Source organism: Oncorhynchus masou, chromosome 21 (assembly GCF_036934945.1).
Source record: "Oncorhynchus masou masou isolate Uvic2021 chromosome 21, UVic_Omas_1.1, whole genome shotgun sequence".
NCBI lineage: Eukaryota > Metazoa > Chordata > Actinopteri > Salmoniformes > Salmonidae > Oncorhynchus > Oncorhynchus masou.
This window is the reverse complement of record NC_088232.1, coordinates 46,306,089-46,369,885: the sequence shown is the minus strand read 5'-3', so window position 1 is coordinate 46,369,885 and position 63,797 is coordinate 46,306,089. Positions and strand designations below refer to the sequence as shown.

Sequence of the window (63,797 nt, the reverse complement as noted above, 5' to 3'; positions counted from 1 at the left end):
GGGTACTATGGTGTTGAATGCCGAGCTGTAGTCGATGAACAGCATTCTCACATAGGTATTCCTCTTGTCCAGATGGGTTAGGGCAGTGTGCAGTGTGGTTGAGATTGCATCATCTGTGGACCTATTTGAGCGGTAAGCAAATTGGAGTGGGTCTAGGGAGTCAGGTAGGGTGGAGGTGATATGGTCCTTGACTAGTCTCTCAAAGCACTTCATGATGACGGAAGTGAGTGCTACGGGGCGGTAGTCGTTTAGCTCAGTTACCTTAGCTTTCTTGGGAACAGGAACGATGGTGGCCCTTTTGAAGCATGTGGGAACAGCAGACTGGTATAGGGATTGATTGAATATGTCCGTAAACACACCAGCCAGCTGGTCTGCGCATGCTCTGAGGGCGCGGCTGGGGATGCCGTCTGGGCCTGCAGCCTTGCGAGGGTTAACACGTTTAAATGTTTTACTCACCTCGGCTGCAGTGAAGGAGAGACCGCATTTTTCCGTTGCAGGCAGTGTCAGTGGCACTGTATTGTCCTCAAAGCGGGCAAAAAAGTTATTTAGTCTGCCTGGGAGCAAGACATCCTGGTCCGTGACTGGGCTGGATTTCTTCCTGTAGTCCGTGATTGACTGTAGACCCTGCCACATGCCTCGTGTGAGCCGTTGAATTGGGATTCTACTTTGTCTCTGTACTGACGCTTAGCTTGTTTGATAGCCTTACGGAGGGAATAGCTGCATTGTTTGTATTCAGTCATGTTACCAGACACCTTGCCCTGATTGAAAGCAGTGGTTCGCGCTTTCAGTTTCACACGAATGCTGCCATCAATCCAAGGTTTCTGGTTAGGGAATGTTTTAATCGTTGCTATGGGAACGACATCTTCAACGCACGTTGTAATGAACTCGCACACCGAATCAGCGTATTCGTCAATGTTGTTATTTGACGCAATACGAAACATGTCCCAGTCCACGTGATGGAAGCAGTCTTGGAGTGTGGAGTCAGCTTGGTCGGACCAGCGTTGGACAGACCTCAGCGTGGGAGCTTCTTTTTTAGCTTTTGTCTGTAGGCAGGTATCAGCAAAATGGAGTCGTGGTCAGCTTTTCCGAAAGGGGCGGGACAGGGCCTTATATGCGTCGCGGAAGTTAGAGTAACAGTGATCCAAGGTTTTTCCGCCCCTGGTTGCGCAATCGATATGCTGATAAAATTTAGGGAGTCTTGTTTTCAGATTAGCCTTGTTAAAATCCCCAACAACGATGAATGCAGCCTCCGGATAAATGGTTTCCAGTTTGCAAAGAGTTAAATAAAGTTCGTGCAGAGCCATCGATGTGTCTGCTTGGGGGGGATATATACGGCTGTGATTATAATCGAAGAGAATTCTCTTGGTAGGTAATGCGGTCTACATTTGATTGTGAGGAATTCTAAATCAGGTGAACAGAAGGATTTGAGTTCCTGTATGTTTCTTTCATCGCACCATGCCTCGTTAGCCATAAGGCATACACCCCCACCCCTCTCCTTACCAGAAAGGTGTTTGTTTCTGTCGGCGCGATGCATGGAGAAACCCGTTGGCTGCACCGCATCGGATAGCGTCTCTCCAGTGAGCCATGTTTCCGTGAAGCACAGAACGTTACAGTCTCTGATGTCCCTCTGGAATGCTATCCTTGCTCGGATTTCATCAACCTTGTTGTCAAGAGACTGGACATTGGCAAGAAGAATGCTAGGAAGTGGGGCACGATGTGCCCGTCTCCGTAGTCTGACCAGAAGACCGCTACGTTTCCCTCTTTTTCGGAGTCATTTTTTGGGGTCGCTGCATGCGATCCATTCCGTTGTCCTGTTTGTAAGTCAGAACACAGGATCCGCGTCGCGAAAAACATATTCTTGGTCGTACTGATGGTGAGTTGACGCTCATCTTATATACAGTAGTTCTTCTCGGCTGTATGTAATGAAACCTAAGATGACCTGAGGTACTAATGTAAGAAATAACACGTAAAAAAACAAAAAACTGCATAGTTTCCTAGGAACGCGAAGCAAGGCGGCCATCTCTGTCGGCGCCGGTATTCACACCCCTTGACATTTTCCACATTTTGTTGTGTTACAGGCAGAATTATTATTATTTTGTATCACTGATTTACACTCCATAATGTCAGTGGAATGTTCACAAATTAATAAAGAAGGAAAATCTGAAATGTCTTGAGTCAGTAAGTATTCAACCCCTTTGTTATGGCAAGCATAAAAAGGTTTAAGAGTAAAAATGTGCTGAACAAGTCAGATAAGTTGCATGGACTCACTCTTTGTGCAAAAGTGTTTAACATGATTTTTTAAAATGACAACCTCATCTCTGTACCCCACATATAAAATTATCTGTAAGATCCCTCAGTCAAGCAGTGAAATTCAAGCACAGACTCAACAATGAAGACCAGGGAGGTTTTCCAATGACTTGCAAAGAAGGGCACATATTGGCAGATGGGTTTAAATTATTATTTATTTTTTAAAATAAAAAAGCAGATATTGAATATCCCTTTGAGAATGGCGTATCAATACACCCAGTCACTACAAAGATACAAGTGCCCTTCCTAACTCAGTTGACGGAGAGGAAGGCAACTACTCAGGGATTTTAGAGAGGCTGGACTGAGGGCATGTAGGCCTGTTGTAAGACCCAGATGGAGACAGTGTCGAAGTAACAAAAGTGTATTAGTAGAACAGGGGCAGGCAAAACAACAGGTCAAGGGCAGGCAGAGGTCAGTAATCCAGATTAGAGTCCAAAAGATACAGAACGGCAGGCAGTCTGAGGGCAGGCAGATGTCAAAACAGGAACTAGAAACAGACAAGCGCAAAGGGAAAACCGTTGGTATGCTTGGCGATCAAAATGAACTGACAACAGACAGAGAACAAAGGTGTAAATACACAGGGGATAAATGAGGGGAGATGGGAGACAAGCACAAAGACAGGTGAACAGATCACACACACACACTAGGCAGGATATATGCTTTGATTTAAACAAAATACTAAAAAGGCTAATAGTTTGTTAACACCATCTACTCTACTTCGCTCACGAAACAGTAATTCAAGATGATCGAAATGCATAGGCTATTCCCACTCAAATGCATAGGCTATTCCCACTCAAATGCATAGGCTATTCCAACTCAAATGCATAGGCTATTCCCAATCAAATGATTGGCATACTGATGCAGTTTCACAGGTAAAACATTAATAATTATACTTCATGATTGACAGTGATGATGGCCTATAGGTATGCCAAACTTGGTGTTTGAGTATATAAAACAAACATGTGGGCATAGGCAGACATTACAATTGGAAGATTGATTTTATATAACAGGGATCTGGAAACCTGCTCCAGGAGATCTACAATCCTGCTACCATCATTGCAACCCTAAACAATTTCCGTTGCAAAACGTTTTGCTACAGACCAAACATTTTGCAACGGAATCGGACTAATGAATACACCCCAGATGTGGATGATGTCAGTGACCCCCACACTTTCCCATCCAATTATCTCTGAGACCCCAGCTGCCCCTGGCTTTATCTGTGAAACTGTTTATGGAAGGCCTTTCACACACATTCTATGGTCCTGAGGAGGAAAAATGAAATCCTTTGAAAAGACCACCAGTGTGCAAGCCTCTTAAAACTCACGAGGACAATTTGGGAAAATCTTCAAACTCAAGCTACTTGCTGCTTTGGAATCTGGAAAACAACACAAAAGGTAGGTTAAATGTAGAATTATTGATGTGACTCCAGACCCACATGATTTGCTGTGTATGCCATGACAAAGCAAGCTTGGTAAAAAACAAAACAATTTGTGGGGTGGGGGGAATGTTGTTTGTATGCATGCGATCTGTCACAACACTTTCTTGTTTCATCTGGAATGTCCCAAGGCACTGTAAGGGAATTTAAGCCTGGGAAGAACATGGTCATAGGTCAGGAAAAGTTGTCAATCACATTGTTTTGTACTGAGTGATGTGATAGTTGGTTTGAGGTCTAAAATCAGTTGTGATGTACTGTATGAAAGCAAACAATCAAATAGGCCTGAAGAATCATTGCTCATATCTGCAATAATTGTACCACGGTGCCAACCATGACATTGTATTTTCTCTATTGTCTGCCAATCAGTCTTAGCTCAGCTCTCCTGGTGTCTCTTTGTGTGTGTGTTTGCCAGTTAGTGAATATCTAATTAAATGTCTTTCAGTCCATCAACCCGTCCATGTTGCAAGATGAGAGCAGAGGAGCTGATGCCTTGTGTTCTTATCACTCTGCTGGGGCTGACCCTGATGGAGTCAACTCATGGACAGCACATGTCAGACGAACCCTGCTCCGTCCAGATCCTCGTCCCAGGACTCAAAGGCATATACACTGAGTGTACAAAACATTAAGAACACCTTCCTTATATTGAGTTGCACCCCCCCCCCCCCCCCTTTGCCCTCAGAACAGCCTCAATTCATTCGGCATGGACTCTACAAGGCGTCGAAAGCGTTTCACAGGAATGCTGACCCATATTGACTTCGATGCTTTCCACAGTTGTTTCAACTTGGCTGGATGTTTTTGGTTGGCGGACCATTCTTGATACACCCAGGAAATTGTTAGGTGTGAAAACCCCAGCAGCATTGCAGTTCTTGACACACTCAAACCAGTGCCCCTGTCACCTACTACCATACCGCATTCAAAGGCACTTAATAAAAAATGTGGTTTTGCCCATTCACCCTCTGAATGGCACACATACACAATCCATGTTTTAATTGTCTCAACGCTTAAAAATCTTTATTTAACCTGTCTCCTCCCCTTCATCTACACTGATTGGAGTGGATTTAACAGGTGACATCAATAAGGGATCCAGTTCCTAATGTTTTGTAGACACAGTAGAGCCCCACAGTAGAGGTGCCATAATACCCATAAAACCTAGAGGTCAAACAGGGAAATGGTTCCAATTGATTTTCCAATGTTACATTTCCCCATACAGTGTAGGTTTTTTATTTTTTGAAAAGCTTAAAATAAGGGCTGTGTTTTGTGTAGGCTTACCCCGGTGTGATGTTTTGATATCTGTGTAAATCTCTCTCAAACAAGGTGAGTTATCAATATATTTGGCTCTATTTACACTGATTCAAAAATACTTTTTAGCATCAAAGTATACATCAAAACTACAAATCCCTGCACATCATCTCTAGCTGACACCTTTGCTAACAGGTATTGTATCAATTTCAAACTTGCACAAGATTCACAGAATTGTCCATTTATAGAAATGTAGCCAATTTATTAATTACTACATTTAGCTAACATTAGATAGTCAATCCAGAGATTCTTACCTCTGCCTCGATTCGACATGGCATTTGTAGTTCTTTATGATAGCCACATTAGCAGCTAATTAGCATTTCCTTTTTGGGGTGTAAGTAGAGGAGAATATATTGATAAGTCACCTTGTCCTAGAGCGATTTACACGGTTATCAAAACATCACACCAGGGTAAGCATGCATGAAACACAGCCCTAATTTAAATGTTTCTTAAATCCCCTGTGGGAAAAAATGAATGGTGGAAAAACGATTGGAACCATTTCCCTGTTTGACCCCTTGGTTTTATGGGTATTAGGACTCAGACTGTGGTACTCTATACACTTATTCCAGAGTTGTGAGGTTGTTGATTCATTAAGCTTTTTTTTAAATCCGTGAAGCTTTCTCTCCATTTGACAGGAGAGCCAGGAGAAAAGGGAGAGAAAGGGGCACCTGGGAGACCAGGAAGATTGGGTCCACTAGGGGAGATGGGTAAGCATCCATCATCGAAAATTGAAACAAATACAATGTGCAGTATTCTCTCTGGACAGGTGCTATGCTTCATCCCTCACAGTATCACAAAATGTTGATGACTCATCTATGGAGGCTTGGGAAACTTGAGAAATATATTGATTTTAAATGTATGAGTGGTCACTTTTTCAGTTTCAGAGAATGCTGAGGGAAGTTTGAGAATTTTGTTGTCATGAAAATCTGTTTAAACACCCCTTCTGATTGATATTTGGAAAAGGTATTTGGATAACCCTTTGGCTTCTCAATGTGGTGCCTTATTACATTTGTGGACAAATGTATTTTACAAGAGACGAAACCATACAGATTTAGTTCAGAATGGTTTAAAATAATCCCATTTCCCTTAAGAACATGATTCTAGAGTTTATTTAATTGGACAGTTATTGTCTAAACTAGGGTAAAGATCACAGTATGCACTGACAAGAATTTATCCTACAGGATGTTGTGATCTGATTACTTCGCTGCTTGGCAGTCCAGAGCAACAAAATGTTTACTTTAGGTCAGAGGTTGTGTGAGATGTTACCCAGAATCCCCTGAATCACTGACAGGTGCTGACTGCAGCTGTTGATGATGAATGATACGGCTGACATCGAAGACAGATTCAATTCTCACATGGAGGCTTTGCTTTTTAACCCAATTATTAATTTGATTCTGAAATCAGTCACAAAAACCTAGTTACAGTAACACATGTTTCCCTGCAGGACATACTGGAGTTAAAGGACATAAGGGTATTATAGGACGTTATGGGAAAATGGGCCCCTGTGGAATCAAAGGTAGGAATAAAAAAACAGAAGAACATGCATTTACAACAGTGTTTTGGGATGCATTACCATATTTCCCATGTACTTTGACAATGTTTCCACACTCAGGTTTAAAAGGAGATATGGGGGATCCTGGGCCAATGGGCCTGACTGGAGATCCAGGTACATGTATTTGTTTGGGGAAACATTACATGTCTAGTTAACAATAAGTCCACCAAGAGAATGGAAAATGTGCATTCCTTTTGTCTCATCAGGTGTTCCATGTGAATGCACACCCCTGAGGAAGATGATTGGTGAGATGGACATCCTAGTGGCCCAGTTATCCAATGAGATGAAGTTCATCAAAACTGGTACGCTTTTAGGATGTCTGGTTTATAGTAAAATATGAATGTTGAATTAGGAATTTCCAAAGAGTAACGCAGAGGTAAAGACATCAGTTTACTTTCAGTATCACTCTCATCTATGGCCATTTGGCTTTGTTTGCTTCCATTCCACAATGTGAATGCTGGGTATGTATGTCAGTGTGATTATAGAAATACAAGTGCTCATTTTTCAGCACTGCCCTCCCCTGCAGCTGTCGCCGGCATCAAAGAGACCGACAGTAAGGTCTATCTACTGGTCAAGGAGGAGAAACGCTACACCGATGCAGAGGTCTATTGTCAGGGAAGGGGTGGACACTTGGCCATGCCCAAGGACGAGGGGGCCAACACAGCCATTGCTGGGTACATCACTGAGGCGGGCCTGAGCCGGGTGTACATTGGCATCAACGACATAGACCGTGAGGGCCATTTCACCTACGTGGATCGCTCCCCCATGAGCACCTTCAGCAAGTGGAGGGAAGGAGAACCCAACAATGCCTACAAGGACGAGGACTGTGCTGAGATGATGGCGGCGGGGGACTGGACAGATGTGGCCTGCCATCCCACCATGTACTTTGTGTGTGAGTTTGACAAGGACATTATCTGAGGGGAATTTTGAGAATGGTAGTGAGTTGGAAGGGCAAAGGCCTCATTGGAGCTGCATGACAGAGAGGCTATAATTATAGAGAAGCCTTTTATAGTTATACAGATGTTCAGTATGAAACATTATTTTGACACAGCTGCATTTGTTTAATCACCCACCAGTGCTAAATATCATTTTTGAGTTTAGAATATTGTGTATGGAATACTGTGTATATAGTTGTGTAAAAACAAGGTTTCTTCTCAGTTTTTCCAGAATTCTGCTTTTTTGACTTGAAAGTTTGAATTGAATGGATGCTGTTTTTATAAACCTTTGCATTGAATGGCTACAGCAACGTTTAATATGGACCATGCAAACTCAACAAAGTAGTGAGTAACTGTAGATGCAAAATGTATTTACTATTACCCAACACATGTTGGAAAATACACAAACATGTCTTGTAGTATGTTCATATTGTTGGTCTGTTATCTTTTTATAAAAGCAATTTCTTGGAAAGTGCACTTACAGGAACAATAGACAAGCTAGCTATGTAGGTTGACAGAGTAGTTGGGGATGGGCTTGAAAGTGTTTGTGAGGTCTGTCAGATGTCTTGCCGTGTGCCTTGACTTCAATGATGGTGCAGAGTTCATGTAGCTGACATTATCCAGATAATTAATGGTTTCTGGTATGTTATGGGATATTCATCAGCAAAAAACAGAAAGAAATAATGTCTGTTTCACCAATAGGCTTTCAACGACTGAATGCAGTATCTATTCTAAAATATGGAAATGTATGTCCTTTTAACAGAACAGTGTCCTCAGGGATGCAGATGGTGAAATATGTGATTTGTTATTGCTCATTTGCCTGTAATGTACAACAAACACTGATACTAATAGTAGTTCATTTATTTTTCTATTTACAAGTAAACGTTATGTAACTGTCCTACTGGTGTATTTTGTAGGTTACCTCCACCTAGTGGCTATTAGTGAAACACTCCTACCACTGTTCACTGTTGATCTCCTCACATAGAGCCATCGGGAATGTTACCAAATTAAAATGGAAAGATAGACACAAACCAGATGTGGCTATTTCTAGGAAAACAAAATATACTGACACCACATTCAATTTCAACCGGCATACCTTGTATGTGAACCTATTAACTTATATAGACTAACAGGTTTATGATGCTTGCAGATCTACAATTTAATTTTAAAAATCCAGTCCTTATAATTACCTTTTCCTCTCATACCAATGTTTATAAAATATGTAACATGTTACTCTATAGGCATACCTCTTATTTTATTTAACTAGGCAGGTCAGTTAAGAACAAATTCGTATTTACAATTACGGCCAAACCCTAACCCAGATGACGCTCGGTCAATTGTGCGCTGCCCTATGGGTCTCCCAATCATGGCTGGCTGTGATACAGCCTAGAATTAAACCAGGGTCTGTAGTGAAGCCTCTAGCACAGTGCCTTGGACCGCTGCGGCACTCGTGAGCCCCAAGTTCGACCAGATACAGAAGCAAAAGGTCTGTCTGCACATGATGTAATCTGGTGAAAACATTTGAAAAGATGTCATGACCTAAAGGAGCAATTCAAAGACAGGTAAGAAACAAAAATGACATGTGATCAGAAAATTGTAGCAGTAATCGTTTGCAATGAGGACCAGATTCAAATTCTATTATACTGTAGTTCCATCTAACAACAGATCACCTTAATGTGATTATGCGTGAGCAGCATTGGTAATCTCCTTCTGTCAGGAGCTGACAGTCTTAATAGGGGAATATTCATGTTGGAATGGTGCCCCTGACTGGAACTCCAAATATGGGCATAGCTGTCTCATCTAAAATTGTATGTTGGAATGGTGTCTTCGCAAGAACTCCATGTATGGGCCTAACAGGAACTCATTTTGTGGGCGTAGTAAATTGTTTGCTAAATGATTACACCTGAGCTCTATCTGAATCGAGAGTTTTTAGGCTAGCACAGTTTGGTTTTCATCAGGTCGTCAATTGATTATGGATGCTTTGATTGCTGGTTGCTTTTAAGACTGTGCCTGTTGATACTTTACAAGTGTAACTCTCTCAGAGGGCTTTTGGCTGAGGAATTGGAAACAAGGTAGCAGAGTAGGATCTCGGATCTAATAACCAAGCCATCTGTGGCATTGGGGAATGTTTCTCCATGGTTCTTTCCAAGGTCTTATGAGAATTTGAATTTGATTGTGGAATAGGAGTGGTGTGATGTTGGTAATGTAAGTACACAAGTAGATCAGTTTGTTGGTAATAATTTGTATTCCTTTTTGACAGTAACAGGTTTAGGAGTTCTGCCAATCCAGCACCTGTTAATTGTTGAGTTCTAGCCTGATAAAAATAAAGGTGTGGTCATACCTGTGGTCCCGTGTCTCTGTGGTGGTACACTGGGGGAGATGTTGCCAGAAGATTCTGACCCTACTCTTACGCTTGTTTACACTGAGCTGCACTGAGGTCTGAACACGATGGTTACATTAAGGCACTGTGGAACTGGTGCTAGATATGGGTTGGAAAATGCCACTGTACTCAATGTTACCTTTATCCACACTGAAACATTGACTGAAATACAGCAAATGTTTTGGAAAACTGCCCTTTTTGTTCTCCAGCAAGCTAGTCACCACAGCCATTTTGGAATGGCAGTATCAGCTCCTTAGTGGTTCAATGCGACGTGCCCTTCCAGAAAGTCTACTGCTAGCTAGGATGAGGATGAAAAGGGCAGTTTTCTGAAAAATTAGCAGTATTTCAATTTTGTCAGTTTAGCAGACACTTATCCAAATCTGTCACAATCTGGCACACATGTGCCGAATACAACAGCTGTAGACCTTACCGTGAGTTACTTACAAGCCATTAACCAACAAAATGCAGTTAAACAATTTACAAAATAAACTAATGTTTAAATGAATAAAACAGAATGAGACTATATACAGGGAGTACCTGTACCGAGTCAATGAGCGGCTGTACAGGTTAGTCAAGGTAATTTTTACCTGTAGGTAGGGGTAAAGTGACTGCATAGATAAACCAGTGAGTTGCAGCAGTGTGAAAACAAAGGTGGGGAGGAGGGGGTATTAATACAAATATTCAGTGGTGTAAAGAACTTAAATTCTATTTAAGTTGTTTTTGGGGGAATCTGTACTTAATTTGACTTTATACTTTTGCAGCACTTCATTCCTACAGAAACTAATGTGCTTTTTACTCCATACATCCATACACAAAAGTACTTGTTACATTTTGAATGCTTAGCGAGACAACATGCCTGGTCATCCCTATTGCCTCTGATTTGGCGGACTCACTAAACACAAATGCTTAATTTTTAAATGATCTTTGAGTGTTGGAGCATGCCCCTGGCTAACTGTAAAAAAAAAAAAAAAAAAATTTAAATGGTGCCATCTGGTTTGCTTAATATAAGGAATTTGAAATTAGTTATACTTTAACATTTGATACTTAAGTATATTTCCAACAAAATACTTAGACTTTTACTCATGTTTTACTGGGTGACTTTTACTTTTCTGTTAAGGTATCTTTACTTTTACTCAAGTATGACAATTGGATACTTTCTCCACCACCATAAATAGTCCGGGTGGCCATTTGATTAATTGTTCAGCAGTCTTATGACTACGAGGTAGAGTCTTAAGGAGTCTTTTGGAGCTAGACTTGACACTTGGGAACTGCTTGCTGTGCAGAAGCAGTCTATGACTTGGTTGACTGGAGTCTTTGATCACTTTTTTGGGCCTTCCTCAGATACCGCCTACTACATAAATCCTAAATGGCAGGAAACTTGGCCCCAGTGATGTACCGGGCTTTACGCACTACCCTCTGTAGCGCTTTACGGTCAGATGCCGAGTAGTTGCCATGCAACCGGTCAGGATTCTCTGGAACTTTTTTTGGAACTTTTTGAGGATCTGGTGACCCATGACAAATCTTTTCAGTCTCCTGAGGGGGAAAAGGCATTGTCGTGCCCTCTTCACCACTTTCTTGGTGTGTTTGGAGCGTGATCATTTGTTGGTGATGTGGATATGAAGGAACTTATTTCTTGACCCTCTCCACTTCAGCTCCGTTGATGGGGGCGTGCTCGGCCCTGCTTTTCCTGTAGTCCACAATAATCTCCTTTGTCTTGCTCATGTTGAGGGAGCGGTTGTTCTCCTGGCACCACACTGCCAGGTCTCTGACCTCCCTATAGGCTGTCTCATCATTGTCGGTGATCAGGTGTTCCACCGTTGTGTCGTCAGCAAACTTAATGACGGTGTTGGAGTCGTACTTGGCCACGCAGTCGTGGGTGAACAGGGAATACAGGAGGGGACTAAGCACACACCCCTAAAGGGCCCCCGTGTTGCCCATGCTTACCACCTGGCGGTGGCCCGTCAGGAAGTCCAGGATCCAGTTGCAGAAAGCGGTGTTTAGTCCCAGGGACCTTAGCTTAGTGATGAGCTTTGTGGGCACTATGGTGTTGAACGCTGAGCTGTAGTCAGGGATCAGCATTATCACATAGGTGTTCCTTTTGTCCAGGTGGGAAAGAGCAATGTGGAGTGCGATTGAGATTGCATCATCTGTGGATCTGTTGGGGTGGTATGTAAATTGGAGTTGGTCTAGGGTTTCTGGGATGATGGTGTTGATGTGAACCATGACCAGCCTTTCAAAGCACTTCATGGCTACTGATGTGAGTGCTACAGATTACCTTCGCTTTCTTGGGCACAGGGACTATGGAGGTCTGCTTGAAATGTGGGTATTACAAACTTGGTCAGGGAGAAGTTGAAAATGTCAGTGAAGACACTTGCCATTTGGTCGGCGCATGCTCTGAGTACACGTCCTGGCAATCCGTCTGGCACCGCGGCCTAGTGAATGTTGACCTGTTTAAAGGTCTTGCTCACATTGGCTATAGAGAGCGTGATCACACAGTCATCCGGATCAGCTGGTGCTCTCATGCATGCTTCAGTGTTACTTGCCTTGAAGCGAGCATTTAGCCCTTCTAGTAGGCTTTCCCTTTGCAGTTCGTAATATTTTGCAAGCCCTGCCACATCTGACAAGCATCAGAGCCATTGTAGTAAGTCAGTCTTAGTCCTTTATTGATTATTTGCCTGTTTGATGGTTCGTCTGAGGGCATAGTGGGGTTTCTTATAAGGGTCCAGATTAGTGTCCCACTCCTTGAAAGCAGCATCTCTAGCTTTTAGCTCAGTGCTGATATTACCTGTAATCAATGGCTTTTGGTTGGGATATGTACGTACGGTCACTTTCGGGACGACGTCGTTGATGCACTTATTGATGAAGCCGGTGACTGAGGTGATATACTCCTCAATGCCATTGGAGGAATCCCGGAACATATTCCAGTCTGTGCTAGCAAAACAGTCCTGTAGCGTAGCATCCACGTCATCTGACCACTTCCGTAATGAGTGAGTCACTGGTACTTTCTGCTTTAGTTTTTGCTTGTATGCAGGAATCAGGAGGATAGAATGATGGTCAGATTTTCCAAATGGAAGGCGAGGGAGAGCTTTATACGCGTCTCTGTGTGTGGAGTAAAGGTGCTATAGAGTTTTTTCCCCTTCTGGTTGCATATGACATCCTGGCAGAAATGAGGTAAAACTTTTGCCTGCATTAAAGTCCACGGCCACTAGGAGTGCCGCTTCTTGATGAGCATTTTCTCGTTTGCTTATGGCCTTATGCAGCTCGTTAAGTGCGGTCTTAGTGGCAGCGTCAGTTTGTGCTGGTAATTAGACAGCTATGGAAAATAAAGAAACTCTCTTGGTACATAGTGTGGTCTACAGCTTATCATGAGGTACTCCACCTCAGACGAGCAATACTTCGAGACTACCGTAATATTAGACATTGCGCACCAGCTGTTATTGACAAATAGACACACACACCAATCCCTCGTCTTACCGGACTTAGCTGTTCTGTCCTGCAGATTCACGGAAAACCCTGCCAACTGTATATTTTCTGTGTCGTCGTTCAGCCACGACTCTGTGAAACTTAAGATATTACAGTTTTTAATGTCCCGTTGGTAGGATAGTCTCGAATGGAGGTCATTCAGTTTATTTTCCAGTGATTGCACGTTGCCAATAGAACGGAGGGTAGAGGCGGGTTACCCACTCACCGACAAATTCTCACAAGGCACCCTGATCTCCGCCCCCTGTATTTCCTTTTTTTCTTCGTGCGAATGACAGGGATTTGGGCCTTTTTTGGGAGCAACATTATATCCTTCGCATCAGACTCGTTGAGGTGAGTAATTGGTTGGTTAGGAGCCCGTAAAATTGCAGACATCCCGCCGGGCGCCATTCTTCCATCCAGAGCAATTTACAGTAATGAGTGCATACATTTACATACTGGTCCCCCACTGTAATCAGTCCCACAAACCTGCCATTTCCAGCGCCATGCTCTACCATCCGAGCCACACAGGACAACAGTGCGGATGTACAGTGCAGATGTACATTGTTCTGGAGCAGGTTTTTATCAAGGTTCTCTCTGTACTTTGCTCCGTTCATCTTTGCCTCGATCCTGACTAGTCTCCCAGTCCCTGCCGCTGAAAAACAACATGATGCTGTCACCATCATGCTTCACTGTATGGATGGTGCCAGGTTTCCTCCAGACGTGACGCTTTGCACTCAGGTCAAAGATTTCAATCTTGGTTTTATCAGAAAATAGAATCCTGTTTCTCATGGTCTGAGAGTCTTTATGTGCCTTTTGGCAAACTCCAAGCGGGCTGTCACGTGCCTTTTTCTGAGGAGTGGATTCTGTATGGCTACTCTAGCATGAAAGTCTGATCGGTGGAGTGCTGCAGAGATGGTTATCCTTTTGGAAGGTTTTCCCATCTCCACAGAGGAACTCTATAGCTCTACCAGAGTGACCATCGAGTTCTTTGTCACCTCCCTGACCAAGGCCCTTCTCCCCCAATTGCTCAGTTTGGCCGGATGGAAGGCTCTAGGAAGAGTCTTGGTGGTTCCAAACTTCTTCCATTTAAGAATGATGGAGGCCACTGTGTTCTTGGGGACCTTCAAGGCTGCATACAGTTTTTGGCACCCTTCCCCAGATCTGTGCCTCAACACAGTACTGTCTTGGACCTCTATGGACAATTCTTTCGACCTCATGTCATGGTTTTTGCTCTGACATGCACTGTCAACTGTGGGACCTTATATAGACAGGTGTGTGCCTTTCCAAATCATGTCCATTATTATGTATACATTTCAATCAGGACTGACTAGTCCAAATGCTATTATGTACTGTACATGTATGAATTTTCTCTCTTGCTCCCATTCCCAATTGTATATAATATAGTCAGGAGTTTAGATACAAATGAATTAACTGTCTAGAATGCTTATCTACACTGACTGACCTTGGCTTTAGGCGAGGAGGAAAGGCTCGAGAACTATAGGGCCTCTCTACCAGTGTCAGTGTGGCTCAGTCGGTAGAGCATTGCGCTTGCAACGCCAAGCGTCGCGGGTTCAATTCCCGGTAGGGCCACCCATATGTAAAAGTAGTGGGCCCAGCCGACTTGTAAGTCGCTTTGGACAAAAGCGTCTGCTAAATGGGATATATATAGAACATTTGGAAAACGCTGACGTCATTTTCAGTTTATAACCTGTGGTAAAATGTGTATGAAGGCAGTACTCTCTTGAATTAAATGCTGTTACCTGACTTTTAAGACCGGGGCTCTGTCCATTCTTATAAATTAAGGGTCTTACAAACCTCTTAATGTATTGACAGAGAGTCTAATTTTGATTGGAAAATAAAACAAAGGAATTTAGAATTCCTTCAACAGAGTCTCAAAGCAAAAGGTCTGAATAATTATGTAAATAAGGTGTTTTTGTAAACATATCTAAAAACCACTTTTTGCTTTGTCATTATGGGGTATTGTGTGTAGATATGCTGAGGATTTTTAAAATACATTTTAGAATAAGGCTGTAAAGTAACAAAATGTAGAAAAAAAACTCAAGGGGTCTGAATACTTTTTACACGGGCACTGTATCAGTGAGGATTAAGGTAACATTTGGAGTACAGTGGCATATCCCATCCCTGCATTGATTAATGTTTTCCAACCCATATCTTGCGCCTGCACCGCAGTGTCTTAACCAGCAATTGCTACATCTATTTTTGGACTTATAAATTGATTATATGCACCCATTTATTCTTGAAGGATATAACTTATAAATGCCTCTTGAGCTGAGTTCAACTGTCGTACACCATCAGAACCCAAAATATGAGCTTGATTTACTCCAATGTCTATAAACAAAGTAAATATAAACAAACACTATATAGCCTCAAAACATGGTTAAAACGATAATTTGATATCATGCATGGTCAGTCCTTGCATCCATAGCTCTGTTTATTTGAGAGTGGTTACATTTCTCCATCCCCATCTCTCAGCTTTTACTGAAACAAACAGGGAGTATGTGTTATTGCTTTTACTGTTGATTGCTGCTTTAGGGTAAGGGTTAGGTTTAGTGTAGGGACGTCTCAAGGATTCCAGATAGCACTATCCAGAAGGATCCTGACTGGAGGAAGGTTACCGGAATGTCACGGAAGGTCCAGATTTCAGACTGACAGGTAGGCTACTCAGTCTCAATAGAGCTGAGTGCAGACTATATGTGATGGAACTGACTTCAGACAAGGTCACCAAATACAGCTTTGGAGTAATCTCCTCATACAGTTGACATCGGAAGTTTACATACACCTTAGCCAAATACATTTTAAACTCAGTTTTTCACAATTCCTGACATTTAATCCTAGAAAATATTCCCTGTTTTAGGTCACTTAGGATCACCACTTTACTTTAATTAAGAATGTGAAATGTCAGAATAATAGTAAAGAGAATGGTTTATTTTGATTTTATTTCTTTCATCACATTCCCAGTGGGTCAGAAGTTTACATACACTCAATTAGTATTTGGTAGCATTGCCTTTAAATTGTTTAACTTGGATCAAACGTTTCGGGTAGCCTTCTACAAGCTTCCCACAATAATTTGGGTGATTTTGGCACATTCTTCCTGAGAAAGCTGGTGTAACTGAATCCGGTTTGGAGGCCTCCTTGCTCGCACACGCTTTTTCAGTTCTGCCCACGCATTTTCTATAGGATTGAGGTCAGGGCTTTGTGATGGCCACTCCAATACCTTGACTTTGTTATCCTTAAAGCCATTTTGCCACAACTTTGGAAGTATGCTTTGGATCATTGTCCATTTGGAAGACCCATTTGCGACCAAGCTTTAACTTCCTGACTGATGTCTTGAGATATTGCTTCAATATATCCACTTAATTTTCCTCTTCATGAAGCCATCTATTTTGTGAAGTGCACCAGTCTCTCCTGCAACAAAGCACCACCACAACATGATGCTGCCACCCCCGTGCTTCACGGTTGGGATGGTGTTCTTCAGCTTGCAAGCCCTCCAACTTTTTCCTCCAAACATAATGATGGTCATTATGGCCAACAGTTCTATGTTTGTTCATCACGCCAGAGGACATTTCTCCAAAAAGTATGATCCTTGTCCCCATGTGCAGTTGCAAACCGTAGTATGGCTTTTTTATGGCGGTTTTAGAGCAGTGGCTTCTTCCTTGCTGAGTGGCCTTCCAGGTTATATCGATATAGGACTCGTTTTACTGTGGATATAAACTCAGCAAAAAAAAAAAAGTCCTCTCACTGTCAATTGCATTTATTTTCTGCAAACTTAACATGTGTAAATATTTGTATGAACATAAGATTCAGCAACTGAGACATAAACTGAACAAGTTCCACAGACATGTGACTAATATAAATGGAATAATATGTCCCTGAACAAAGGGGGGTCAAAATCAAAAGTAACAGTCAGTGTCTGGTGTGACCACCAGCTCATTAAGTACTGCAGTGCATATCCTCGTCATGGAATGCACCAGATTTGCCATTTCTTGCTGTGATATGTTACCCCTCTCATCCACCAAGGCACCTGCAAGTTCCTGGACATTTCTGGAGGGAATGGCCCTAGCCCTCACCCTCCGTTCCAACAGGTCCCAGACGTGCTCAATGGGATTGAGATCCGGCCTCTTTGCTGGCCAATGCAGAACACTTACATTCCTGTCTTGCAGAACGAGCAGTATGGCTGGTGGCATTGTCATGCTGGAGGGTCATGTCAGGATGAGCTTGAGGGAAGGGTACCACATGAGGGAGGAGGATGTCTTCCCTGTTACTCACAGCGTTGAGATTGCCTGCAATGACAACAAGCTCAGTCTGATGATGCTGTGACACATTGCTCCAGACCATGACGGACCCTCCACCTCCAAATCAATTCCGCTCCAGAGTACAGGCCTCGGTGTAACGCTCATTCCATTGACGATAAACGTGAATCCAACCATCACCCCCAGTGAGGCAAAACCGCGACTCGTCAGTGAAGAGCACTTGTTGCAAGTCCTGTCTGGTCCAGCGATGGTGGAGTTGTGCCCATAGGCGACATTGTTGCCTGTGATGTCTGGTGAGGACCTGCCTTACAACAAGCCTACAAGCCCTCAGTCCAGCTTCTCTCAGCCTATTGCGGACAGTCTGAGCACTGATGGAGGGATTCTGCATTCCTGGTGTAACTCGGGCAGTTGTTGTTGCCATCCTGTACCTGTCCAGCAGGTGTGATGTTTTGATGTACCGATCATTTGCGGGTGTTGTTACAAGTGGTCTGCCAATGCTAGGACGATCAGCTGTTCGTCCTGTCTCCCTGTAGCGCTGTCTTCGGCATCTCACAGTACAGACATTGCAATTTATTGCCCTGGCCACATCTGCAGTCCTCATGCCTCCTTGCAGCATGCCTACGGCACGTTCACACAGATGAGCAGGGACCCTGGGCATCTTTATTTTGGTGTTTTTTAGAGTCAGTAGAAAGGCCTCTTTAGTGTCATAAGTTTTCATAACTTTGACCTTATTTTAAGTTATTTGTATTTTTATGAATGATATTTGAAAGACAGGGTCCTGAAAAGGGGCCCTTTCCTTTTTTGCTGAGTTTAGATACTGTTGTACCTGTTTCCTCCAGCATCTTCACAATGTCCTTTGCTGTTGTTCTGGGATTGATTTGCACTTTTCGCACCAAAGTACGTTTATCTCTAGGATACAGAACACGTCTCCTTCCTGAGCAGTATGACGGCTGCATGGTCCCATGGTGTTTATATTTGCGTACTATTGTTTGTGTAGATGAACGTGTTACCTTCAGGCATTTGAACATTGCTCCCAAGGATGAACCAGACTTATGTTCTACAATTTTTTTTCTGAGGTCTTGGCTGATATCTTTTGATTTTCCCATGATGTCAAGCAAAGAGGCACTGAGTTTGAAGGTAGGCCTTGAAATACATCAACAGGTACACCTCCAAATGACTCACATTATGTCAATTAGCCTATCAGAAGCTTCTTTCTGGAATTTTCCAAGCTGTTTAAAGGCACAGTCAACTTAATGTATGTACATTTCTGACCCACTGGAATTGTCATACAGTGAATTATAAGTGAAATAATCTGTCTGTAAACAATTGTTGGAATAATTACTTGTGTCATGCACAAAGTAGATGTCCTAACCGATTTGCCAAAACTATAGTTTGTTAACAAGAAATTTGTGGAATGGTTGACTCCAACCTAAGTGTATGTAAAATTCCGACTTGAACTGTACCTAGTTTCTATTTCTCCTTGAAGTCTTGAACGTTGATAAAGCACAGTATGAGTTGTCCCTTAAGCTATGAATAATGAACACAGAGATGATGAATTATGCATCCCATTGACCAGGAGAGTGTCTGGCAAAAACCAATTAGCTGCTGAAATCTCTGGTTACCTCTGCAGTAAACAATTTGGACAGCACTGACTGAGGGGAGGGAAACATTGCCAGGTTATTCGGGTGGAAAAAGTCATAACCATGTCCATGGGTGATGCTTTGTGGAAAAACTCCCACCTATTAATGTAATTATGGATTCCATCCACATGCAATCATTTAAAAAATGTAATCAAAAGTCTGCAAGAAGTTTAACAGTTAAGATTGCATACGTTTGTAATCTATAATGCAATTCAAACTGCTAGGCTATTTGGTCAGACATTTTGTGATTTCAGGCAGATAGTCCTACTGCTACATCTGATTGGTGAAATGTAGTATTCAGTTAACACTTTGGTTAATCTGAAAGACCAAAGTAAAAGTAATAGCAATGACCACATTTGACCACATTATGAACTGAACACACATGAGTGTTTCAAGTGCCTACAGAAGTTGAGGGCCCAATGTGCCATCATGGCATGGTTTATATTATGGACAAATTTTCTGTCACACATTGTTTCTTCTCACCTTTAAACGTCATTGAGCATTTTCAAGAATAACTTTAGAAATGCAACTTGGAATTTAAGATGAACAAAACGAATAGATAGGATGAATACTGAAGCATAGGCTTGTTGTGCTTGATGGGGTCCCTTTTGCGGGATCCTACTTGATATACTGTATCATTGTATGTGGCCCATGGGTCACCAAGCATTTCTGGAGAACGCGCGCTTTCCCCCCACAGGTTTCCTTGGAAACACATCCAACAACATAAATTAGATTGGTGGTAGCCACAAGGCTAGAAGGCTTTGAAAACAGAAACAACACGGTTAACGAGGAACAACAGCACGTTTGTTGACCAGAAACATCTGTAACGAAGGATAGGCTTCTTGATAGGATGCGCACCCAAGTGGACGTCTGTCTCATCTTCAGATATCTATTTCTTTGCGAGAAAAATCTAATTCTCTAGCTAACGTTAGCTGGCTAACTACTAGCTAACTCTTGCCATTTTGACCTCGGTTCTGGAACGTTGTCTGCCACGGTTGTGATCACATGAACATGTCTGGGACTTCAGGTAGAGCGGTGCTCCCTCAACCTCCAACAAAAACTATTGTTGTCTACAGGAATGGGGATGCTTTTTTTCCTGGACGAAAGTTTGTTATAAATCAACGACAGATGTCAACGTTTGACAGCTTTTTGAGCTCTGTCACGCGTGGGGTTGAGGCTCCTTTTGGAGCGGTCCGAAATGTTTACACTCCAAGGGAAGGGCACAAAATCTATGACCTCGTCAACTTGCAGCACGGGGAGAGATATGTTGCAGCCGGAGGAGAGCGTTTCAAAAAGCTTGAGTAGGTACACTGTAATTAGCCGGGAATTATAAGACTAATGTTATTGTTAGACAGCCTTGTTGTTGTTGCTGGTGCAGCCAGCCATAAATAATCATGTTTAATGACTAGCTAAACCAAAATGCATGTAATTTGTAATGTAATCTACTGTTTTTCATTCTAGTTATTACCATATAACAACGAAGAAACCACAGAAAAAGAAGAATGAACAGGTAAGGCCACTAACTATACCCTCATCTTTTTGCTTTTTTAAATGTTTTATCACAAAGCTTTTTGAAAATCATCCATGTGTATGTTTGTTGCAAATTACTAATTAGCCTAATTGCTTTCGACTTTAACTGAACAATGGAAGTGATATTTGATACCATACTGGCCACACCATTTCTTTGTCAGTAAAGGAATGCATGAGCACCTCTGAAAGATAGGCCTAGGCTATCAATGTTACACTCACACAATCATTTTACAGGATTGCAAGATTCTCGGTAATAACCATGTAATACAATAACCATTTCTATTTTTGTTGTTTGAAATTACAGATCCGACCTGTAGTTCACAGTAGAATAGTTGTTTCTGCTCGCTGGAGGAAAATAATAAACGAGTCATGCACTATCAAGTGAGTTTGGGTTTTCAAGTGTCCTACAAACATATTGTGCTGTTTGCAATGGGATGTAAGGAATACAAAATAGACATTAACTCTTTTCACTTGTCTTGTCATTCTATAAATGCCAAAACTAAGTAGGGTGAAATTTTTCTTGTCACAAAATACATAAGGAGATGTTATTTATTCTACTTTGTTAGATTCAATTGATTTATGTAGGCTAGTCCTACAACATTCCTGATGTTGAAAATGTCAATGATCATAACCATGTTAAAATCGCAAGCCCATAAAATGGTACTGAGTTTCATGTGTTTTTGTATTTTGTAGTGTTTTTACCAATGGAGATGTGTTGGTTCCTCCAGCTCGGATACTGATACCAAAGTATACTCTCACAAACTGGGAAAGTGTCTTGGCCATGGTGACCGAGAGGGTACATCTGCGCACTGGTGCTGTGTACAGGTAGGAAATAACTAATAAAAGCTCTTTATGTTATAGATCATAATGTTTTTAAATTAAATGAAAAGTCATCCAACTTGTAACATTGACCTCATTTATGATTTACATAATTACATAATTAGTCTTGCTTTTCGTACCATTTAAATATTGAAAAGGCACACACCTAACATGTTGTGAAATCTGTTATGAATGTATTGTAATGTTTTTAAAATGTATAACTGCCTTCATTTTGCTGGACCCCAGAAAGAGTAGATGCTGTTTTGCGATCCATAACAAATACATGTTAATGATAATTGTTCTATGATAACTAGATTGTGCACATTAGATGGGACTACTTTACTTGGGCCAGAGGAGCTAGAGAACAACCAGTACTATGTTGCTGTGGGAGCTGAGAAGTTCCGCTTCTCGCCATACTTCCAGTGGGTCCCCAGCAGAGGAATCATCCGGGACAACAGTCATCATGCGTAAGAAAAACGATGTATTCCTCTCCAGAAAAAGAAAGAATTCAAGTTTATGGAAGTTTATGTTCTGTTGGTTTCATTCAGATTATGGTGTTCTTCTTACTAATTAGTAGATTTTCCTTAGAGTCAACAATGACAGTCTCCCAGTCCCTGTTCCCACAAGGAAAGGCAAACATGCAAAAGTAAGTAGGCCTACTGTGCAGCAAAAGTATACTAATATACACCACATACAGTAGATGCTTGTATTAACCTCCCCCCATGAAATCATTAGTTTCAGTCCAGGAGAAGCAAGAAAGAAAGACCTCCAGTAAAGAGTTCCATTTGAAAAATATCATGTTTTATCACCCTGAAGTAGGAAACAGCTGTGATCACTGTTTATCCTGCAATCATTTTATTTCAAGGACATACTGTACAGTGTGACTGGAAATTGTCTTCACGCTTAGAACAGTGAACAATGTAAAAGTTTTCTGTTGCGTACAGCATTTCAATTAAGATTTCCAGCGTGTGTTGTTCATGAGCCTTGCCGTGTGGGGGAGGCATTGAGTTTACATTGCCTTCCACTTTGATAGGTAACAGAACGAGCCTGGCCGTTTGATCAAGTAACAGCGAGTCTCATAGACTGAACATATTAACCAATGGACCATGCTGACAAAAAAAAAAAAAAAATGGAATTCCTCCAGAACCAGGACAATTTGTATGCTGCTTAGTAGACGTTGAAACGCATTGCAGTGATATGAGAAATGCACAGGGCCCAAGATGAGCGCCACATACATACAAACAAGTGAAGAAGAAGAGAACATGCACACTCAGCAGACAGTTCGAGATCAGGCTATATGGGGAGATATCTGACAACGGATATTTTTCTAACTAAGAAAGGTGACAGTAACAGCATGGCATGTGTACATTTTTTTCTGATATAGAAAAAGCTCAATTTATTTTAAAGATACACTATGCAGAAATCGCTCTGCCATTTCCTGGTTGCATTTAAAAAAATAGTTTGCCTAATTTCCGTTTATATGACAAAACAAGCAAGTATAGTGTAGAGAATCATTGTACCATCTGAACCGCTGTGAAATATATTTTCTATAACCAAAAATATTGTATTTTCAGCTGTTTGAAGCTGGTGTACAAAACCGCCAGTACAAGACTCAAAAACAAAACTTAAAAATGGAATGCATAGAAATATCTCACATAGAACAGCTGTACCGCTTCTTGGACTTGCTTTCAATGAGAATGACAGATCTAGAAGTCACATTTCTATGTGAATTTTGTCAGGTCTCCCAAAAAGTCAGGTCAGGTATCCCATATTGCAGCTTTAACACTTCAAGTGCTGTCTTGTTTTCAAACCATAATAATGCTTTATCAAACGGGATTGAAATGGCAAGAAAAAAAAGGTCAGTAACAGCAGAAATGTGAATTGAGTTACCAGAGCTCCTTTTGCTTTTGGAAACAACATAAGTGGTCCTACATAATTGTGTCAATTTATGTATTTTTTCCCCAATTGTCCCATCGCTGCAACTTCCGTACGGACTCGGAAGAGGCGAAGGTCGAGATCCATGTGTCCTCCGGAACACGACCCAACCAAGCCGCACTTCTTCTTGACACACTGCTCACTTAACCTGGAAGCCAGCCGCACCAATGTGTCGGAGATGACACCATACACCTGGCGACCGAGGCAGCGTGCATATGCCCGGCCCGCCACAGGAGTTGCTAGAGCGCGATGGGACAAGAATATCCCAGCCGGCCAAACCCTCCCATAATTGTGTGCTGCTTCATGGGTCTCCCAGTCGCGACCAGCTGCGACACAGCCTGGAATCGAACCCAGATCTGTAGTGACACCTCAAGCACCATGATGCAGTGCTTTAGACTGCTGCACCACTCGGGAGGCCTTGTGTCAGTTTTTCAATGCAGGATGGAATCCACAAAGAGCAGTTTGCACTGTTCATTCCACCAACCAGTGTAATTCTGTTGTTATTATCTGCCATATTTCATTGACCAGCACAGAGGGAGAATGTCATTTTATTATACACCAGAAGGGGGAAGCAGAGACAGTGTTATGTCCTCTCTATCCCTCAGCCAGGGTTGTCACCAGTTACCATAGCCACAAAGTCAAAATTGTCTTAAATGTCTATTGTAAAATTTCATGAATACTTTTTGGTCTTAATTTAAGGTTCGGCATAAGGTTGTCAGTGTGGTTACGGTTCATTTTAAGAAGATACGTTTTCGAAATAGTCAGGGTTTAGCCATAATTATGACTTTGTGTTTGTGGTAACTAGTGACGACCATCAGCCAGCTCATCCATTATTACTCATTGACTGGAAACGCTACCATACTTTTATGCTCCCTCATCACCTTACCCCTCATGAATTCGTAAATATGATTTGACCAGTTAATGAGGACGTTTCAGAAACAAGATTAATGGCAGAGAAATTGTCCACTGTAGTTAGATCTGTCAGCTGTTTAGCTTACTGATACACATACGTTTATAGGTTTTGTGTTCCTCATTCATTTTGGTTTGACCTCACAAAGCGACAAGCAACCTGATTTGAAATGCCTGTAAAATCTCTGTAACATCCCGTTGTAGGCTGGTGTAAAATGTAACCTTTCTCTGGGCTCTGCAACCTTGCTTTGTGAGCATGGAGCATGGTGTCTGTCTGCGCCAGCAGAGCGTCTCGGTCATTTAGTACTGTACAGGGGCAGAGTAGTTACTGAAGTCTGCACTGAAGACTCTGCTTGCATCATGTGGCATTGGCAGTACAGTGTGTCTCCGTTGGCAGCCTAGATGCTGAGCTAGTTGTCTATGTGTGATGATAACCAGAAAACATTGGTTGGAAAAATGTATTTCCTGCATTGAGGTCCATTGAGCACAGTAACATAAGTGACGTCACACCGGCGCCAGTAGACACAGTCACCTGGCCATATGAGAAGAACTCAACGGACTACTCAGGGAGAGAGGAGCTACAGTGCTCCCCTGACATCATCAGGTGACATCATCACCCCTTTCCAACTGTATCATTCCCATCCCATGTGACCTGATTCAGAGGAAGTGGTGATGCCCAGTGGGAAGCGTTACACCCTAGTCGCCTGCTGTTAATTTGTCTTCCCGCTGAGGACCAGCCACTGGGAGTGGCTCTGGCTCTGATCCTATACGGTGGTTGGCTGCTGCTGGCACTCTCTCATGCCGGCCACCGCTATCATATCGTACTGTCCTCCCGTTGACTCCTACACTCTGCTTTTTGAGAGGGCCAGAGATTACACGCCAGCCGCCCTCTTGGGTCCTACTCAACATTGATTCCACACGACTCAGGTCTCGGCGGGGCCAGATAGACACTGTCGCCCCACAGGACATAGAAGATGTGTAATGCCAGCGGAAAAAGAAACAGCAGCAATGACTTCAGCAGCTTTTTACATTGCTGAATTTTGCAGTTGTACTGTACTGTACTCCCAGAGCTCTTAACTGCACTGGAGTGCCCCTCCTCTCTCTCCTTGAGAAGGGCTCTTTTTCTGCTGATTTAAAGAATTAGCATTTTTCTCCACAAGGCTTTAAAGATAAAAGTGTTTACCTTTTTTTATATTTCAGATGGGTTGTAAGATTTGGTTGTGGTCTTTTCAATACAAACTACAATACATCACTCTTTGAACTTTCCTGCAGCAGTCTTCTCATGTTTTATTTTTGTCTCTAGCCCACCAACAGCTGTATAAATTCAAAACAACATCAACACAAACTTGGCCTCTGCATTAAAGAAAGCAAACAAGTAGAAAAAACACAGCCACGCTATTCCCCAAACCACATGTTAACGGGATGGCAAACACCATTTCCCGGAGTGTGTTGTTGTGTGGAAGCTTGAGCTCAGTACACTGGCCCTCCAACCAGCCTTGGGATCAGGCTGAACAAAAATAAATCTGAAAAAAATATGTCTGCTCTTCCTTTTCCTTTCAGAGGGAGACAGAGCTCACCTTGCTACCTACAAAGAGTCTGAGCAGCCTACTGTCTCAAGCATCACTCTGAACTCAGCTTCCCACTCACACCCCCCCTCTCTCTCCTCTGTCTCTCTCCCTGCCCCCGTACTTACTTCCCTCCCTCTCCTCTCCCACCCAGCTCCCCAGCCCTTTTTTTAATCAATAACCGTCTGCCGTCTTCTCTAAGAATAAGTTATTCCCTGCAACTCCCTTTCCCTTTAAGCTTGTTGGGATTTTCATTGTTTGATCTGGCTTGATAAATAAGATGAATGCCGTTAGAAATTCATGGCTGCCCTGTTTCATCAATAAATTATTAGTTTGCTGTGCTCCCCAGTGATTGATAGGTTCTGCATGGGATGTATTGGAACCAAATGAATTCAATACAGTGGGAGTCACTGGGGAGCCACAAAGCATATCAGCTCATGAAACATTGAGGTCAATGGAAAATGTAAAAAACAAAGAGGGGAAGAAAGGAAAGGGGGTACAAGTTTTGTACTAAAGCACGTTAGTCGTGTAACACAACATGTTTTAGCCTTTGAAAATAACAAGAAATAGATACATCTCAGTGAGAAAAAAAACTTCTGTGGACTTCGGTTCAGATTCGATCCATGGTCTTTGCTTTGTGTAGTTTGCTCACACAGGCTCTGGAGATGACCTTGAGCACACAGCCAGGGGCCATCCCAAGAACGCCACAGAGTCTTACTTCTATGCCAAGCCAGAGAAAGAGAGAGAGACAGCCAAACAACAGAGGCAGGTGTCCAGACTCCCACTTCTTTACACAACGGGTGGTAAGTAGAGCATTTCCTATAGAAATGTCTTCCAATATTTCATGTGTGTATCACTGTTTCGCTACGCTCCCCCTCTCTGTTCCTCGCTCTTTGTGATATCAATTGAACCTGTTGTTTTTGTTGAAGGGAAGATTTTCTTAGCACTTGGTGTGTGCATGTGTGGATACAGAGAAAGCAGAGGCATGTGGAAGTGTGAAGAGCTTTCTTTGAATTCCCAACCTGCTCTCCAAAATCGACTTCGTACATCAGGGGAACAGAACAGGTTTTCAGCCTTAGGAAGAATGTAACTCTTTACGCTGTGAATATTAAACAGAACGAAACTTCAAATACCATCCAGTGCTCTAAATCATAGATTCATTCAATCAAGCCATTTTTTGAAAATGGATCCAGAAAAGCCCTATGCTAGGAAAACAAAATGCTTCGTATTTTCTCTTGATGGGGGAATCAAAACAATCATAAGTTATTCATCACAATAATATAGCGGAGAGATCATAAAGCTGACAAAATCCTCTGTTAGATTGATGGTATTTAGCATTGCGGCAATTACACAGTTTGATTGTGATACGTAAGCTATACGATACATAGTAATTGCACCAGTGGCCTTAGACGCTCAACTGTTCAATAGTTATTATGCCGGTGTCTCTTTACAGTGTCCGGACCAGAGATATGCCATGACATCATACAATGAGTAATTGCCACCGTTTTAGCATCCTGCCATCATTTCACATCACACATTACAGCTGAGCCAGCAGTATCCTATGTGATGGAGTTGAATCTTCTTTCCTCCAATCACGTTGGGACAGCGCATTAGCGCCTGACTGGCTGTCTACATCCCCTGCAGACCTGGTTATGAGAGAGCTCCTCTCACAAGTCTCTGGCCACTTTTTGGACACTTGATCATCCCCTGGGGGCAAGAACCCTCCTCCTCATTAACTCATTACTAATGGTTGAATAAAATCCATAGGCTTCCTCTTAACTACATCAATCTGGCCTCACACACAAAAGCATGCATGCATGCAAACACACACACAACACTCTTACCGCACAGGGACAATCAGGGCCTATCAGGCAGTGGCTCGGAGCACTGTTGGCAAGCATTCTGTGTCAATCGCAAGAGAGGAGGCAAAGCTTTCGGCAGCAGATTTTCATCACTGGCTTTTTTTCTGAACTTGATATGGAAGGATTGATCCCCGCTGCACTCTGTGAAATCCAACACCGTCACACCGTGCAACATGCTTCAATTTGGTGACGTCCTACTGTAGTTGGTGGCAACACACAGTTACTGAACAAAGTTCAAATGGCTCTTGGTCCATATGTTATTTTAAACACAGACACAATTATATTTATTTACTACCAAAGGACAGTGTGGTGTGCATTACTCAAATGCATCAAGAGTCACTGTCAGAAACTGCTGTAGGAACATATCCTCACACAGGGAGGACAAACTTGTAGTGGAGAAGTCTTGGCTTACACTTGGCTTGCACTCTAAATTAATTCATTTTTTGACATGATCACTTCTGATGTGAAGGACAAATGGGAAAGAGAAGGAAAAAGAGGAGGTAATTGTGATCAATCACTTTTCTTAGAAGGCAGTGTGTTCCGTGCGAAAGACAAAAGAAGTGAAACTGTGGGAGCAGCTGAGGTTCAGGAAGATGGCAGAGTGATGGTGGACCTGCCAATTGACCAGGTAAAAACCAACCTTCATGATCTGCAATACCTGTAGCATATTGGTATGGCTAGTTGTAACTGACCATCAACAGACGACAAGACCAGTAATACAGGGCCACAGTTTGCAGTATGTTGAGCGGTAATTAGTTAAGAGATGGTTCCCCTTCCTTTCCATACCCAGGTTGAGGCCAAGGTAGTCCCGGAGGAAGAGCAGTACGTCCGGAGGAATTCTAGGCCGGCCGGTGAGACCCAGAGTCCCTACAAAGCATTCCTCCAAGGCTCTGATGCATCCAGGAAGGTCAGTGGACTGGACTACCACGTGGACAGTGTATGGCATTTTGGAACGAAGGGAATAAATTAATTCATGAATTAATGCATGGAATGGAATTGAAGAGGCAACTCCGGGATGCTGGCCTTCTAGGCAGAGTTGCAAAGAAAAAGCCATATCTCAGACTTGCCAATAAAAAGAAAAGATTCAAATGGGCAGAAGAACACAGACACTGGACGAAGGAACTCTGCCTAGAAGGCCAGCATCCCGGAGTCGCCTCTTCACTGTTGACGTTGAGACGTGTGTTTTGCAGTTACTATTTAAGCTGCCAGTTCAGGACTTTTGAGCCGTCTGTTTCTCAAACTAGACACTCTAATGTACTTGTCCTCTTGCTCAGTTGTGCACCGGGGCCTCTCACTCCTCTTTCTATTGGTTAGAGACAGTTTGCGCTGTTCTGTGCAGGTAGTAGTACACAGCATTGTACGAGATCTTCATTTCTTTAGAAAAAATAGGCTGATGAGTTTCAGAAGAAAGAGTCTGTTTCTGGCCATTTTGAGCTTGTAATCGAACCCACAAATGCTGATGCTCCAGATACTCAGCTAGTCTAAAGGACAGTTTTATTGCTTCTTTGATCAGGACAACAGTTTTCAGCTGTGCCAACATAATTGCAAAAAGGGCTTTCTAATGATCAATTAGCTTTTTAAAATGATAAACTTGGATTAGCTAACACAATGTGCCTTTGGAACACAGGAGTGAGTGATGTTTGCTGATATTGGGCCTCTGTACGCCTATGTAGATATTCCATAAAAAATCTGCCGTTTCCAGCTACAGTAGTCATTTACAACATAAGCACTGTATTTCTGATCAATTTGATGTTGTTTTAATGGACCAAAAATGTGCTTTTCTCTCAGAAACAAGGACATTTCTAAGTGACCCCAAACTTTTGAATGGTGGTGTTGATAGGGGTTCAACAAGAGTTTTCTGCGTGTGTGTGTGTGTGTGTGTGTGTGTGTTCCAGGCCTCGGCCCCCTCGTCTGGTCGCGGGGAGTCAGGTAGAGGCACTGGTCTGACCAGCTCCAGAGATGGAGGACTAAAGTCTCCGCTGGAACCTGAGCCACAGGTACACACACAACACACACTGAGCTTATCTCCTGCTAGCAGAATGAACAGAGTGATGCCTACTAGACTGGGGAAATGCAGCGTTGGCCCATCTTATTATATAACTTGTGTTAGATCCTTGTCCCTCGCATATTCTAGTTATTATGTAGGTCATAAACAAAAGTTAGAGCGCTGTGTATACATATGTTTCTGCATGGATGTGTGGTTTAGTGTCGCATGGTATACCGGTAGCACGGTAATATCACGGTACCAAAACATTATGATACCAACATCTTTAAATGCCGTAGTACCGTTTCATTTGATATACAACCAACTTTTTCAGCCCTACCGATTTAAGAACCTGCTAGCGCCTGTTAGACAATGCTTATGAAGTCAGTTTTGTTTATAGATTCAGTTTAATTGAAGCAACAGCCACTAACTAGTCTGTTGTATGAGCAGGTCTAATAATATCCACTTCACTTTCATGCGCACATCACGTGGCAACTGTAATCAACCAGCACTCACTCACCTGCTTCCCACAGCATCCCCTACTAGCCCTCACTCACCTGCTTCCCTCAACATCCCCTACCAACCCTCACTCATCTGCTTCTCTCAGCATCCCCTACCAGCCCTTACTCACCTGCTTCCCTCAGCATCCACTACCAGCCCTCACTCACCTGCTTCTCTCAGCATCCCCTACCAGCCCTTACTCACCTGCTTCTCTCAGCCTTACTCACCTGCTTCTCTCAGCATCTCCTACCAGCCCTCACTCACCTGCTTCCCTCAGCATCCCCCACTCACCTGCTTCTCTCAGCATCCCCTACCAGCCCTCACTACTCACCTGCCCTCACTCACCTTCTCTCAGCATCTCCTACCAGCCCTCACTCACCTGCTTCCCTCAGCATCCCCCACTCACCTGCTTCTCTCAGCATTACCAGCCCTCACTCACCTGCTTCCCTCAGTATCCCCTACCAGCCCTCACTCACCTGCTTCTCTCAGCATCCCTACCAACACCTGCTTCCTCAGCATCCACCAGCCCTCACTCACCTGCTTCACCCTCAGCTTCTCTCAGCATACCAGCCCCTACCAGCCCTCACTCACCTGCTTTCTCAGCATCCCCACCAGCACCTGCTTCCCTCAGCATCCAGCCCTCACTCACCTGCATTACCAGCCCTCACTCAGCATCCCCTACCAGCCCCCTCACTCACCTGCTTCTCTCAGCATCCCCTCAGCACCAGCCCTCACTCACCTGCTTCCCTCAGCATCCCCTACCAGCCCTCACTCACCTGCTTCTCTCAGCATCCCAGCATCCACTACCAGCCCTCACTCACCTGCTTCTCTCAGCATCCCTTACCAGCCCTCACTCACCTGCTTCTCTCAGCATCCCTTACCAGCCCTCACTCACCTGCTTCTCTCAGCATTCACTACCAGCCCTCACTCACCTGCTTCTCTCAGCATCCCCTACCAGCCCTTACTCACCTGCTTCCCTCAGCATCCAATACCGGCCCTCACTCACCCGCTTCTCTCAGCATCCCCTACCAGCCCTCACTCACCCGCTTCTCTCATCATCCCCTACCCGCCCTCACTCACCTGCTTCTCTCAGCATCCCCTACCAGCCCTCACTCACCTGCTTCCCTCAGCATCCCCTACCAGCCCTCACTCACCTGCTTCTCTCAGCATCCCCTACCAGCCCTCACTCAGCATCCCCTACCAGCCCTCACTCACCTGCTTCCCTCAGCATCCATACCAGCCCTCACTCACTCAGCATCCCACTACCAGCCCTCACTCACCTGCTTCTCTCAGCATCCCTACCAGCCCTCACTCACCTGCTTCTCTCAGCATCCCTACCAGCATCCCAGCATCACTACCAGCCCTCACTCACCTGCTTCTCTCAGCATCCCTACCAGCCCTCACTCACCTGCTTCCCTCAGCATCCATACCGGCCCCCTCACCAGCTTCCTCAGCATACCAGCCCTCACCTGCTTCTCTCAGCATCCCCTACCAGCCCTCACTCACCCTGCATTCTCTCAGCATCCCCTACCAGCCCTCACTCACCTGCTTCCCTACCAGCACTCACCTGCTTCCCTCAGCACTACCAGCCCTCACTCACCTGCTTCTCTCAGCATCCCCTACCAGCCCTCACTCACCTGCTTTCTCAGCATCTCAGCATCCCCTACCAGCCATCCCTACCACTCACCTGCTTCCTCTCAGCATCCATCCACTACCAGCCCTCACTCACCTGCTTCTCTCAGCATCCCCTACCAGCCCTCACTCACCTGCTTCTCTCAGCATCCCCTACCAGCCCTCACTCACCTGCTTCTCTCAGCATCCCTACCAGCCCTCACTCACCTGCTTCCCTCAGCATCCCCCCACTCACCTGCTTCTCTCAGCATCCCTTACCAGCCCTCACTCACCTGCTTCCCTCAGCATCCCCCACTCACCTGCTTCTCTCAGCATCCCCTACCAGCCCTCACTCACCTGCTTCCCTCAGCATCCCCTACCAGCCCTCACTCACCTGCTTCTCTCAGCATCCCCTACCAGCCCTCACTCACCTGCTTCTCTCAGCATCCCCTACCAGCCCTCACTCACCTGCTTCTCTCAGCATCCCCTACCAGCCCTTACTCACCTGCTTCCCTCAGCATCCACTACCAGCCCTCACTCACCTGCTTCTCTCAGCATCCCTTACCAGCCCTCACTCACCTGCTTCTCTCAGCATCCCTTACCAGCCCTCACTCACCTGCTTCCCTCAGCACCCCCCACTCACCTGCTTCTCTCAGCATCCCTTACCAGCCCTCACTCACCTGCTTCTCTCAGCATTCACTACCAGCCCTCACTCACCTGCTTCTCTCAGCATCCCCTACCACTCACCTGCTCAGCTCACTACCAGCCCTCACTCACCTGCTTCTCTCAGCATCCCCTACCAGCCTTACTCACCTGCTTCCTCAGCATCCCTGCCCTCACTCACCTGCTTCTCTCAGCATCCACCTTCTTCTCAGCATCCCCAGCCCTCACTCACCTGCTTCTTCAGCATCTCAGCATCAGCATCCCCTACCAGCCCTCACTCACCTGCTTCCCTCAGCATCCACTCACTCAGCATCCACTACCAGCCCTCACTCACCTGCTTCTCTCAGCATCCCTACCAGCCCTCACTCACCTGCTTCTCTCAGCATCCCTTACCAGCCCTCACTCACCTGCTTCTCTCAGCATCCAGCCCTCACCAGCCCCCACTCACCTGCTTCTCTCAGCATCCACTACCAGCCCTCACTCACCTACCAGCTTCTCTCAGCATCCACTGCTTCTCTCAGCCCTACCAGCCCACTCACCTGCTTCCCTCAGCATCCACTCATCCCTCAGCATCCACTACCAGCCCTCACTCACCTGCTTCTCTCAGCATCCACTACCAGCTCACTCACCTGCTTCTCTCCTCACTCACCTGCTTCTCTCAGCATCCACTACCAGCCCTCACTCACCTGCTTCTTCCTCAGCATCCACTACCAGCCCTCACTCACCTGCTTCTCTCAGCATCCAGCCCTACTCACCTGCCCTCACATCACCTGCTTGCTTCTCTCAGCATCCCTTACCAGCCCTCACTCACCTGCTTCCTCCATCAGCATCCCACTACCAGCCCTCACCACCTGCTTCTCTCAGCATCCCTTACCAGCCCTCACTCACCTGCTTCTCTCAGCATCCACTACCAGCCCTCACTCACACCTGCTTCTCTCAGCATCCCTACCAGCCCTCATCACCTGCTTCTCTCAGCATCCACTACCAGCCCTCACTCACCTGCTTCCCTCAGCATCCCCCACTACCAGCCCTCACTCACCTGCAGCATCTCTCAGCATCCCTTACCAGCCCTCACTCACCTGCTTCTCTCAGCATCCACTCAGCACCAGCCCTCACTCACCTGCTTCTCTCAGCATCCACTACCAGCCCTCACTCACCTGCTTCTCAGCATCAGCATCCACTACCAGCCCTCACTCACCTGCTTCTCTCAGCATCCACTACCAGCCCTCACTCACCATGCTTCTCTCAGCATCCACTACCAGCCCTCACTACCAGCCCTCACTCCTGCTTCCTCAGCATCCACTACCAGCCCTCACTCACCTGCTTCTCTCAGCATCCACTACCAGCCCTCACTCACCTGCTTCTCTCAGCATCCACTACCAGCCCTCACTCACCTGCTTCTCTCAGCATCCACTACCAGCCCTCACTCACCTGCTTCCCTCAGCATCCACTACCAGCCCTCACTCACCTGCTTCTCTCAGCATCCACTACCAGCCCTCACTCACCTGCTTCTCTCAGCATCCACTACCAGCCCTCACTCACCTGCTTCTCTCAGCATCCACTACCAGCCCTCACTCACCTGCTTCTCTCAGCATCCCCTCAGAGAGGTTAAAACATGACCCATATTACCTGAGAGGCCTTCTATTTTTATCGGGAGTCGCACGCATTTTATATAATTTCACAAACCATGTCGCAGGCTGTTTAAAACTAATCCTGGGTCGCTATTTATTGGTTGATAACAAACACCATTGTTCAGTCATGATACCTAGCTAGCTAACAACCTGGTAACTTGACAGTAGTTGTAGGCACATTTGATTTACACAGGAAGAAAGGAAAAGGGTCTGCTACTCATGAGATGTGCTTCAAAAGGTAGGATTCATATAAGCCTAATGTAAGCCTACACTATATCAAAATCTATTTATTTCTGCTGCTCCTTCAATTCTGTTTGGTGCCCAACATTTTGAAATTAGGGAGCAGTGTGTGTGTTTGTGGGAGAGAGAGATTGGTGTGTTTTCATGAGAATGACGGAGACAGTGTGTAAAGGTTTCATTACACCATAATTTTCAAATAAATTCATAAACAATCCTACAATCTGATTTTCTGGATTGTTCTTCCTCATTTTGTTTGTTATAGTTGAAGTGTACCTATAAATGAAAAATACAGGCCTCTCTCATCTTTTTAAGTGGGAGAATTTGCACAATTGGTGGCTGACTAAATACTTTTTTGCCCCACTGTAAGTGTGAATTTCAGTGACAGACTTTTGAAGAGTGTTTAGAAAACGTGAGCATTCGTTCGGGGAACAGGGCGGACACGATGCTAGGCCACAAAAACAATTTGACCACGGTATTGCGATACTACTCGGTATCGTGACACTTGGCCTGGTATCGTATTGTTTCTAGAAATTGTACTCATTTTAATACACGTGTTCTGGTCTTATAAACTTTAAAGGAATTAAAATGGGGAGCCTCATAACAGTGATGAATGTACACAATACTTGGGTGATATTACTATTCCATGTAATTGCATTCAGCTTTGGAAATGAGAAGATATTGAGTCTTATTTAGGCAATCAATAACAGTGAACATTTTGTTTAATGAAAACGATAATTTCAGCCTATTGTAATCACACTTTAGTGAGATGTTTTGGTGTGATGATGATTCTTGCAGTGGTATGCACATTTGTAATAAAGATATTCTTATCAAAATCATTATTGACTTCGGGGGAGTTATTACCCTGTTAAGGACCCTGTTAAAGATCACTAGCTTTATTCATTACTTATCGCATTTACTCATGAATGAATATTGCTGAATCAGAATGGCTATAGATTCTTGGAATGACCATTAGATAATGGGGAATAATGATATCTGGACTCAGCTAATTTGTGGCGTTATCTCACCACCACTGCACCAAACAACGTTTGACTTGACTTGCTGCAGCTGACAAGAAGTCAGTCTAATTGTAATTGGGGTATTTACACTTCTGTCCAAAATTCAATAGATACATCTACAGTGAGTGGTTTGAAATAGGGTTGGATGAAATTCACTATAGCAGTAAAAAATATACTTTATTTTATTAGTGTTAGCACAGGGAATTGCTGCTTTAAAAGCAAGGTTTGACTTCATGAAGTTTATTGTCGTAATTAGAGAAAACCCGAAGCATATTAATGTCACCCCTGGTGAATATATTTAATGTGTTTTGTAGCTACATTTTATGGGCTGAGATTTTTATTGGAGATTATATTATCAATATTATTTATGGATGCTTTGATAGCAGTCAAACTCAGAGCTGATATTCTGGCCAAACAACATATTAATATTACTTACTTCTCTCCCTTTCTCTCTCCCAGTCTCCTTATGAAGATAAGCAGAGTGTTTCAGTCTGTCCTGCTTCTTCATCATCTAGTGTGAATGATAATAAAACACTATGGCTATGACTCATAGTTGAACTGAGTTTGAAATAGATTACATCCCAGTCTGGCCACGCTTGTGAAATACCTCTCATGCCATATATATTGATGACCAAATTCAATTACATGATTGCATTCTCAGCCAAAACCTCTCCCCCCTCAGTTTAAATGATTCATTGCATTGGATTTAAATAGTGAATAGTTACAGTGGCAAGGTAGAGGTAATATTTGAAGGACCTCCGCTAGACAACATAAAGTGTTATTAGAATCAGCATGTTTGTCTGTCTGCCAAATGGTGACACACAATGTCTCTTGGGCATGACAACAGACTTCTGCAATAGACAGATGTGAAGGCCAGAACAGGGCAACCATCTTCTTTTTATTTTTTTGTATTTAACTAGGCAAATTAGTGAAGAACAAATTCTTATTTACAATGACGGCCAAACTACTAAAGTCGTTTTTTCATGTTTGAGAGCTTGAGCCAATCACAGACTGAGCCGACTGACTGATCTACAAATAATAACGAGCAGTTATTTCGAATCCAAGGTGATTTGTAGATCAGTCATTGTGCAGACGCCGACTGCAATGAAGTCGATCTCAAACATGATCATTGCGTTAAATTGACATGAGTTGTTTCCTGATGGGTCTTTTGGAACACCTTCAGTTGAACATACTGTCAAATGTGTTCTCTTTATTTATATACAGTTTTCCTTTAGCCTAGAAACGATGTAGAAATAGTTATGGTCCGCCGAATGTTCATGCATGTTGAACAAAGGTAGAGTTGAATGAGCTTGTGTAATTGTCTGTTTTTAACAATCGTTTGTTTTTGATTTAACGATATTGGCTGATTTATCAGCCGGTCAGCTAAACATTCTTTCTTAATTAATATTGTTAGAAATGCCAATAGGACTAGGCATGTTTTATCAGTCGTCTTCCTCTTAAGAATTTTGTGATAAGAAATCAAATAGTTATCGATCTTGCCATCGACCTCCACTATTCTTTACCAATGCAATTCCTTTTCATTTGTCTTGTCCTGTTTTCCTGCCTACTATTCCCCTAGCTTCTTAGGTTTGCTATTTGTAAAGCTTCTCCTCTCATGCAAGGTCAACTATAATCAACCCCAGACAATGTCACTGGCTTCTGCAGCAACCAGGGTATTCCTTTGGGGCTCTTAGGGCCCGCTGCATTCTACCATTCAATTACTGTTCATTAGACAGTGTACAGCCATTAATCAAACTGAGATGTTCTGCTATTCTTCAAAGGGCCATTGAACCAGGGAAGAAAAACACTGTCTGTTTATCCTTGTTTCCTGTTCTGAGATACTGTAGGAGCACAAAGAAGACACTCTGGGATTCCCACTCGATATGTCTGTTTTAAACTTCTCCTTCACACTACAGTCTCGGAATGTTAGATTAATAAACAGGGAGTGCTAGAGATATACCGCAGTATTAGGAGTCAAATAGATAATTTGGTGTAGTAACTTGACAGATTTAGTGAATGCGGCCCGTATGTATTGAATCTGACTGGATATGACATGAGGAACTGATTTATGTGCCTGTGTTCCAGGAGACTAAAGAGGAGGTGGAGGCAGTGTCGTCCTCAAATCTGTGCGGAATACGGTCACGGATGTCCAAGTTCTTCAAGGGTAGGTTAATCAAAGCATAGTAGCACCACAAGCTAATCGCCCCACGTTTCCTCCACAACACAATTGAACATAATGCGACCATAAGAAACCATAGAGAGACAACGAATACTCTCAGAGTTACCCGGTTTCCCCGTTGGCATGTCACCTAATCCTCAACTGCAGCTCTGCACATCTGGGAGAGCTACCGTACTTTATGGTTACCTTGTGGTTGAGAGGTTGATTTTAGTATTAAAGTTGCACTCTACAGAAATCGCTCAGCAAATTCCTGTTTGCTAAAACTCTAATAGTTTGCCTAATTTCAGTTTATGTGCCAAAATAAGCTAGTATTGTGCAGAGAATCATTTTATCATCTAAACCGCTGTGAAATATATTTTCCATAACCAAAAATGTTGTTGTTTCAGCTGTTTGAAGCTGGTATACAAAAGTAAAAGACGCAAAAACAAAACTTAAGTACGGGAAGCATTGAAATAGCACACACAGATCATACACTACATGAGCAAAGGTATGTGGACACGTGCTGATCGAAACATCTTCCAAAATCATGGGCGTTAATATGGAGTTGGTCCCCCCCTTGCTGCTATAACAGCCTCCACTCTACTGGGAAGGCTTTCCACTAGATGTTTGAATGTTGCTGCAGGGACTTGCTTCCATTCAGCCACAAGAGCATTAGTGAGGTCGGGCACTGATGTTGGCCGATTAGGCCTGGCTCGCAGTCAGCATTCCAATTTATCCCAAAGGTGTTCGATGGGATTGATGTCAGGGCTCGTGCAGGCCAGTCAAGTTCTTCCACACCGATCTCGACAAACCATTTCTGTATGGAACTCGCATTGTGCACGGGGGCATTGTCATACTGAAACAGGAAAGGGCCTTCTCCAAACTGTTCCCACAAAGTTGGAAGCACAGAATCTTTTATAATGTCATTGTATGCTGTAGCGTTAAGATTTCCCTTCACTTGAACTCAGAGGCATATACCGAACCAAGAAAAAAAACCACAAGACCATTATTTATCCTCCACCAATATTTACAGTTGGCACTATGCATTGGGGCAGGTAGCATTCCCCTGGCATCCGCCAAACCCAGATTCGTCCGTCGGACTGCCAAATGGTGAAGCGTGATTCATCACACGAGAACGCATTTCCACTGCTCCAGAGTCCAATGGCGGCAAGCTTTACACCATGCTTGGCATTGCGCATGTTAATCTTAGACTTGTGTGCGGCTGCTCGGTCATGGAAAACTAACGGTACCATGACAGAACGAGACCTAACGGTACCATGACAGAACGAGACCTAACGATACCACGACAGAACGAGACCTAACGGTACCATGACAGAACATGAAACTCTCCTATGTCGGAGGATGTGCCTCATTCCCAGTTCAAATAACTTTCTCTAATTGGCCACAAACCATAGGCTGTAGGAGCAAGACCGTTCAGTGGTCCAGATGTGTTCCAGCATTTGCTGTCCCGTGAGTATTCCTTAAGTGGCTAAAGGGAGAGAGAATGTCCGGGTCCTTCGATGTGGTTATTTTCTGTCCCTGATCTGAGGTAGTACAGGTTGTCACGGGTACCAAGAACGTCACTACATCGTGTTGCTAACAGCAGGCGCCCATCTCGCTCACATGTAGCCGCGCTGTCAGCACACAAGGCAATTTACAGAAGCAATCTCATGCCCATTTATCTCAAATGTTTTCTTTATATTCACGTTTGTTTTATATTGACTGGACTGGAGGTCTGGCATGATGAGAGAGATGGGAATTTCAGCAAATTGATGGAAATTATGTCCTGTTAAGTCTGTCTCTCTGTTTTGAATGGAGATATTCCCGTTAGGGGTCCTTGGAATCGTGACTTCTTATCATTGGCATTGTGAACTCTAGACTCGTCCTTATTATACGTATGCACATTGCTGTTTATTGTCCTTATTTCTCAATGGGATGGAATGGCTCAGCTTTAGGCTACTGTATGCCCGATATTCACAACATCAACAGAACGGTTCAGTAGCTCTATGCCACAACCGCTTCAGAGCTGAAGTGCAGTGAAGGGTCTTTTTTTTTTTAAATACAGGAAATACATGGGATCTACTGTAACACTAAGGGAAATCCAACACTGCCTGACTGCTTGTATCAAAAATTATACGTCTGTCTGTGCAAATATTTGTCCTCAATGGGAATTTTTCAGTTGGTAGAAATGGGTTGTTCTTGAATAGCATTTGGGCATGCCATTTTGGGAAAAATATACATATTTTTTCTAATTTTCTTTATTTAAATGTATTTGGGTACATCTTCCCATTCTACATCAACTAATATGGCATCTTAATGACTTTAAATAATGTTAACCATTATGATAACATTGTGCCACCAGTAGGTGTAACACGAATGATGGCAACACCTGAGAAATGTTTGGTTATTGAGGTTTTTCTTAAATGATGCTGAAATCATTAACCCTTTAAAAATTATTTACTAAATTTATATAATGAATAATTTTGCTCACAATGTAATTTCTGTTAATTTAAATGGACTAACACCAAGTTACACCAAATTGTCAATGGAATCCTCAAACGTATGACATACTAAAAGGGTGTAATTGCCTAATCATTTCTTTAATATAGAATCCTTCCCCCTATTGTCACACCCTGGTCTGTTTCACCTGTCTTTGTGATTGTCTCCACCCCCCTCCAGGTGTCGCCCATCTTCCCCATTATCCCCTGTGTATTTATACCTGTGTTGTCTGTTTGTCTGTTGCCAGTTTGTCAAGTCAACCAGCGTTTTTGTTCTCAGCTCCTGCTTTTCCCAGTCTCTCTTTTTCTCACCCTCCTGGTTTTGACCCTTGCCTGTCCTGACTCTGAGCCCGCCTGCCTGACCACTCTGCCTGCCCCTGACCCCAGGCCTAACAGCCAACCTGTACCTTTGCCCCACCTCTGGATTATTGACCTCTACCTACCCTGAGCCTGCCTGCCGTCTGGTACCATTGCCACACCTCTTGTTTACTGAACCCTGCCTGCCTTGACCTGTCCCTGTTGGATTATTAAACCATTGATTATTCAATGTGTCTACATCTGGGTCTTACCTTGATACTTGATAACTATAACAGTTTGCCACTGGAGGGAATGCTTAAGGTCCTTGTAAATCTTTGTAATGAGTCATTTTCAATTCGGTAACACCAATGACAAAACCGAGGGACAGACATACTAGTAAATAAATAGAAAATATAGCCATCTTTGTTAAGTGTTGGTCCCATGTTTAATGAGCTGAAATAAAAGATCCCTGAAATGTTCCATATGCACAAAAATCGTACTTCTCTCAGATTTTATGCGCACATTTGTTTACCCAGTGCCCTTCTCTAACTTGCTACTACTACGGAGGAGAGAGTAGTGGAGACAGGAGAGAACAACTTGCAAGGAATACGTCTTTGTCCTCATCTGTCTGATGCATTCCACCCCTATGGTCCATCCCATGGACACAATGCTTGGGTGGCGGATTGTGTTCCCTGATATGCATACACCAACTGATTGACAGAGAGCGCCGGGCCCTCTCTATGCACTTATCTTCTCAACACACTGGAACATCCAGCTACTCCTCTGCGCGATATCAGAGAAGATCGTTGTCCCGGGAAACATCCTCGCATCTGCTGCACCAGTGCTGTCCCCTTAGTGTATCCCAAGTAACCGAGCAGTTTGTGTCACTTTATGCCTTGCTCTCCAACCACCTAATGTGCCAGTCAGTGCATTCGTAAAGTATTCAGACCCCTTGACTTATTCCATGTTACTTTACAGCCTTATTCTAAAATTGATAATTTAATTCCCCCCCTCATCAATCTACACTTAATACCCCATAATGACAAAGCAACAACTTTAAAAAAGGGTTAAACGGGTTTTGTAAAAATAACCGAAATATCACATTTGCATAAGTATTCAGACCCTTTACTCAGTAATTTGTTGAAGCACCTTTGGCAGCGATTACAGCCTTGAGTCTTCTTGTGTATGACACAAGCTTGGCACAGGAGCTTCTCTCATTCTTCTCTGCAGATCCTCTCAAGCTTTGTCGGGTTGGATGGAGAGAGTTGTTGCACAGCTATTTTTACATCTCTAGGAGATATTTGATTGGGTTCAAGTCCGGGGCTCTGGCTGGGCCACTCAAGGACATTCAGAGTCTTGGCTGTGTGCTTAGGGTCGATGTCCTGTTGGAAAGTGAACCTTCGCCCCAGTCTGAGGTCTTGAGCACTCTAGAGCAGGTTTTCATCAAGGATCTCTCTGTACTTTGCTCCGTTCATCTTTCTTTGAAAAACATCCTCACAGCATGTTGCTGCCACCACCACGCTTCACCGTAGGAATGGTACCATGCTTCTTCCAGACGTGACGTTTGGCATTCAGGCCAAAGAGTTCAATCTTGGTTTCATTAGACCAGAGAATCTTGTTTCTCATGGTCTGAGAGTCTTTAGGTGCCTTTTGGCAAACTCCAAGCGGACTGTCATGTGCCTTTTACTGAGGAGTGGCTTCCGTTTGGCCACTCTACCATAAAGGCCTGATTGCTGGAGTGCTGCAGAGTTGGTTCTCCCATCTCCACAGAGGGACTTTTGTGCTCTGTCAGAGTGACCATCGGGTTCTTGGTCACCTCCTTGACCAAGGCCCTTTTCCCCCGATTGCTCTGTTTGGCCGGGCTGCCAGCTCTAGAAAGAGTCTTGGTGGTTCTAAACTTCTTCCATTTAAGAATGATGGAGGCCACTGTGTTCTTGGGGACCTTCAATGATGCAGAAATGGTTTGGTACCCTTCACAAGATGTGCCTCAACGCAATCCTGTCTCGGTGGTTTTTGATTCGGCTTGGTTTTTGCTCTGACATGCACTGTCAACTGTAGGACCTTATATAAACAGGTGTGTGCCAAATCATGTCCAAATAAATTGAATTGACCACAGTTGGCCTTCAATGAAGTTGTAGAAACATCTCAAGGATGATCAATGGAAACAGGATGCACCTGAGCTCAGAGCAAAGGGTCTGAATACTTATGTAAATAAGGTGTTACTGTTTTTATTTTTAATACATTACAATGTTTTCGCTTTCTCATTATGGGGTATTGTGTGTAGATTGATGAGAAAAATGTATTTAATCAATTTTATAGTAAGGCTTTTTAATGTAACAAAATATGGAAAAAGTCAAGGGGTCTGAATACTTTCCAAATGCACTGTATGTGTTGTGTTAAGCACTGATTTTTATTTATTTAACCTTTATTTAACTAGGCAAGTCATAGTATCCACGATTAGTGTCATCGATTGGACATTATATTTTGTTGATATGTTTTTTATCGGAAATTACTTTGTGATTTGATGGTTCTATTTCCGTATTTTGAGATGCTACTCGTTGAGATAAACGTCAGACTCAACAGGGAACAAGTGTTTGTTCTTTAAAAAACGTAACCCTATGTAAATAGTTAATGGGTAGGCTACATGTTGATTATCTTATGTGTTTTTCAGGAGTTTTTCTTTTTAAAGAGATCAGGGAAATGTTTTCCAGTTTACTCCATATTGGCTTAAATTCAGGTTTTTCGCTTCCCTCTAGAAAATCAGCTGTTATTAATTACTAGTAACTACATTATTTCTGTTGTCATTATTGTATATTTTTTACTTTACTTGTATTTGTAACGGATGTCGTCTGGTGATAGAGAGGAGGACCAAGGTGCAGCTAGGTAAGTGTTCATAAGTTTAATTTAAGAAAGCACTGCACACTGAATCAATACAAAAATAACAAAATGAATGAACGAAACAGTCCTGTCTGGTGACATACACGTAACACAAAGACAGAAAATAAACACCCACAAAACCCAGGTGGAAAAAGGCTACCTAAGTATGATTCTCAATCAGAGACAACTAACGAAACCTGCCTCTGAGAACCATACTAGGCCGAACACAAAAACCAACATAGAAAAACAGACTGCCCACCCCAACTCACGCCCTGACCATACAAAGACAAAACAAAGGAACTAAGGTCAGAACGTGACAGTATTGCTGTGTTATAATGTTGTATAATAATGTTGCATAATCAACTACCCCTGTAAAAACCATGGAAATTAAAAACAAAAAGTGAGAAGTATGCCCATGCTCTAACATGTTTTTCCAGCACACAGCTCTGATCTATTACAGTAGCTATGTTGGACTATTACAACAATGTGTATGCAGTTTGCTTAGTATTCAAACAGCCTCATTCATACGCTTCAGTGGAATAATGGACTACATTGTCCTGCTATTAAAATAATGTGTATACTGTATATATCATTAGGCTGTATGTATTTTTACATAAAAGCCTATTGCAAATAAGTATTATTGTAGCCTCACCATCTTTATTGCAAAAATAAATACAAGTACACACACCTGTAAGCTACATATTAATTTAACAGAGTTAATAAACTGCCCATTGATCAGCACAGCAATTGATAAAACAGGAACATGTTTACAGACCAAGTGTTTCTGTGCTTATGTAAATATTACATGGGTAAGCTAACGGTTACAGAAATCAGGAATGCAGACAGGCTCTATAGACCTCTATATAAGAGTGACTGTGTCCAACCCACCATCACCTGGTGTTATGTTGGGCACCTACTGACCCCAAAAATATCAAATATACTGACATGTATTGCTAAATCAAAAGGTTTAAGGAAATAAAGGCAGGCACTAAATTACTACAATAATAAAAAAGCATGATGGCCTTATATAAGTATGAAGGTAAAGCTTGTTTTCATATAATAAAAAATATATATTGAAAAAGGTAGCGGAATGAGATTGGTATGGTGTGTGAAGAATATATGCGGTAGAAATCACATCATTGTGGGTGCACTTCCTCTAAGAGTATGATTTAGGCTGTTTGAGAATGATTGACTCCTAAGCAACCTGCATACCCATTGTTTTAAGTAATAGACCAGCATAGCTACTGTAGTAGGTCAAAGCTGTGTGCTGGAAAACTTTAAGTATTGGTGGAGTAGGCATTGGGGTGTTCATGTGAATTCCCTTTCTTTTTCGGCTTCAGACAAATAGCTACTTCTTCTCACCTAAAACATTGTTTATTTTGTATTTTTTTAAATGATTATTACATTATGTTGTTCCATTTCTAATATAAAAAATAATGATATTTCTAAATGCCTAAAACATGTCTTTACACATCACTACAGGGACAAGCCAATTTGCTTACCCCAAGTACTTTAAACAATGCATAAGCATACAATTTGCACTGTTGTTTAGAGGCTCGTAAGTAAGCATTTCACTGTATGTCACGCCCTGAACTTAGTTATCTTTGTTTTCTTTATTATTTTGGTTAGGTCAGGGTGTGACGAGGTGGTTTGTTTAGTTTTTGTATTGTCTAGGGGTTTTTGTATGTCTAGGGGTTTATATGTCTGTGGTTGCCTAGATTGGTTCTCAGAGGCAGCTGTTTATCGTTGTCTCTGATTGGGGACCATATTTAGGTAGCCATATTCCTTGGGTATTTTGTGGGTTGTTATTCTATGTTTAGTTGCCTGTCTGCACTAGCAATATAGCTTCACGGTTAGTTTTGTTGTTTCGTATAGTTTTTTGTTCCGTGTTCATTCTTTTATTAAAAGAGTTATGTACGCTTACCACGCTGCGCCTTGGTCTCCTCTATACGACAACCATGACACTATAAGGTCTACACCTGTTGTATTCGGCACATGTGACTAATAAGATTTGATTTGAACTATTTGTCATTTTAAAGTGTTTTTCACGGTTTCAAAGTCAAGGGACTCAAGTCCGCCGCAATTAAAGAATGACCCAAATAGGAAACCTTATTCAGTTCAGCAAATGTAAATATACCTTCAAAGTGCTTTTTCTTATTTGCTTCCGGGTTGGATTAGGTATATGGCCTCTATACTAGTGCATTCTGTCCTGGGTTTCTGTGTGTAACAGTAGACACTACAGTGTTCATTTTGCTGGAGATTTTCCTTCAAAAGTTATTGGCAACATGAACAATGGTCTGTCTATGGATGGTGATTATTAGAGCTTCTGACAGAAGTTGTAAAGCTTTGTGATTGATTGACGATATGAGATGTGTGCAGTCATGGTATATTGTCTCCCTTGCATGCACACACTACATGCAGGTGTGTGTCACATAAGTTAATCCACACAACCAAATGAATGTGTAGTAAATCATTTGTCTGGACCTGTGAGTAGTCTCGAATGACGACCTTTACGCCTATTTCACTTGTACTCGTATTTAAGGAAATCACATCGGTATTGTTATGTTGTTCAGGGTGTCATATTCATCCAAGGTCATGATGTTACTGTTTATTTGAGACAAAAACATGTCGTTTTTTACCGTATAACATTATACAGTATAAAAACAGGTTGTCTGTTAATGCTCCAATGATTGGAACAGTTCTTTTCCCCTTTATTTTTTCAACAGAAAAAAGAAAAAAGTGACCAGTTTCCAGACCAAAATGCCATTTATTCAGTCAGAGGTAGGTTGTGTACTTATGTTGGCATTTTACATGTTATTAATTCCAGTATGCATTACATTTACAGACATATTGTTGTTGCCATTCATATGTAAAATATCCAGCGAATATATCAAATTGTTGTGAAGCCATTCCACAAAAGAGTTCATGTTATTTGTGACACACTGGTAATTGCATGTTCCATGGGTATTTGAACACACAGTCCATTTCACAACATGCCTTTTCATACTCATTCATCCAAGTTGAGTACTGGTCAGAGCAAATAATATCCCTATGGAATTGAATACTTCTTCCCATTCATCATATACATGGCATGAAAGGCCCTTCAAAGCAGCTCCACTAGCAGTATGTTTTCAACATGGAAAAATAAAAAGTTCCAAAGACCGTGTGTGGAGATTTTGCCATTGTGATGTGAGGAGGAGAGAGGGGATGTCTGCGTGTGACCTCAGCTACCATTGTGATGTGAGGAGGAGAGAGGGGATGTCTGCGTGTGACCTCAGCTACCATTGTGATGTGAGGAGGAGAGAGGGGATGTCTGCGTGTGACCTGAGCTACTATTGTGAAGAAGGGTCCCTGTGAAGTGCACAGTGTGTTTTTGGATGCACTTTGATGTGGGCGGATCCTGTGGTTCTGAATGTATCAGTTCTCTGTTTTATCTTGCCCTATACAGAATTCTAAGAGCCAGAATCAGAGAGTCCTGTAGTAACAGGAGCGGTCGAGGACAGCGTACCCCTTACGAGACCCCCACGTACGAGATTAAAAAGTGTTTTAAACCAAATAAAAATGTTTGTGTCTTGACAGCCCCACCGTGGATATATAAGGCCTCTTATTCCATAGACTGTATTGCATAATTATGTATGGTCTATGAATATTGCATGACGCCTCACACTGAGCGCATGGTAAAATGCCTAATTGCAGAGTTTAATTATTAAGAAGCAAAGGACCTTGGCGGGTTACACAGAAGCACTTTTGATCAATTATTTTAGGTGTTTTTTCTGATTAATTATTTTTGGGCTGGTACCTCAGCAAGCCTAGTGGACAGTGTAACCGCTCTTGAGACAGACTTAGCCTCCTGTGGAGAGGAATTACTATGCTGATTAAAATCCGGTGGAATCAACTAAAAACTAATGATATTGAAGTGGTCGAGGGGATCAAGCAAATTTCATTCCTCTCAGTCAAGGCTAGTAAAATGCAGAGGCACCTTGGTGGGGAGAATAAGAGCTGCTGGTATTGACCCTCAGGGCACTGGTTTAATTTGTCCATGTAACATGAGAGAGCGATAGAAACAGTGGTGTTTGCCTGAGTGCAGAGTAACCTACACTGAGTGCACAAAACATTAAGAACACCTTCCTAATATTGAGTAGAACTCCCCCTTTTGCCCTCAGAACAGCCTCAATTTGTCGGGGCACATTGACTCTACAAGGTGTCAATCGTTCCACAGGCATGCTGGCTCATGTTGACTCCAGTGCTTCCCACAGTTGGGTCAAGTTGACTGGATGTCCTGTGTATGTTGTAAATATAATGTATTTCCTGACACTGTCCTGAGCAATACTTAGCAATCAAGGACAGGGAAAGGAAACCACCTTAGAGCAGTATTCCAACACCAATGTGGAAAAAACTATAGATTATATCTACACATCAAATGAAGACTCTTGTGGTAATTTTGTATTTTGTACTGACTTACACTATTTCGCATGGGTTGTTCTATTCCTTATGTCCGCAGTGGTTGGAGGTAAGGCATTACTTCTTTTCAAGTCTTTTCACATTTTTGTGAACTGGAAGAGCCCATCTAAAGTCCCCTTTGAGCATCCATTAGCCTTTTCACTCTGTCATCAAATACAAAATAAATAGAAGCCACATTGAACTATAATGGAGGTCAAATGAGACAACAGCTGTTTTGAGAGCCCCTTTTTTCACAGTTAGCTCATGTTGCAACTTTAAAGCATATCTCCTATGACTATAAAATAAGAATCATGTTGACAGCTGACCCGTAATACTCAGTGCCACACAGTCTATCCACAACAAGCTACTTCAAGCTACGGCACTGTGAACACTACAATAGCTTCAAACTCTGAGTAATGGATCAAAGAGCTTCTGCAAAATGCATTGCAGTCTCGCACTCCAGTCAAGCTTCTTTTTGCAAGACCAGCACAAATAAATGAATAATTGATCAGGATCAATGGGAGGATTACTTTGAGTGTCAAGCAGTGTGTGGTGTGGCTAACTCTCCTATACCCTGTTTGTCAATGACGTGTCAGTCTTCTTATAGTCTACAGGGTACCTAGACATGCTACCTACTGTAGCTATCCACTTCCTTTGTGTGTTTTTGGACAACCAACTATTCTGTGACAGGGCTCAAGGCCTTGTTTGAGTTGATCCAGTAAGTGAAGGAACTGCTCCATAGGGAACAGTTTGAAGACATCCTGACAGAATGTTGGGTTGTTCAAGTTTGAACTGAAAGGGATTTTGGAGCAGGATAACAAGAAATAGAATCGTGACAAAAAACTAAGGGCAACACATTTGTTAGAGTCAACATCTAACCAAGGCATTTACTTAAACAGATCACTGGGTGACTGATTCACTCAGTAATACATGGCCGCAAATTTTATTGGTTACATACACATGGTTAGCAGATGTTAATACAGGAGTAATAAAGGCCTAGTTCTCTATTTTGTGGGTTGTTTTGTAATATAGTTAACAATTAAGGCACGAGGAGGTGGGATATTGCCAAGGAATACCAGGATAAGGGCTGTAATCCTTCTCACGACAATCAAATCAAATTTAGATACATACACATGGTTTCCACGGATGTTAATGCGAGTGAATTGAAATGCTTGTTCTTCTAGTTGACAGTGCAGTTATATCTAAAATAATCTAATCCCCAACTAAATGCCTGGGTACAGCCCTTAGCTGTACTATATTGGCCATGTATCAAACTCCCGAGGTGCCTTATTGCTGTTATAAACTGGTTCCAACAGAATTAGAGCAGTACAAATAACTGTTTTGACATTCCCCTGTAATGAATACTCAGGGAGAAAAAGTTATAGATTCACGCTCAGAGCGCGGCAGGTGTTTATTTCACCTTCACAGAAGGCCGGAATCATGGTCGCAGGCAATGTTCATACACAGGTAGGCAAACAGACAGGTGAATCAAAACTAGGACTGAAGGCTACAACGGGATCTCACGAACGAGCTAGGATAAGGCTTAGTAGAGTCAAATCCGACAATACCTTACAAAGGCACAAACAGAATGAACTGAACTAAATAAGGAGCTGATGAGACCAGGTGAGTAACTAAAACAGGTGAAATCAATGAACAAAAATGAAAGACAGGGCTACGTTCAAGAACACAACGAAACAGAACACAAGGTTGACTAAGAAAATAAATACAGAACCTTACAACCTGTGGTATACGGTCTGATATACCACAGCTGTCATCAGCCAATCAGCATTCAGGGCTGGAACCACCCAGTTTATAATTACGTATATATAAATATGTTTTTTAATTTCTTTATAATTTCTTTAATTGTAAGGGGGTGCTTCAGCACCCCTATTTCCCGCAGCTATGCATCAATATCCTACTCTCTCTGGCTTCAGTCAATGCGTAGGTCCACTAACTAGCAGCAGTGACATTTTAGAAAGCAACAAAGGATAAACCAGTATCAAGATTGGAAAAAATGATGGATCAAGATATAGTTGTAGTACTTGCGTGCATGGTTGGGGAGTAAATGATTACATTTAATCAATTACACACAAAAAATATAACTGGAATCAGTTACATTACCAGCAGATTACAGGTACTTTTGAAAAACTGGACGATTACTTCTTGGATCACTTTAAAATTCAGAAAGGATGTTTAGAAAAAAATACATTATGACACATTTCAGTTTTCTCGACATTCAATTCAGCATTAAAAAAAAGCACAAGTTTGTTCCACCTGAGCGAGTCTTCTTCTAATACCTCTTAAGGAGAAAGTAATCATAAATTAATCAGATTACTTTACTGAGTTTGGGTAATCCAAAAATTACCTTACTGATTACAATTTTGGACAAGTAACTAGTAACTTAAGGGATTACATTTAGAAAGAAACCTGCAGTGTGTGAGTGCACGCGTGTGTGTTTGTGGTCCTCCAAGCAGGCACTCTTACAGTAGCTCTCTGAAGGGCCTAAAGTGGTCCTCCTAGCATGTGGTCTTACAGTCTTACGGTAGATCTCCAAAGGGCTTAAAGTGATCCTCCTATCTTGCGGTCTTACAGTAGCTCTCGGAAGGGCTTAAAGTGGTCCTCCTAGCAGGCTGTCTTACGGTAGCTCTCTGAAAGGCTTAAAGTGGTCCTCCGAGCAGGCTGTCTTACAATAGCTCTCCGAAGGGCCTAAAGTGGTCCTCCTAGCAGGCACTCTTACAGTCTTACAGTAGCTCTCTGAAGGGCCTAAAGTGGTCCTCCTAGCAGGCACTCTTACAGTCTTACAATAGCTCTCCGAAGGGCCTAAAGTGGTCCTCCTAGCAGGCAGTCTTACAGTAGCTCTCCGAGGGCCTAAAGTGGTCCTCCTAGCAGACTGTCTTACAGTAGCTCTCTGAAGGGCCTAAAGTGGTCCTCCAAGCAGGCTGTCTTACAGTAGCTCTCCGAAGGACCTAAAGTGGTCCTCCTAGCAGACTGTCTTACAGTAGCTCTCCGAAGGGCCTAAAGTGGTCTCCTAGCAGGCTGTCTTACAGTAGCTCTCCGAAGGGCCTAAAGTGGTCCTCCTAGCAGGCTGTCTTACAGTAGCTCTCCGAAGGGCCTAAAGTGGTCCTCCTACCAGGCTGTCTTACAGTAGCTCTCCGAAGGGCCTAAAGTGGTCCTCCTAGCAGGCTGTCTTACAGTAGCTCTCCGAAGGGCCTAAAGTGGTCCTCCTAGCAGACTGTCTTACAGTAGCTCTCCGAAGGGCCTAAAGTGGTCCTCCTAGCAGACTGTCTTACAGTAGCTCTCCGAAGGGCCTAAAGTGGTCCTCCTAGCAGGCAGTTGTACGGTCTTACAGTAGCTCTCCGAACAGGTCCTCCTAGCAGTCTGTCTTACAGTAGCTCTCCGAAGGGCCTAAAGTGGTCCTCCTAGCAGGCGGTTGTACGGTCTTACAGTAGCTCTCCGAAGGGCCTAAAGTGGTCCTCCTAGCATGTGGTCTTACAGACGGTAGATCTCCAAAGGGCTTAAAGTGATCCTCCTATCTTGCGGTCTTACAGTAGCTCTCGGAAGGGCTTAAAGTGGTCCTCCTAGCAGGCCGGTAGCTCTCTGAAAGGCTTAAAGTGGTCCTCCGAGCAGGCTGTCTTACAGCTCTCCGAAGGGCTAAAGTGGTCCTCCTAGCAGGCACTCTTACAGTCTTACAGTAGCTCTCTGAAGGGCCTAAAGTGGTCCTCCTAGCAGGCACTCTACAGTCTTTAGCTCTCCGAAGGGCCTAAAGTGGTCCTCCTAGCAGGCAGTCTTACAGTAGCTCTCCGAGGGCCTAAAGTGGTCCTCCTAGCAGACTGTCTTACAGTAGCTCTCTGAAGGGCCTAAAGTGGTCCTCCAAGCAGGCTGTCTTACAGTAGCTCTCCGAAGGACCTAAAGTGGTCCTCCTAGCAGACTGTCTTACAGTAGCTCTCCGAAGGGCCTAAAGTGGTCCTCCTAGCAGGCTGTCTTACAGTAGCTCTCCGAAGGGCCTAAAGTGGTCCTCCTAGCAGGCTGTCTTACAGTAGCTCTCCGAAGGGCCTAAAGTGGTCCTCCTACCAGGCTGTCTTACAGTAGCTCTCCGAAGGGCCTAAAGTGGTCCTCCTAGCAGGCTGTCTTACAGTAGCTCTCCGAAGGGCCTAAAGTGGTCCTCCTAGCAGACTGTCTTACAGTAGCTCTCCGAAGGGCCTAAAGTGGTCCTCCTTGCAGGCAGTTGTACGGTCTTACAGTAGCTCTCCGAAGGGCCTAAAGTGGTCCTCCTAGCAGTCTGTCTTACAGTAGCTCTCCGAAGGGCCTAAAGTGGTCCTCCTAGCAGGCGGTCGTACGGTCTTACAGTAGCTCTCCGAAGGGCCTAAAGTGGTCCTCCTAGCAGGCGGTCGTACGGTCTTACAGTAGCTCTCCGAAGGGCCTAAAGTGGTCCTCCTAGCAGGCGGTCGTACAGTAGCTCACCGAAGGGCCTAAAGTGGTCCTCCTAGCAGGCGGTCGTACGGTCTTACAGTAGCTCTCCGAAGGGCCTAAAGTGGTCCTCCTAGCAGGCGGTCGTACAGTAGCTCTCCGAAGGGACTAAAGCTCTAGCAGGCGGTCTTACAGTAAGAAGGGCCTAAAGGGGTCCTCCTAGCAGGCGGTCGTACAGTAGCTCACCGAAGGGCCTAAAGTGGTCCTCCTAGCAGGCGGTCGTACGGTCTTACAGTCCCAGTCAACTGACATCATCCAGAGCCACCAGGAGCCACTTCTTTTTTCCATCGCTCTCTTTCATCCGGCGAGCTACTGCTAATGGCTGGAGGCTCAGCTAAAAGCCCCCAGTGTGATAAGATGTGAGTCTGAGAGCGAGACAGTATCATTGGGCCAGCTACAGTATGTACTGATTATTCTGTGATGAGGAAATGGTCTATAAATAAACCCAAATGGAAAAAGGCTAGATGATATCATCCCCAGATTGCTGAGTACAGTGACGGGAGAGAGGGAGGGGTGTGTGGGGAGACGGTGACTTCTCTGCTTCCTCAAATAACTTGACCTTATGGTAGAAGTTAAAACTGGTGTTAGTATGGCTAGTTAGTAGCATTGGGAATCATGGGAGGTAGTATTGTAATAAATATAATTAGATCTTTCAAGGACATTCCACCTATCCATAGAAAGTGTTTTGACAGTAGGCAACAAATATACATCACAATATATACATGAGACAGTAACCCTCCTAAATTTATGATGATCCTTTTGAAGTTCCACCTGTAGCAAACCAGGGCCATGTTCAGTATGAAAACATTCTTGACATTGCAGATAGAAATACCACAAATAGAGCCAAGGTGATTCCTTATTCTACATGTCAGAGATGCATGTTTGTTCTAAATAGCATATTTATATCTGAACGTTCCAAAACATTGTGTCCTGCTGAATGCCACCAAAGTTTCTGGTCCAATCAATGTGGGTGGTGGAACGCGTGCACCTCCTAATTGGCCATCAAGTTCAAACAGGCGAGGTTCGATAAACGTTTGCCTCTAGGGTTCTTAGACGGTGCATTTTGCCAGGAGAGTGGTGGTCTTGAAGACGTAGATATTCACAGGCGTACTACATGCCCCCCCCCCCCTCGTTTGACTTGCTCAGCTTCTAATGATGTCTGCAGAAGGAGACACTGGTCCAAACAAGGCAACAGTAAATATGTATTCCCCTACGAATGATGCAGCCTCCCTCCTGGGCCAATCAGTGTAATTTTGTAAATGCTGCATCTCTATCAGAAGACCTATTATTGAACCAAGTTTCATCAAAATCAGGCCAGTGGTGTTTGAGATGTTATGTGGATAAGCTAGACTCATATCCCTGAGCATTTGTGTCATATTTCAGCGCTCTGTGTCAAACAGATCAAGAGATATCAACATATGCCTGTTATAGTGCCACCGTTGGTTTGCTGACAACGTCACGAACATTATGAGCTTCAATGGGGCAGTTGTTGTGATTTTTTATTTTTTTACTTTTTTTATTTCACCTTTATTTAACCAGGTAGGCTAGTTGAGAACAAGTTCTCATTTGCAACTGTGACCTGGCCAAGATAAAGCATAGCATTGTGAACAGACAACACAGAGTTACACATGGAGTAAACAATTAACAAGTCAATAACACAGTAGAAAAAAAGAGAGTCTATATACATTGTGTGCAAAAGGCATGAGGAGGTAGGCGAATAATTAAAATTTTGCAGATTAACACTGGAGTGATATATGATCAGATGGTCATGTACAGGTAGAGATATAGGTGTGCAAAAGAGCAGAAAAGTAAATAAATATAAACAGTATGGGGATGAGGTAGGTAAAATTGGGTGGGCTGTTTACCGATAGACTATGTACAGCTGCAGCGATCGGTTAGCTGCTCAGATAGCAGATGTTTGAAGTTGGTGAGGGCGATAAAAGTCTCCAACTTCAGAGATTTTTGCAATTCGTTCCAGTCACAGGCAGCAGAGAACTGGAACGAAAGGTGGCCAAATGAGGTGTTGGCTTTAGGGATGATCAGTGAGATACACCTGCTGGCCAGATAGCTACCAACAATGACAAAAAACGGCCATGTGGGGAATCGTAAGTGACTCGTTTCAGCTATATGGTTTCATCTTGTTCTTGGTACCATGTCTTGTTTTGACTGATTTCTTTTCAATTCTTATAGTACCAGTCAAAGTTTGGACACACCTACTCATTCAAGGGTTTATCTTTATTTATTTTACTATTTTCTACATTGTAGAATAATAGTGAAGACATCAAAACTATGAAATAACACAGATGGAATCATGTAGTAAGCAAAAAAGTGTTCAACAAATTCTTCAAAGTAGCCACCATTTGCCTTGATGACAGCTTTGCACACTCTTGGCATTCTCTCAACCAGCTTCATGAGGAATGCTTTTCCAACAGTCTTGAAGGAGTTCCCACATATGCTGAGCACTTGTTGGCTGCTTTTTCTTCACTCTGCGGTCCAATCCATGTCAATTGGGCTGAATTCTAATTGAATCACTGACAGTGTCACCAGCAAAGTACCCCCACACCATCACAACTCCTCCTCCATGCTTCACAGTGGGAACCACGCATGCGGAGATCATCCGTTCACCTACTCTGCGTCTCACAAAGACATGTCGGTTGGAACTAAAAATCTGAAATTTGGACTCATCAGACCAAAGGACAGATTTCCACCAGTCTAATGTCCATTGCTCGTGGTTCTTGGTCCAAGCAAGTCTCTATTTATTTTTGGTGCCTTTTAGTAGTGGTTTCTTTGCAGCAATTTGACCATGAAGGCCTGATTCACACAGTCTCCTCTGAGCAGTTGATGTTGAGATGGGTCTGTTACTTGAACCCTGTGAAGCATTTTTTTGGGCTGCAATTTTTGAGGCTGGTAACTAATGAACTCATCCTCTGCAGCAGAGGTAACTCTGCGTCTTCCTTTCCTGTGATGGTCCACATGAGAGCCAGTTTCATCATAGCGCTTGATGGTTTTTGTGACTGCACTTGAAGAAACTTCTTGCAATATGATGGACCTGGACTTTTACCAAATACGGCTATTGTTGTATACCACCCCTACCTTGTCACAACACAACTGATTGGCTCAAATGCATTAAGAAGGAAAGAAATTTCACAAATTAACTTTTAAAAATGCACACCTGTTAAATAAAGTGCATTCCAGGTGACTAACTCATGAAGCTGGTTGAGAGAATGCCAAGAGTGTGCAAAGCTGTCATCAAGGCAAGGGTGGTGTCCAATCATTTGACTGGTTCTATATATGGCTAAAACTAGCTAGCTAGCTAACCAACAACTGTCTCAATGTATTTGAGAGACAAATGCTCATTGTGCAAATGTATTTATGTTTTCAATAAACATTGGAGACTAAATATAGTTTACATGTTGTCAATAATCTAATACAACCTCGTCTGTTTAGCCCCATAGTTGTGCTTGCATCGGTTTTGTTGCTATACAACCAACCAGTCTATATGTTTAATCTTGACATTTTGTTTATCAGTTCTGTCTACGATATCGTGTGACTAACGTACGAACAAGCGTATGAACAAATGTACATACGAACGGACGAAGAAAGATCCATAGTCCCCTCCCCTATTTCATTGTGAGGGACAATTAAAGTCTGCAGAGGGAGCCACTGGTCCAAATTACCTCCCTCCCTCTCTCTCTCTGTCTTTCTCTCTCTCTCTCCTCTTCTTCCTTCCTTTTTCTCAATGCAGGGCAGGCTATCACAGAGTTACTGTCCTTAGTAAGATGCATTGATGCCGGTGTTCCAAGGGTAGATGGTCATTATTGTTCCTCTGTGTGTCATCCAGTACACATATAGACTATATTAACATCCAGCCTGCTTGTCAGAGCTGATTGACATTGCTGGGCCTGGGGGACATTACAGTAGCCTTAGTCTACCACATCAATGCATCTGTGGAGTGTTAGTAACTAACTGCAGGAGTGGTCACTCCTTTTGGTGGGAGATAGTAGAGTTGGCTATAGTAGGCTGTATAGGACATGCAGTGCTCAAACACATGATAGTTCACTGATGGATTCTCTTACACATTCAATAGAAAAGTTATTGTGCAAAATGCAGTTTGAGAGGTGGATTTAAAATGCTGAGACAAATGGATTGATTTAAAACCACTAGTACTATGAACTGTACTTGTTATGCTATATATATATAACACATGTTTACATATTCTATTTGGTGTTGACAATATGTAGAATGTTGCATGATACCCTCTTAATTCTGTGAGCATTTTGACTGATTTTCACCATAAGGGTTAGACTGTTGCCTTGCTCAGCATGCTGTTAACATTTTCACTCCCTCCCAATAATACCTCTGATTGGCTACCATTTTGCATAATGTGTTTTTGATAGATTCATTTCATTGAATCACTGTGATAAACTTTTATAACAGCTATCATTTACCTGCAGCATGTGTAGACCTCTTTAGGAGATCTACGCTAGATTTTCAGCGATGATCTAAGGCCTATAAATCACACAGCATATATAAATGATATCCCAAGTCCCCAGCTATATTTCCTTTGTGGGGTGCATATGTAAATTTAGCCAGCCCCAGGCGGTCATATGATATGCTATGCTCTGTGAAATTGCCATCTTTGTCTAGAATGCCTACCCCCAACCACTACCACCATTACCTTCATTTCAATCTCAGCATGCAATCGGAATATCATCCCTTAGCTATTCCTAACAGATCTAATGAATGTATTGCCCCAAAGGTGAATGCCATAATTGATTAAAAACCACAATGTTTTCGCCTTGGCTGGGTGTTGGACGTGTGGAGACATCAAAGTCGTGCAGCACTCCACGCGCCGGCTCTATTTCATCCTGTTTAATGAGCAAACGGCGAGAGTGCTTCTGGGTCACTGTGGGAACATGCCCGGCGAGGTCACTTCAAAGGCGCGATAATGAAGGATTAAGTGTAAATCACAGTGATGGTTTTGTCCCTGCGTTATATTTCCCACTGTCTCTGTGCATTTGATGAACAAATCATTGCAATATGATCTGGTGAAATGTGTCCTCTGTCATTTTCCTGGTCCATCTCACTCTTCATAAATCCATAATATCCAGATTAACGGATACACAAAGTGGGCAATGGACCTTTTATAAAGCCCTGATGATTTTGATGAAATATCCTTTCTTTACAGCCCTATATCTCTTTGGTGTATTCATATTTTAATGTCATGCTGTGCTCGCATCCTTATTTGCCTCTTAGAGGGTTGTTGTCAAATGATAAGGACAGGATAGAACAGAAGTGTTTTCAAAATAGTGGCCTCCCACTTTATCCATCCAGTCTGTTTTAGTGCTCCTTTATCCAAGAGGAGTGTTTGACAGCAGGACAATATGGATATATTACATATCCTACCCATGGTCCTCTCCTTCAATGTGTAACCCTGACCATCTCTCACCTTGGCCCTTCCAGTCCTTCTCGTTAGGGGGTTGTCCATAAGTGCAGCTGAAGTGATTTATGCACCTGTAGGCCCTCCGAGTGCACTCTACCAGAGAGCCACTCTTGTCAGCAAACACCCCAAATGATATGAGGAGGCTATACCCTTGAAGGGGTTTCTTTAAAAAATAGGTGCCTCTTGGGATAATTATTCAGTCAAGTGGTTGTTTATGACACGTCTTGTTAAAGTGTCTAAAACTATTATGGATTTAAGCGTTGGTTATGACCATGGTCAAAGACATGGTCGAGGTTTTTAAGATGGTTCTAAAACATAACGGGCGTTAATCCGGATCAGCCCTGATAATAATCTTTACATTTACACCTATAAACCACGGCAACAGCATTTATATTCCAGGATACATACATTAATAAGATCAACATTATGTCAGGATCCATACAGGCATGTTTGACAGTTTTAGCTTCGCAGTGATTAGTGGAGGTTGTAACAGGCAGCTGAGATTGGGCAGTCTCCCTGGCCAGAGGGGGAAATCAGGCTAATTTAGCTGTAAGCTCTGAGGTGGCCCTTATTTCACCTGAGCCCTCTAATGTTTAATTGGCCTCATTATGTAATTAACTTAGAAAATGTACCTCTTCTCCTCAAGGGCACAGCGTTAAACAGTAGCAGACCAAGAGGCGTCCCAAAGTCACTCCATCACACACACCAGAGTGTCAGCATGTAGGCCTACAGATGTACTGTAGGACTTTAATTTTATCAATCTTTTGTTGCTGAACATTTTCCTACACAGCAGGAAATACAAACTTGGAGTGTATTCAAGTTTTAAAAAGGCTTCTAAAGTTTGTAATTTCCACTTTAAAATGTCAGAATTGATTTGCCCTAATGAAAAAGGTATCAACTACTACAAAAAATATATATACATTTGATTCCACATAATAATTCCCCATTTCCTGTTGCTGCAGGATTATTTTCCTGTTGTATCAAGCTGCCTCAAATTTGGATCCTGCATCTGTGTATAAGAGCTGTTGCTGGACATTGGACCTGAAGGTTTAGGAACATTTCCTAAGGTCTCAGCAATATTGTTTTGGACATGTAGCTACAGCTCTTTGTTTTGTTCTCTATTCCCAACAGCTTAACCCTGTGATGAATGTGTTATATCAACCAAATAACCGATAACAAACCTAAGGAACTGCAGCACAAGTTGGAGCTCAGGCTAGTTCTATATACTGTAGCTACTGCATGAGTTCTGTAATGTAATACTGATGTCTTCTGGCCTTTTGGAGAGTGTAGTGAATTTATGTGTGTTGGTTTAGGATTTTTGTTCTACAATCATCGTAAAAAGGACAAACACTACAGTAGCGTCAATGGCGCCCCTAAAACGACAGATCTATGCACACCATATTGTCAAAGATCCTTGAAAGGCTGCAGTCTTGTCTGATATTGGTTGCATATATTATTTTTTTCTCCTTTGGGGAATAAAACAAATTAATGATAGATGAAACAGAAAAGGCCACGATATTAATCTGTGTTGTCGTCATTGAATTATCTGTCCTCTGAATTCGCAGATGAAATGACAAAGTGCCAATTTAACCAGTTCACTTGTTATTCAACAGCAAAGTTATTGGGGTGCTTCCTGTTTTAATGACCACTGGCACAGTTCTGTGAAAGCCCAACGACGGGGGCTGGAGAAGAACAGCTTTACAAATGGGATCCATCATTTTTCATGCACAGAGTGACATCCTCCCGTCAGCCAGTTTCGCCCCAATAGCTTCTCCCCGGGATCACTCATATCTGCATTAGAGACCTTTGTTAAAGGTCTCATCTAAATGCATTGAAAAATGCCTTGCTCTCCTGTGTACTTCCAGCTGAAAAAGCAATGGGTTGGTTGTGTGTGTGTGTGTGTGTGTGTGTGTGTGTGTGTGTGTGTGTGTGTGTGTGTGTGTGTGTGTGTGTGTACGTGCTCACAGTGCTGAAATTTGCTGACTTTGCTCAAAATTAGCACTGGGCCAAAGCAATATGGTGTCACTGAACCCTGGCTCAAAACAACAAGAGGAAAACAACAACAAAAACAACATATGGGCTTTTAGAGGACAGGGTTCTCACAGCAGTGCATACAGGTACAATTGAGCAATGAATTGTCAACTTAAGGAAAAGGCCTAGCCTATTATTTGTTTTAAAATTGCTCCAACTTTTGCATTTATAGTACAGCAAGTAATGTACCTGTAATTTAATGTACCAGATGGTGTAGCGAAATGCTTGTGCTTCTAGTTCTGACAGTGGAGCAATATCGGTCACAAGTAATATCTAATAATTTCACAACATGTACCCAATACACACAAATCTAAGTAAAGGAATGGAATTAAGAATATATAAATATATGGACGAGCAATGTCAGAGCATCATAGATTAAGATACAGTAGAATAGTATAGAATACAGTATATACATATAAGTAAAGTGACATTATTAAAGTTAGTCAAAGTATGAGGGGTACATTTAGACAAAACATGATAATATAATGAGGAAAAGTATTTTATTTTTTAAATCATTGGCATGTAAAATAAGACTATGAATATGCTCAGTGTCTTAAATAATATTGGTTTGAGTAGCTACCCATTAACCAAAACACTACAGAGGCACGTATTTTTATTTGACTAAACCCCATCTCAAAAGTATCTCCTTAAATTAGCCGATACTTGACAATAACTCTGCTTTTCACTCTGATCAAAATGAGAAATTTGCTGTTACTGCCTTTCTATTTCCCAGAGCAGAATGAGACAGAAGTGATCAAGTGTTCATCTGCGTTTTAAGGTAATAATGTCACTGTCTAGCCACCATTTTCTCTCCTATGTAACAAGTCTATGGCTTAATTTCTCCTCTGATAAAAGCACCCTTGAGTTTCAAGGGGCCTCACTGATGCACTTGATTTGAAATTGCCCCAACCTCTCTGCCCACTAATTTCACAACACTTAGAAGTACCTGTAGCCACTGTAAAATACCACGTAAAACCCCAACCCTGCACTCAGACAATCCAATAAAACAGTTATATATAGGATGCAAATGTATGTCGAACATTTCATTAGGATGAACTAGGTAGTTAGGCTATATGTTCTGGCACACTTGGAAGATATATTAAGAATAGTAATTAACAAACCTGATAATTCAGAGTATCCTGAAATTGACTAATAATGTGGTGCTGGAGGACATCCCTGCATTAGGGGTCCATAGGGACCCCGTGAGGGCCTTCTTCAATAAACCCTTAACATATAGTTGTGCCTTTTGTACAGTTTGGCCATGTTATCCCTCTCACAACAATATTGAAATCCACTTTCAAATGACATTGGAGTTAGTATATTCTCTTGACCGTATTCATATTATCACAATGGTTACTCGTTACATGGATGGTAGTTTGTCCGAAAATGTTAACAATGTTTCCAATTTCACTAGAGCCATCTCTCATTGACAGTCACATCCTTGAAGGAAATTTGAAAAAAAGCTCTTATCAGTTTGTGAAATGCTGTTGGTTTTTCTGTTGTAAAAAATAAGAGATTAGCGCCAATGGTTACCAACAATGATCATCTGTTTTGTAGACAATAAATGTAAGATAAAAAAATATAAAAATAAATGCAAAACCTGAACATGCATCAAAAGAAAGGATAAAGTCATCCCCCCTTGTCACGCCTTGGTCTTAGTATTTTGTGTTTTAGTTAATTAGTTGGTCAGGCCAGGGTGTGACATGGGTTTATTGTGTGTTGTATTTCTTAGTGGGGTTTTTTAGTTAGTGGGATTGTGGCTGATTAGGGGTGTGTGTTGCATAGGTTTGGCTGCCTGAGGCGGTTCTCAATCAGAGTCAGGTGATTCTCGTTGTCTCTGATTGGGAACCGTATTTAGGTAGCCTGGGTTTCACTTTGTATTTCGTGGGTGATTGTTCCTGTCTCTGTGTAGTGTTCACCAGATAGGCTGTAATAGGTTTCACGTTCCGTTTTGTTGTTTTTTGTATTTATAAGTTATTTCGTGTATCGTCATTTGTTCCATTAAAGAACATGAGTAACCAACACGCTGCATTTCGGTCCGACTTTCTTTCGACAAACGAAGAACGCCGTTACACCCCTTCTATTTTGAATATACTTATCAGCACTTTACTACTTTATCATGTGAGGCGGAAATATCCTTCTTTTTTTCCCAGCTACAACTCCAACAGAGAACATCCAAACACCAAAACGTGGAGAGAGGTTGGATGAGAAATCAGTGCAAGGGTCACTGAACAAAAGAAATGGGGTTTTACCCAGACCGTGTGCCTCAATACACAACTCTCCCAATAGCTCTGTACCAAAGGTAAAGGCGCAGGCTTACAGCCATGTCCAACCTATCATTATTCCTCATAAATCCCAAAGTAGCCCAGTCCACTGCCTCTGACAGCATGACTGATGAGTTTTCCGTCGTGAATGTCAAGAGAAATGGTCTCCCGCACCTCATCTCCCCCCAGTTCTCATTGTGTGTGAGACTTTGGGTTTTATGGAGAAATACAACCATTGTGATGAGCATTTCTCAGCGATAATGAAGGTTATGTTGATGTTGCTGTCAGGTTCTTACCAGCAGGCTGTGCCCTGTGTGGAGACATTGTCCATTCAGGCATTTCCTCTGCCCATATATATTTATCTGAGCCCAGGGATAAATAAGCATATTTATACATATTTCTATATTTACATTGTGTCAATGTGGTTATCTAGCACTGGTTTCACTCATGAATAGAAATATCAAGAACTAATCAAGTCAAATAGCACCTTTAACAATGCTATTCCCATATGAGAAACTGCGTATTCAAAGCATTTCCCCCGTTTTCCTATGTTCCGGATCCTTGCAAGTTTTGCTCAAGTTTGTTTTGCATCAATCCTTGTTATCCATCATGTAGCTAGCTAGTCTGTGTAGATTATTACACTATTTTTCATTCATGTTTTTTTAAGTACATTTCACCTGAGCTAAACACAAGATGCACATTTGAGATTAAATAAGATGAACTGAGATGAACATCTCTTGATTAAAGATTTACCCAGCACATAGCTTAACCCATGTTTTGAATATCCCACTGATTTCACGACCACCTCATCAAAGATAGTGCTCTCAGAAGGGCTGTAGTCTTCGTAAGGTAATGTACAGATTTGACTTACTCCCCTGCACTCTTTTCACGCAACAGCTTGCCAGCAGATCCTATGGATAATGAGAGCTGAGCCAGGTTTTAGCAATGGCTATTAGCCCCAGCAATTGCATATCTATGAAAGCTTTCATCAGGTGATTATGTGCAAGGACTTGACAGATTTCCTTTGAGATTAGTCTCAGATACCTTTGTTAGACGGCAGTCTGCACAGATTGTTTTTTTTCCTGAAAGAAAGTCCCCCTCAGCTCTTAGGTTCTTCTTCTGGGGCGCTGTTACACAACTGATAGGAATCCGGGCAAAAGTGTTTGTTGACTGTGAAAAGAGAGAGAGAGGCAGAGAAAGCGAGACAGAAAGAGACAGAGAGAGAGGGAGTGCAGCTCAGCACTCTGGTAAATGTCAAGGATGATGAGGTCATTCAGGCTGGCAGCGCTGTTGCTATTAAGACAGCAGTTGGCCTCGCATGGCATCATCACAAACTCTGAGAACTGCATTGAGACCCAATAATGCATGCTTCAGAGACTTGCTCCTCTCCGAGTCCCGCTATGTTTCACCTGGAAATTAGATTCACATGTTATCTTTGAGAACATCCTCCCTCATCACCCTGATGGCAGCGTCAGAGTAGGTAAGGGTCAGGTGCCCCACTGTGCTGCTGCTGTTGAAGCAATTAGAAATGGACTCAGGCTTTAGATTGGTGTACAAAACGTTTTACTTTGGCTAGATGAGGGCTTCTGAATCAATGGACTCGACAAAACATTCAGAAAATACACTTTCTTTGTTTTTCAAGTTTGTGTGGCAGCTATGGCACTATCTTCTAAACAATAGAGTTGCATATAATATTGTGCAACTTCAACATGATCTAAATTGTGCTGTCAGTAAACATAAAACTACAATCCTTTCATTGAAAGGATACAGAAAAA

At 42.8% G+C, this 63,797-nt stretch overlaps 2 protein-coding genes across 3 annotated transcripts; both read left to right on the top strand.

Moving 5' to 3' along the window:
- The first annotated feature begins 3,570 nt into the window (after positions 1 to 3,570).
- On the top strand, positions 3,571 to 9,874 carry LOC135508414 (collectin-11-like). Of its 2 annotated transcripts, none has more exons than XM_064928575.1 (7): positions 3,571 to 3,701; positions 4,185 to 4,339; positions 5,677 to 5,748; positions 6,486 to 6,557; positions 6,654 to 6,707; positions 6,800 to 6,895; positions 7,120 to 9,874. In XM_064928575.1, the coding sequence occupies exons 2-7, from the start codon at positions 4,210 to 4,212 to the stop codon at positions 7,509 to 7,511; spliced, it is 816 nt and encodes a 271-aa protein (XP_064784647.1). In that variant the 5' UTR covers positions 3,571 to 3,701; positions 4,185 to 4,209; the 3' UTR covers positions 7,512 to 9,874. The 2 variants fall into 2 exon arrangements, with proteins under 2 accessions (XP_064784647.1, XP_064784646.1); XM_064928574.1 differs by having other exon boundaries at positions 7,102 to 9,874.
- Positions 9,875 to 20,008: 10,134 nt separating this feature from the next.
- LOC135507418 (doublecortin domain-containing protein 2-like) lies at positions 20,009 to 46,942 on the top strand. The gene is made up of 13 exons (XM_064926960.1): positions 20,009 to 20,582; positions 20,743 to 20,791; positions 21,116 to 21,192; positions 21,505 to 21,636; positions 21,945 to 22,097; positions 22,219 to 22,276; positions 26,683 to 26,842; positions 28,429 to 28,529; positions 28,692 to 28,808; positions 29,797 to 29,898; positions 37,633 to 37,711; positions 46,104 to 46,158; positions 46,826 to 46,942. Exons 1-12 carry the CDS (start codon positions 20,287 to 20,289, stop codon positions 46,118 to 46,120), a joined length of 1,341 nt encoding a protein of 446 aa, XP_064783032.1. The 5' UTR covers positions 20,009 to 20,286; the 3' UTR covers positions 46,121 to 46,158; positions 46,826 to 46,942.
- The last annotated feature ends 16,855 nt before the right edge of the window (positions 46,943 to 63,797 follow it).

Excerpts from the sequence above, each read along its gene's own strand:
- LOC135508414 (XM_064928574.1), top strand. The coding sequence starts at position 4,210 with ATGAGAGCAGAGGAGCTGATGCCTTGTGTTCTTATCACTCTGCTGGGG. Across the intron at positions 6,708-6,799 it reads GGGCCTGACTGGAGATCCAG|GTGTTCCATGTGAATGCACA; the intron begins GTACATGTATTT and ends TTGTCTCATCAG. Across the intron at positions 6,896-7,101 it reads GATGAAGTTCATCAAAACTG|CACTGCCCTCCCCTGCAGCT; the intron begins GTACGCTTTTAG and ends CTCATTTTTCAG.
- LOC135507418 (XM_064926960.1), top strand. The coding sequence starts at position 20,287 with ATGAACATGTCTGGGACTTCAGGTAGAGCGGTGCTCCCTCAACCTCCA. Across the intron at positions 20,792-21,115 it reads AGAAAAAGAAGAATGAACAG|ATCCGACCTGTAGTTCACAG; the intron begins GTAAGGCCACTA and ends TTGAAATTACAG. Across the intron at positions 21,193-21,504 it reads AACGAGTCATGCACTATCAA|TGTTTTTACCAATGGAGATG; the intron begins GTGAGTTTGGGT and ends TGTATTTTGTAG.